Below are 70,031 nucleotides of genomic sequence, written 5' to 3'. Positions count from 1 at the left end.
CTTCAAAAAGGCCCATTAGGCTGAGGTGAAAAGACCACACAGGAGTGGGAGACACCCACACACCCCTGCTCCTCACCATCACACCCAGGCTGTATTCTTAAAGGAGAGCAGACCTACAGTGCTGAGCCACGGCTCCTGAACTCTTCAGACACTGCAGACATATGTATCTGTCTTTCTTACTTCCATCATTTTGTTAAAATAAACTAGTGTTAAGAGCAAATCATGAAGAAGAAGGACACTTAAAAATTCTACTTTACAACCACACCAACACGAAAGCTAAGTACAATCACTCATGTACCGTTACGTGAGATCGCATTGACATAACTCAGGATATTTATAAATATTTTAGTATCCGATATTTTTTCATAATCAAAATCAATTCAACTGGCTTTGATGACCTATTTACAACCACTGAAATTCTTGATTTTAAAAGCTTTTTTATAGCAGAGCTGCCCCTTACTATCAGGTGGCTATGTTTATTGCTAACACCAAATGACGAGATGTGGCCAGGGATCCGTGCACAGACCCTCGGAGAAGAAGGGTGCTTCCGACAGGAGTGGCCGGCAGCAGCATGCCAGCTCGTCCACACAGCGCGGCACAGAGCGGCAATTACAGGGCGCGTGCACGCGTATTCAGCACTCCACGTGTGAACAAAGGCCAGCTACGTGCCCAGAAAGTGACACGGTCTGCATCGCGATGATGAAGGCAGGGAGGAGTTGCAATCCACCTGCTGCGAACAGCAACCGAAGTCCTGCCCAACAGCCATAAGGCAAACAGCCTCCCGGTGAAAGGATGTGTGCCTATCACTGCCTGAAGGGCAAAGCAACTATCATCGACAAACACTCCTGGCTGTATTGTTCACTCCTGTGGCACCAGGTCTTGTTCTCACTCATACTGAGCCCCACTATTTCTATGAAAAGCCCAGGTTAGGTCAACACAAGTATTCAAGGAGTCACGTGTATCTTGATTTTTCTGGTGGGATTTTCTACAAGTTTTGTGTACCTTTGTCTGATTTTTCATCTCACGTTATCGCTGTTATACATCAAGTAACTAGAAATATTACAGCAGTTTCCATCCACTCTTCTGATGAGCTGTTTATGCTTGCTTCTGACCAGACCGAAATTTTGCACGCGCAGGCACACCACCCCCCCACCCCCCCATTTTAAGACCACTACATTAACCCATTAAAAATGCTGTTTGCTACACTGTCAGAGCAGGCAGTCTGCTAAGGAGTGTGGAATATATTGCTGCTTCTTCTGTGAGAAATGTAGTGATTGATGGGGAAAATCATTGAAGTTGAAGCTAGGAAAAGCTAATTAGATAATCCAACCCTCCTCCTAGCCTATGTCAATTTATATTAACAATGAGTTACGTTATTAGGGCTATCCCCACTTTTTTAATGTCATCTTTATGAAGAAGAATTTGTTTGCTTACCTCAAATTCAGACGACCTCAGGAACCTGCTCCTGGTAGAATTGAAGGCAGGTCAGTCAAAATGGATCTTTTCCACAATCTTTTGCATTCTCACAGCAGAGTCACAGCCCCACCTCATCATGCCTGAAGTTTCAAGAGGAGTGGCAGCAATCCCCAAAACATGATCTTTTAGAGCCTTTAAAATGGGACAGACGTACAGTTAATAGCAGGCAAAGGACTTCAAGGGGATACTCAGGAAATGTCAGCCTCACCATCTTTTTCCCTGTCATAAAGAGAGAGGTTTGATCTCCCTCTCTCAACAGTGGCAATGCCCTTAACCATTTCTGTGCCTTCGTTTTGTGTGTGTAAATTAAGGCAACACTAACAGAGGCTCTGGAGTGTTTCCAAAGCACATGGAGCTCTTCAAGTGAAAAGCCCGAGACAGAAACGCAGGTCTTTATTAGCGTTCCCTACAGCTGCTAATGTTTGGTTTGCTACGTCATGGAGAAACCAGCTTTTCTCTCTCTTGTATCTCGGCCATCTAAGACCGACTGACACACCTCTCACAGTCGTTCTTGGATTTGTACGTTCAGCTGAGAAAGCCTGAGGACTTCATTCAGATTGCACATGGGTTTAAACAGGAATTCATTTTATGGAAGTCCAAGAAAACAGCAAAAGGATTACTTTTTTTAAATTAAGGACTCCCATAGTTGTTTCTTCCCTCAAAGCTGTTACCTGCCCTGCCTCCCAGTGGTGCGAAGGCTCAGAGCAGCCCAGGAAGTTGCATGGGGCCTTCACCCCGCTTCCAGCAAAAGTGGCAACAACACTGACAAGCTCACGTTGGCAGAGTGTGCTCTGCTGGAAACACCTTGTTCCTAAATAAGGTTTCAAGCGTATTAATACAGGGCTATAAGGATTTAGAAAAAAGTGACCTTTTGTGGTTTTCTCCAGGTAATGTCCCCAAATAAAATCTTTCAGAAAATACCTGTTCTTGAATAAAACACGCTACATCAAAAGAAGCACAATTATTCTTACTGTTTGTTTTTTTTTTTTTCTTTTGTGAAGCCAAAGGGTTTACTTGTCTCCCAGCTATAGCAAAGCAAAGTTGTCTAAGAAGCAAGTCACCTACCTTCTCTGTTGTCCAGCTGCAGAAAGCCAGCCGGAGACCGTGGAAGATCCTCGGGCACAGAAGATAACAGCATTGCTCTGATGGCTTTTAACAACGTTTCTTCACGGAATGATGTATTTAAAATATCTGGGAAGCAACAGGTCAGGTAGCAACTGGATTCTTTTTCCTGTGAGATTCCTCTTTTTGAATTCTCTGTCGGCACATTGTCTTCAGTCTAGTTCTCTCTCTTGTTTCTTCTCTGTCTGCACACTCACACGCACACAGAGACATCCATTCACTTATATTTATGGTCAAAACTGTACTTGTAGCGAGTGTGCATCTTCTACAGCCAATGAAACCCCATCCTATTAGGATATCTACCAGTCTGGTCTTTCCCTGGCCTAAGTGCCTGTACTGCACCTTGTAAATGTGGGGTGCTTTCATCACATTAACAGTAATAACATTGTTCCTCCTCCATTTATTAACAGTAATTTTTAAGAAATATGGTCATAAAAGCTCATTTCATTTGTCATTTTTCATGGTCATATGTAGAAGAATGGCATCCCTTCTTGCAGTATGGGATGGAAGATAAGGCTCCAGCTGCAAAGAGCGATTGTCAGTATATGGCATAAATCCCATCAGCTCAAGCGGAGGCATTTAGATATTAGTGTTTAATGAGCTGTTTGGTTCCATTTAGTTTCGCATTGCTTTTAAGAATCTCAGTGCATTCAACCAAAGAAAATTGTAATAGCGCAATCTATTAAATGAACTTCTCAAAGAATCTTAAAACACGGGACTATGGTAGCAACGAATACTGCAGCAATAATATTTTAGAATGTAAAAGAAACTTGTAAGTATTTTGATAGACTTTTCATCAGTGTGATTGCAGTATGAAAATTAATCAGTCATCTGTACATTAGTTATCTTTATCAACAGTTCCTTTGCAGGCTCAGGAAACTGGGATGCATACCATGAAATCAATGATGTGTAAAATAGATCTGAAATATTTTCTGTCTGTTTTCTCACACTGCTTGTCTCACTTAAAGTCAAGCTGCAAACGCATTTGTGGATTATTAATAATACCAGCGATCAATGCGGCCTGTACATCTGCCTGTTGACGAGATTACAGCAAAACTGAACAGGAGCGAGTGCGGAGCTGGGCCAGCACGCAGCGGTGCGGCTGTGCGACGGCGGGAGCTCTGTGGGGCGGGTGAGCCCCGGCGGGCACCGAGCCCCCAGCCGCTCGCTCGCTCGCTCCCCCGCAGCAGGGTTGGGGAGCGTCAGACTGGTGAAAGTGGGAGAACTGGTGGGTTGAGATGAAGGCAGTTTAACAGCTAAAGCACAAGCTGCGTGCGCCGGCAGAGCGAGGGGAGGACCTCCTGCTCTCCTTCCCACGGCAGGCAGGCGCTCAGCCGCCCCGGCACGGCAGCGCTCCATCACACCATCGAGCCAAACGACCCCCTCCTCCTTCTTCCCTGCTTCTACTGCTGCTGAGCGTGATGCCGCAGGTCTGGGATATCCTCGGGCAGTGGGGTCAGCTGTCCTGGCTGCGCCCCCTCCCAGCCCCTTGTGCCCCCAGCCTGGTCACTGGTGGGGCACTGTGAGAAGCAGAACAGCCCCTGATGCTGCTCAGCCATAGCTAAAACATCCCTGTGTTATCAACATATCTACTATGAAAAAATATCTTTTCCCCACAGACCGGAGATGAAGACGATTTGTGAGAAGCGGGATCTCCCTTCAAAACACAGATTCAGAACCTTCTAATAACTAAAAATACCTTTTTTTTTTCAGTATCCTTTATAAAGACCTGCCACAGAGACATTTGATTCTATATTTAAACTACTAGTAGTATGCATGTTGCTATAAGATTGCACACCCTTTTTAATATTAGATTACATGTGGAATTTAATTATGGACACATTTTAAAAATCAAAATGATTTGTTATTTTATTCAGCTTTTCCAGATTTTGACTATAAGGTACAACTAGTTTTGATACATTCCTTGTTTGGATGTGTCTGCTTGAAAATTGTTCTACTTTAGCTTCACCTTTCACAAGGATTCTGTTCTGACACTGGAGTGATACTTTTGGTCAGGAGCTGAACTGCAGGGTTTGTAGGCTGGTGTCTCATTTACGAAGACCCAGACATGGGGTACACTCTAAACAGACTTCTGATGTACCATAAGCAGAAGGGAATTGCACCAATTCCTTGTTCCAAGAGAGCAACTGTACTTTGGGAGCCTTAATTGGAGATGGACCTCACTGACAACTCACCAGCTCCTTTTCCGAGAGCTACCATCTCTAAACAACCTCGCATGACAGCAGGCTCTCTCAACGCCAAGCGTGTCATGCACGTGAGAAACAAGCACGTATCACAGGGATATCTGGTGATAGCTGTCACAACAACCACTATGACCTACACAGTTCTGTCCGTATATCCATAAGGCTGACAAAAGCGATCCAGAAGCCTTGCTACTTAGGGTAGCATTACAGAGAGTCCTGGTGTAGGATCAAAACTAACGGTTAAGAAAACCCATATACCAAAATACTCATGGGACTACTCAGTGTGAGTCTTTCAAGGAGCCCAGAAAGGCACTTCACCCTCGATCCACATCAGACCCTTGGCCAAGCATCCTACCAGCTAGATGCTGCAAGCACCAGAGAGGAGGGAAGAAGAAGAGCGAATGAACAAAGCAGAGAAGAAGAAAATGAGATGAAGGGATGAGTTAGAGGAGAACTGGGAGGAGTGTAGTGAGCAAAAGGGTGTGTAGGAGGAAAATAAATCTGAGACGTAGGCGGGTGAGAGGTACATAAAGCCATGAAGACGATACCAGATTACAGAGTCGTGAGTCAAACACTGAAGCTTGAAACAAGTCTACAAAGGGTATCCCAGATTGTTCTAATTCACACAAAACCTTCTGCAAATAACACTCTCTGCCAGGGATATGTTACGCAAAATCAATATTCATCTTTGTGGGTTAAGTAATGTTTAAAGAGTGAGTCACATAGCTGATGCATGTATGTGACTTTGAGTGTGACACAGGTTCAAAATGGGTGCAAAACGGAAATTATTTTGAAAAGCCTCACCCTGAAAAAGGAGGAATTTGCATGGGTCATACTTACACACCTGAAAAGTCTGGTTTTTCAGGATCCTGTCACTGTCCCACAGGTCTAACACTTCACTGAAATAGTTACTTTCCTCTGGACTTGTTTTTTCCTCCTAGTAGTCTGGTATTTGTGTACCTCAGAGTAGGGATGTCTTTGTCCTAAACATGCCTGCAAAATAGGGAATAATAAGAAGTTATCTTTCTTTTAAAATGAAGGCCATGCGTACAGACACAGCCCGGGATGGCCAGGCAGGGCCATCGGGATGGGGTGGGCTGAGACCAGGCTGGGATGTCAGGACAGCAAATTTAGGCTCTGAAGAGGAATCAGCTCAATCCACCCAAACTCTGAATTACACTCATGGACTCTTCTTTCTTCATCAACCATACAGGGAGTTAAGACACTTAACCTGGCAAACAAAAAATGGCCAAAACAGGATTATTTGAAATCTATGATGTTTTCTCTTGACTTAAAATCTTATCTACACTTACTATTTATTTCTGTAAGTTTACAGTTCTTTACAGCATCTCCTAAACTTCTTGGCCTCATGGACAGTAGTCAACTCTATTTTCTTCCGAGATCACCAAATACTCATGTCTATAATTAACCTTTTTATTTTTCATGATTTTGTGGGCTATTTGCCTATAAATAAGCATGGACTCATAGAGCAGCACTGCTCTGCAAACCAGAGCATTTCAAAATGCAATCCTGTATTAAACAGTGTGGGACTAGTCCAGCATTCCTAAGCTGCTCATGTTCTATGCTGCTAAGATAATCACTGAATTTTTAGACAAATACATATTTTGGTAGAGAGAAATTTGACTTCCTTTGTTAGGTGCTTTAGTGGGTATTTCACTTTTCATTTCAGAATATTGCCTCCATAGAAATTAAAGTAATTCAGGATTTCATTCCATATTTATAATTTCCCAATATCCTTCTTCAGAGTTGCAGAGCCATGGAGGACTCATCAGTAACTAAGCACTTTCCCTGACTGAAAGTCTTCTGAAACTGGAATTAATGTTCCTAACCTGTAAGCCTCTTGTGTTGGCCACTCAATCCTTGACCTGACAATGTGCAACATCAAAGCAGTCGCTTTTTGCTGGCAGCGGAAGCGGCAGCATCTGTTGCAGCAGCATTAGCCGTATCGACGAGAGTGTACGTCTCTCAGCTGACTTCTGCTCGGTCCTCATTCACTGGAGTCAGTCCCTGCTGACTCTGGCCTGTGTGTATGCAGCAGGGGAAACAATATCCATCCTGCAAAGACAAGAGTGGAAATGCTCCAAATTCTTGCCAGTATCTTCCGGCAAGTGTTCCGTCAGTGTTACTGGAGCACATTCATTATTTTACCTGAAAATAAGACTGAGATTATAAGCAAGACTACTAAAATAATAAGCCATGTAAGTTTAAAGAAATACAGTAGCTGCAAGGGTGTTGTGGAAAGTCGAGTGTTTGGCAGTCACAACAGTCCGCAGCAGCTCTGGGGCAGCGCAGCATCCAAAAGCTGCAGCTGGGATGAGAGGCAGGGCGATGCTGCTGCCCAACACCAGCAAGGGCTGGGGGAAGGGCTGCGGAGGGCAGGAGCAGAGCTAAAGGACAGGGCTGTGCCTGAGCAAGTACAAGAACGGGCTGCAAAGCCAAACGCCTTTGATGCGGCTCCCAGGAAAGAGAGCAGAGGTGGCAGAAGCACAGCTCACAAGGGGCGATTTCAAATGTGCCGCTGGGCCAAACCAAATCACCTCCATCACACCTCGCCGGGAAGCTGTTGCAAAGACTAGTCCCTCTCCTCGTCCTTCTCTTTGTAAACATTCGGGAACAGCCTTGAGACAAGTCAGGGCTTTCTGCCTGATCGGTTCTTGGCAGAGCAGCCAGGTATTTCGTTCAAGGGCTGCACCACCCAGCTCTCCGCTTCCAAACGCAGAACAGTAACCGGGGCTCCCTCTATGAGCGTTTTCTGCTAGTTCAGAAACACAGCAAAACAGAACTAGAAGGTATCTTTTGACAGATAAAACATCTCCAGTCACTTTTACTTATTCATGCTGCTCTAGGTATCTACGTTGCTAGCTTGGGACCTAACATTTCCAGTGGAAAACTGGGGGAGATGTTTCTGCAGCTCAGAACTACCCTGAAAACCTTGCAGCTTTCAGATTGGAACGGCCTTTTCTCCTCCACAGACTCAATTAATATGTACAGGATAGTAAGGTATAGTAAAGGACAATTATAAAAAGGAGTGCTCCCCCCAGTTCATTAGAATGTGCAGTCAGTGTATTTCACCAGAAACGTTAAGGTCTGCTTTCCAGGCTGCAGCTTCACCTCCACATAACCCAAGCTGGTCTCCCTAGGAAATGTCCACACATACAGAGAACGCTCAAACGTGCACGTGAGGGAAGACAAGTGTGCAGAGAGACGAGTGGATATGTAAAGATATCATGTTCAGTACACCAGAACATCTGTGCAGGAGCGTGGAACACTAACTAAGGATCCACTGGTGAACAGGCCTTGATCAGTTCAGTACGTGGAATTATCACTCATATGAGTTCAGTGATGTAAGTGGGAAGCTTAATTATGAAATTGTAAGCTGTGGAGAATGATAAACAAGCTTAGCCCAGCTTTTATTGCTCTGCTAGGAGGAGATGAACTTCAGCTTACTTGTGCAGCCAGTGGGGATCCACAGATGTCCCAGCCAGGGTGCTGGTAGGACGTAATGCGAAGTAAATATGAACCGATTCAGTGCTTGGGTTCAGAGTATCGGTGCCTTTCTGAACTCCACCACAGCTACCGTCCGAGATAAAGCCTCTGTTTCTTTCACCACTAAGGGCACAGAAAAAAGCAAAAGCAGAGCACAGCTGGGACAACAAACCTAGCAGTTCTTGTGGAATAAGACAAAGTATTAGTAGCACTGTATCCTTAGCTAGTCAGTCCCTCTTGAGCCTTGTTAGCACTCCCTGTCGTACAAATGTCAATGCAGGAGAACCATAAACACAGAACTGAGAGTAAAACTCCTCTGGTATTTTCAAAAATAAAATGTTGTGTGCTGCAGGAGAGACAGGGTGTCAGCTCTGTCTAAAAGGAGTTCATTACTTGGGATGTTGATCTTTCCGGATGAAATTCAGTCCTGACTGGCTGAACATCATGTGGAGACTGTTCTCCTGGCATTTCTATATTCATCTCCATCTGGCGTGCTTGGAAGAAGAGCCAGACGGATGCAGTGAGTGATACTTCTTCTTGCCAGAAGACCCTCCAGGTAGCAGATAATGCCAATGGCAGGACACGCTCTTCAGGGAGGAGGGGATCACATATCTCATTGACTCCAACAGCCCTCAGAAGTGCAAACTCCTTCTCTGACACTGAAACATCTGTAGATAAATCTTCGTCAGCAAGGAAGACCTACAAATCCATTAGAAATACTAGGTCCTCAGCTGCCTAAGGTTCAGCAGTTTGCATTTCTGTACCAGGGAAACACTTTTTGCTTGTCTCTTTTTAATATTCTGAACACAGTCTTTTCTGCTGACACTTAAGCGAATGGTAACATGTGGCAGAGGGAAGCTGGGGACAGGACATCTCAATCCACTGAAGTCAGACTCTTCAGAGCTTCTCTCCTGAGACAATAATCTGCAGTAATTCTAAGAGTAAGGTGGTTGCCATTTACATGCCGCTGAAAGAACAGCAAATAGTAAGATACATGTGAAATGTTCATGCCATTATCTCCTTACTGTTTATTTCCAGTGACCTGCAGCTCCAAGGCTTTCCAGCAGCATGCAGGCAACGTGAATCAGCCAGTGACAACCAGAACCTAAACTTTCTGTTTATCTGAGATACAAGCTGAACACTACAGGGAACCCATTTCTCAACCTACCCAAGCAAGAGTCAGGAATAATTCTCCAGAGATGTGTTAAATTGTTCTAGAATAAGTCTTATAATGTGACATTTGTGTAAGCTTTTGCAGTTAATTTTCTTGCTGAGTGGGAGGAGGACTAGTAGAGAGAGAAAAAGACATTAGTTAAAGTACTGAGTCTTCTGTGTTGTCAAAAACTTAAGTATGAGTAACTCCATAGATGGCTATACATCTTTACATAGTCAACAGATTTCTGCGTGGTGGTGCTGCCTGATTTTTAACCAGCCACAGCAAAGCATCCCAGGTCATGGTCTGTATACCAGAGACAGTCTGGTTTAGCTAAGCAGCAGCAATAGCTGAAATAATTAAAATAAATCAGCCTTCGAAGCAAGCTAAGTCAATAGATGCTAACTCAACAAATCTAATAATTACATGCTTCCTCCTTTGAAACTTGGAAGAAAAAGGTCTATTTCCAAGACACTGTATTTAAGCAAATCAACAAAGAGGAAAAGAGAATGAATGTTTCTGTTGGTGCACACATATACTACAAATATATTATTGAATATTTTTTGGTCCAAATAGCAGCACTTTTGGAGAAGCTGCAAAAATTCAATGCAGATGTGTCTACATTAAAATTGCTGACGTTTTTATAGAACACCACACATAAAGCATAAATCACATTTACCAGCAATCCAGCGCTTAGGCATTTCCACTTTGCTTACTCTGGGAGTTTAATCAAATGAATGCTATCAACATCCAACATCATAAATCAGCCATTTTAAGATGGAATGGGGGCTTAAAGTAGTATGAGCGAATGAATTTCTAGTTAGCTCATGCTTCTCTGCGTATTAATTTTAAGTCTTGAATTTACTCCAAATGCCTGTCCAAAAAAATAAAAAAAAAAAAAATCAAAGGGGGCTACATTTACACTGCGTAGATGGCTGATAATAATGAATTCTCATTTATTACAGTGCTAAATATGTGATTCTCTCTGCTTTGCAGTTCAAGAGCACCCTGAAAATTTCCAGTGTTCAGAGAGAGCATAGAAATAAGCCAGCTGTACAAGCTGCCAGGCTGCAGCACCGTGCACAAAGGCTCCAACAACACTTTCAACCCACACAAAAACAGCAACAAGCCCTGATGTTATACTCCAAGTTCTTCTAGTGCTGAAAGGATGGGCTTGGAGTTACAATGGTCAGGAGAGCACCACAAGGTCCCACCTATTTTTAGCGTGGGTTGGCAGGTACAGCCTCTGTCTCCCCTCAGTATGTTTCACATGAACCTTTCCCACAGCTCAGGGAACTTAACATGAGCTCTGTTGTGTGACTTTGATGGAATACTGTCCCCTTTGTTCCAAGCTTCAAGCCATGTCAATAGGGAACAGCATTTTAACTTCCATAAAGCACCTTTCTGTAGAGATGTGGCACACAGAAAGAGGAAAAAGACTGAAATAATTATTTTCACTGTGTATGAAGTTTAGTCAATCACGTCAGTACTTCTTGTCTTGGTAGATTTTAGCAAAGACTGGACACAGTTAAACGGATGCGAACTTGCCATGACTACTTGAAACCCTTCTTCGTCTGACACACGTGCTCCACTGGCTAATTGCTAAACAGCACAACCCCCCGTGGGACCGTGCCCACTGCCCTGCCGACCCTCCTGGTACGTGCCTGCGTTAGAGCTGTGCACCCAGCACGTACCTGCACAGCGTGATGCGCAGCCTGCAAAAGCACCAAGAAGCTGTAAGACAGGAAAGAAGGAGGATGCCATGACAAGTGTTTTAGAAAGACTATATGTGGCCACTTTATTGTAGTGCCTCTAAAATATATATAGCCATGGCTGTTGATATAAGCCCACTCATGAAAATATTACATAAAATTAATCTCAAGAGATTGCTAAAAGCAGTAACTTCCCTTAAAAACAAACAAACTGACTCACTTTCACATGGCATGTCTCTGGCAAAACAGAGAGATGCTGCTGCGTAACGGACAAATCCTGTGAACCCCAGAGACAGCTGCAGACCCGGTGCCAGAGCCGGGCTGCGCAGGTACAACCGCAGCGCCTGACGCTGCCCTGCCCAGCACATCGCAGGCTGGCACCAGTGCAGCGGTGGGTCCTCACCTGTTGCCAAGGCCTACGTGCCCAGGCAGCCCTTGCTAGAAACCTCTGAGAGGATATGATTTGTCACACAGTGCTGGATGTCCTCCTTGCAAACTGTTTTTGAAACAGAAAAAAAAAATAAATCCTATATCCTATCATTACTTTTATGTCTTAAAATTGCCTGTGCAGACATGCTCGACCGCGTGGTAAGACAGCAATTGGAGGGTACGAGTCCATGACATAATAATCCATTAAGAGCCTCTGGATGCATAGCCTGCAGCCACAACGATTTGTCCTTGGTGTTCTTCCCCTTTCTTCTTCGTAATTGTGTTCAGTGTCTGCCAGTGTGCAGCAGCATTTAAGTCACTGAAATTACTTTACTAGAACGAGCCTGTTGGAATTGCTTTAAGGATTATTCAATGTTTGTACAATACTTTGAATTTGTAAGTAATATTATTGCTTTATTACCTTTCTTTCTCCTGGGGGATTCCATTGTTACGGCAAATTTTCTTAGAATTATTCCTAGAATTGCCTGGCAGACTAGTTCCTCCCATCTTTCTGGCAGGCCACAAGTCAGAGCACACTAATAACCAACGTATACTATCTGGGATTACAGTCCTAAGTAAACCTGCACAAAGGACTCTGTGAATAATGTTACAGTAATTTCTGATTATAGAAGTGCCTCCAACAGTAGCTGCAGGGAAGCACAAGATGGATTCCCTTTGTAAGCTACATGAAATAACAGCAGGTTTTTGTTGCCGCTTCAGTCAAGCCAACATACATTACCTTCTCTCAGAAAGTATGAAAGCAGCAAATTACCCAAAATGTGCACAGTTCTGTGCATCCAACAATGCAGGTCACTAAATCAATAATACATAAACCCAGTTGCTCAGAGATGAACAATGAGCTACATTACAAGTAAGCTAAACAAGAATAATGCTCCCTCCAGGAAGGACACATCAGCATCACAAAAGACAGCTTGCTGTACAGATTGCAGAAAAGGAGAGTGACGGTCAGAACATACTGAATTTTGATTTGTGGAAACTCAGGCTCACAGGGAGAAAAAAATAGAAAAATCCTTCCACGGCAAAAACCCACAAAAAGGCAGACTTCAAAGTGTAATCTGATGGCAAAATTTCAGTTTTCCAAAGGGTCCAGAGACCAGTTCTGCAGGAAAGTCTAAGGCCTGAGATAAAACCGAAAGTCTGTAACACAAGACTAGCATATCCCCACCTTTTCCTTTTTTAACCCAGCTAAACAAACAGCAGCACTCGCCCAAGGCAGGGGCCAGGCAGACCACGCGTGTGGAACGGTCCTCACCCCGCTTTGCAAGATGGCAAATGCTGGCGGATCTGTGGGCAAAACTCAATACCCCATGGAAATACCAAACAGAAACCTGCGTAGGAATGAAATGCCTGAATACCTGCATGCCTCCAGGACTAAATCATTTGAGCTCTTCTGGGGAAAAACACCAAGAAACTACCTTCCATGAAAACTGTACTAGGTACTGAACTGTGAACCTGCATGACAAAACCCACAAAGGTCCAAACTGGGTCCCATCAAGGTGCAGAGTTAACAAACGTCTGCCTGTCTCCGGAGCGGTTTAGTGCTGGCTGGCGCATGGAGAAGCCCCTACTTGGCTTCTCTTTCTCTTGCCTGGCACGCTGTCAGTGAGTCAAAGCTTAACGGTGGGCACTGGCAAATTCCCCAGTTCAGAAAGGAAACATGATGCAAACAGGCACAGAAATTGGGTCACTTGCTTCTCAGTTCCTTGGTCTTATCTGAGAGTCCATCATTTCCAAATCTTTCTGTGAGAGTGTGAGTATATTCTACTATTCTGAACTTATTGTTGAAACCAACATCACTTGTAATTTCACAGGCTTCAGTAACTCGCAAAGCACTGCAACAGCTGAAGGTATGTCTGAAATGTATCCGAACCGTCCAGGATTTCCATTCCCTTCTGCTTCCTGAACTAATCTTAAGTGACAGTAAATATATCTAATGCTTTAAAAGCATTCTTTCAAAACTTCACAGTCAAGATTCTCAAGAGTGTGCAACAAATGCAGACGTCCGCAGTTTTAGCTATTTCACTTGAGCCTGTACTTAGACTGAATCTCCAGGCATTTCAGTACCTCTTCCCTGAAAAGTCTGGCTTCTTCTAAGTGTCTTAAAATGGAGTTCATAAAAACCTTCAAGGCAAATAACAATTATTTTCCAAAGCTACTCAACACGACCATAGGATCATATTGCAAATCCAGTTCCAGAGGACCAAATTTTGGCACATCATCCCTCAGTCGTCCCATTCATTCGAGAAAAAACAATTTTATTCTGCATAAAGCCAAGCTGTGGCTAAAATGGGTGGTCCCACCTTCCCCCTTCTTGTCTCTGCTGTTCCCTACCACTTCTTTACGACAGGGCCACCCTTCAGGCAGCCCTTCGATAAGCCATATTAGGCAACTGATCCAGCTGAAGATAAGCCTTCTTCTTGGGGTGGAAAGAAGGAATCCGTTTTCAGCCTGGTCATTTTGGAGATCCAGCTCATCGCCCAGCTGCACAAACGCCACCGCCACTACGAAGGAAACAGCAAGAACTAGTGGACGCTGGTGGGAAAGACAGCACGGCCTCCTGCCTGAGGAAGCTGCGGACTGACCGTCCCTGGAAAGGGCTGGGTGACCTTGCCCGGGGAGCAGAGCGTGCTCCGTCACAAACCGCAGCCCCTCGAAGGGACCGAGGTGCCGCCGCTCGAAGGCCGCCCGCCCGGGCTGCGGTGGGGGCTGCGGGCAGGCATCGCTGCGGGGTGGTTCCCCGGCTGTTGGCCGCCCCCGAACGCACCGTCCTGATGAGGGGGGAGCTGGTGCTCAGGGAGATGGAAGGCGACATGCTACGCTTTCCTGGGATGACATCTCGCCGCTGTGTTGTAAATGCTTTACCTGGGTGGATGGCTATGTAGTTCAATATGCTCAGTCTTCTTTCTTCACTGAGAAATCCCTTCAGTTTAGGAGAAGGATTAGCACATAAAACACACAGAAACAAGGGGTTTTGAATGATACATTTCCTTCTCATTGTAAAAATCAACTTCTTTGTTTATTCTTTGTATTTGTGGTTTATGAAAATAAATCTCAAATATTTTGTACAGTTTTTGGAGGTAAGATTAAACATTATTTGCTTTAAAAGCCAGCAATATCATCATAGATTTAGAAAATAGATGGAGTTAAGGGTTCCTTCTGTATCTGTTAGAAACATTAAGCCCTGATTTTAGTTGCTCTCCTCATGTAAAACATCACTAGCTTGCTTGACTCTGAAGAAGTTTTCTGTACAGAAACAGTGCCTTCTGTAAAACCCATGTGTTTGCCTTTGATGGATCACGGTCGGAAAAGGCCATGTATAGGAAACAAAATGTTTTGAATAGCTGGAATTGGAAATAAGTTTTATTCTCTGCAACGGATACAGTTATAAATTGAGCCCACCTTATTTTAAGCTCTCTTGCAAAGCTGCTGTACTACAGTTTGTACTACAGTCTCTTACCACTGAGCCTTCATGTATGTTACCAGCCCTCACATATGTTCGTAGCACAAGCTGGAATCACGACGAGTGACCTTCCACTGGCACCGCCAGCGGAACTACGCACACCCTCGAGTCAGAAGTTAAGGCATTCGTAGGTGGAGGGAAGGCAAAACCGAGCAGGCAGGGGGGTCTCACACAGCTTACCGGGAAAAAAAACAGTATTTGGGTATCTCCTAACCTATTACATCACGTAACGCAGATGAGAAAAAAGTCCTCCACACTGTGGAGGACTCCACTCTGCGCAGGATTCCAGCTGTGAGGCAGTTCACAGCCGCACCACAACATCTGCGCGAAGGAAACAGACCGGTGCTCATCTGATCGAAACCAGTGGGTGCCCAGCTCCTGCAGGCAGAGTGGGCAAATGCGTTCTGATATCATTGTCAAGTACCCTGGGAGTATTTCAGTTAATAAATACACTGGGTACATTCAATTAATAAATTAATAAACCGATTAATTAATTGATCGCAAAATTAATTCTAATTAACAAATAAGTAACAGCTACCAATCTATTAATGAAGCGTGATCCTTCTATTTCTGCAGAATGCAGGGGCCAAACTTCCTTGCCAGCTCTATCACTAAGCCATGAAATTGCATGAGGATTTCTTTCTGCGTGTCAGCAGGGCACAAGAGAACACCCCTCAGAATAGGGAATAATGAGGCACGCTCGAGGTGCAGCTCAGCAGGCACCCCGCCTTCGCGGGGTTCCCTGCTGAGCTGCACTAACCCCAGCACCGCTAACTAACAATCAAATTGGGAAGGATACCTCATTTAAAGCGGAGCTACCCCTAGCAAGCGCCAAACATCAGGCAGGAAAATGTATGCACGCAGAGATGACCTTCATGAAGAAACCCGCAACACAAGCAGACGAGTCGCCTGTGAGCAAGCAAAGGTTAGGAAGACCTGCTTCTGTATTTTGCTAGATTACCAAGTCTCTGCATTCCAACTTACTGTAGAAAAGTCTCTTTGCTCATCCTGTTAATAACAATTTTCAGTTTTACAGCATCAAGCTTTGTGGGGAAAAAAATACACCAAAAAACCCTTGCAAAACTTGGGACTATTCTGTTATGAGAAGAATTTTCAAGGTTCTGGCACAAAATGAAACAACCCTTTTTTTGATTTTAATGACTAATATTCTGTCTGAAATCACATTACTATGTGAAGACACATGGGTATTCTTATGTCCTGAGAACTATCTCTAGAGTTCTGTCTACTATTGATTTGTTGGTTCCTTCACTTTTAAATATGGACTTTAGGATATTGAATCTTCCAAAGCTGAAGAAGTAAAAGATCTGGACTCAGCCTCCTAGACACTGAGACAGGGCTTTAACCTAGGAAGACCTCTCTCTATCAATTTCGTCTGAAAGCTTGTAATTTAAATGATGAAAAAGGCAAAAAGAGGGAAAAAAATACATAAATATTACCAATACTTCACTTCCAACTTTAGCTCTAGGTAACAAACAGTAAAGACTGCCTGCCTTCTGCTTTAACTCACCAGGCTGTTAACTAATGCAACCTGCAGTGAAGAGGAGGAGAAAAACAGTTCTGTGTAAAAACCATAGGGCATAAGGAGACAGACTGCTTTGGGGCTGTCAAACCTGTCTTCAGATCCGAAAGAGAACCACAAACACCAACCTAAGGACAGGCTGGGAACACTTGCTCTCACTCTAGTTTCTGATTCATGTAGTGCAGTTAAGCCCCGGCACTTCTCCCCAGGCTGCACGGAGCCTGCAGTCTTCTGTTCCTGCTTCAGGGCCGACCAAGGGCTTATGTACCCCAAAAACTGACTGATCTTCAGATGCAAAAGTTGCTATTAAAAGAAGATATTACCTCTCTGTACGAGCCTTCTTTTTCCTTATAGACCTATTAGAGCCGTAAAGTTATCATTATTACAGGATGGATAAAATCGTATCTTTTACGTTTATGACTGCATCACTTGGGAGGGTCTGGTGCTCCCTTGTGGCACTGCAAAGTGTGCTGTGCGATTCAGCCTGAATCTCTGCCCTGCTGCATGGAAGCCATTTGGAAAATACAATCCAAGAGTAGAAATTCCTAGTCAAGTTATCAGAGCAGGCCTGAGTGAAAAAAAAAACAAACCAGACCCAAACCCATGCATTTTGAATGTAATTGTTGCAGACATAAAAACTTCTCTTTCCGTGAAGCTTTTATCAAGAATGGTCACAGTGAATAAAAATTCAGCCTTTGAAAAAATACTACAGCCAACTCTTCATCTACATCAGGAATACTTTCAACCAGAATATTTTAAATCAATTTAGATTAACTGTTACAAAGACTGAAAAAAACCTGTCCAAAGCTGCCTCTGAAATAACAACATAAAGTTAACCCTGAATCTAAAAATCCTGTAATTGCATATTTTCAGAACAGGCAGGCCAGTGCACTTTTCACACATTTTAATCAACATCGAAACACACAGTTATTTCAGCATACAGTATTGTCACAATTTATTCTGTCTTTACAAACTAATCAAGTTCTGGCATCCACCCTTTCCTCAAATTAATGGTTTTCAAAATGACCATCTAAATTCCTTTTGCTTCCCAGTTCAGCAGAAGATACAGAGAACTTTTTTCCCCATTTGGGTTAACTGGTAGAGAAACCAATGGAAAGATGACCCAGAAGAAGACTGTTTTTATAGCACAGCCTATGAACCAGAGAGGCTTCAAACTGCAAATTCCACAGGCTCCGAGCCCCGTGGCAGAGGCACCTACAGCTGTGTGCAGATGCCATCCTGCTCGAGGCCCCACCGGACGTCTGCAAGGCTTGGGGACTTCGTCCCTCCCGCACCGCTGCAAGAAAGAGTCCTACCAGCTGATGGCAAGCAACCTGTCTCCAAAGATGAAGCCTGGCACAGAAATAATCGGTCATTTCACAGGCTTACAGTTGGCCTTTGTTTAATAAACCCCGTCAATGTAAACTGAGAACGCGCCAGGACGACCTAACTTCGTTACGTGTTTCATGCCCTGGCGGTAACGCTGGAACTGGAGATATTTGCTGGGCCCGACTGAGATCAGGGTCTGTGAGCGGCAGCAGCAGCAGCTTCTTCCCCGTGCCCGCGATTTACAGAGCGGCTGCTGCATTGCCCTCAAGCGCGGACCGGCACTTTGTTACGTGTGCAAAGTCATATTTGGACAGGGCCATTAATCGCTGCCATAGGGATTAATTACTGCTGAGGGGCCTTTTTATCTCTGATCATCTTCTTCCTGAAAGGGCACCATGCAAACCTAGCCATGCACACAGCTGCCTAGTGAAAACGGATGCAGAAACCAAACATCCAGCCCTGGAAATGAGTTTACTTCCTGGACAGAAATGGAATTGTCAGAGGCATAAGTAAATCTCTGCTGTTTCGTTAAGCCAAAACGTTACTGATTTTTAATTAATTTTGTTTTTATTCCTGCGTGAGGAATTTGAGGCAGGCAGGAAAAGAGAAAGGTGCTGACAGACAACTTTGGAATCCAGAATCACATTTTAGGTCCAGGAAAAAAAGGCTATTTGAACAAGACTTTTTCTGGCAAAGGAAAATTGAGTATTGTTGCTACTGAAAAATAAACCGAGCAATCTCTTACCTATCTGTCAGCCCAAAACAAAGATCACTTTTATTAAAGCAGCACCCACAAATGGGCAGATTCTATTTCTGCAACAGCTACTCATAAATGAATCGCTAAACAGTGTTAGCCTCGGCCAGGTTCTCCCATATATATGTAGTGATCAAACACCCTTTTATTAGCTAAGCCTGCAGTAAGAGATCAAAAGATATGATGGTTTGATGGTGAATCGATCAAAAACTGCAAGATACTGAGCTTTTTCTTCCCACCCCTGCTGGTATAGCTGTTCAATAACAAGACTAGTATTATGCCAAACCGAGAACGTTAGGGTAGAAACTACATTTCTCATTTCAAGAATAGAAGGAATTCTACTGTAGTCTTTCTCACTCGTTTTCGTAATATGACTTGACTAACAAAGGTGGAACAGATCAGACGCTGGTATCACTACAGCCACATGCAAACTATTTCCTGGACACGGTCACCTGAACCTCTCCATGGGTCACGTCCTCTTCAGGAGGGTGTCTGCACAAAGGGGAGCAAACCAGATGCCTTCCAGGGAATTATGTTTCCCCCTTACTGGTTGAAAGACAAGGGGATTTTGCATTACTAAAATATTCTGGTGCATGCAGAAGCTTTTCCTTCCGCTTAGGTTTGGCCAATATGGAAAGTTCCAGCCCAAGGGGCTGGTGGATCCTGGTTTTAAAATGGGTGACAAGGTTGGAAATTCCTGCAAACACCAGTTGCCGCTTTGACAGTACCTTCTGTGGCTAAGAAGTGGAGTTGGGAAACAGCAGCTGGTTCTGGAGGAGAAATTAACCCAAACCTTGAAAACTGATGACACAGCAAAGACCCCAAAGCCATACCTCGTGTGCATTTAAACCAGTACTGCTGCCCAAATGTCTCTCCTTTCCAATTTTGAGCACCTTCCCCAACTGTTTTTCTCCACCGTATCACTCACTGCTCCGTGCAGCACAAACATCAGAGTTCACAGATAATCCGAACAACCTGGATGAGGGAACCAGCCCTGGTGAAATTTTATCCAGCAAAAAACCAGAAGTGATTCTTCCAGCCTCATTAATCCCCTTGATGCAGTTCACTGTGACAGCACAAATTTTGCCACTGACGAGCGAGGGGCTGTTCTGTGTAACTGAGATGTGAGAGCGGAGACAACTGCTCTGTGCGGCAGCAGCCACAGCCTGCGTACACCCCCGAACCTCCCCAGTCATCCCATCAGCAGGACACCACCGCACTGGGGATGCGACTCGGTTCTCTGCCTGGGAGCTCTCACAGCGACTGCAGGCACTGCAGAACACGGCAACGGTGGTAACACGAAGCGTAACAGAGAGGTACACCCGTAACAACAACGGATCTGGCCATCACAGCCCGTACCAAGCAGCTTTGACCCCTGCACCGCGGGTGCTGGTAGATCAGGCTCCATTGGCATTAGCGCACGCAGCTTCAGACACAGACCTGCCAGGGTGGGTGCAGCGCAGAACAGAATGCAGTGAAACTACTTTCAGTAAAGCTGTGGAGGTTTCACTTGTGCAAATAAGGTCAAATAAAAAATAAATAAAGTTTATTTAAAAGAAAATAAGGAAGCTGGGCTGATTTAGAAAGAAACCGTGACAGAAGCACCAGTTTAACACACAGTGGCCAGCTACTGAGCAAAAAATGGAGTGTTACTGCAGAAAGAGCCTATGAAACACTAGAGCACTTGGCTTATGCTACAGTTCCCATCATCACTTTTAAGAGTTAGCTAATATTTTCAATTTATTCTACTTAATCAGATCAGTAAACGTATCTGCGTTTCACTTGCCATCAACTGCATTATTTGTGAATAAAAGTGCCTGCAAAAATGTCATAATAAATTTAAAACCATTTCTTTATTCTGTAGGAACATTTAGTGACCATTTTTCTCTAAGCTGGGCTATATAATGAACTTTTAAAATCTCTATAATGGCACTGCAGGAAACACATTTCTTGAAAACAAGGAAGAGTCTAGGTGATTCTTTCTTACAAGGGCTGGCACAGGCTGCCACCAGCAGCTTCCCAAACTGCCCTTCCTAACCCCACCATTCCTGGTACCGCTCCGAACCGTCGTTGCTCGGCTCGTGTCTGCACTTGCTGCAGAACAGCCCTTGGGCCCTGGTATGCCCAGGACACTAGCGAGGCGGGGGTTAATTCCTCCTCTTAGGTCATTCCCTAAACCCCTTGCCTCCCCATGCACAAAGGAGCGAAGGGGATTGGGCAGGGGGGCACCCAAATCACCCAGCCAGAGACACAGAGCTGCTGATGGGGGCTATGGCGCGGGGGGGGGGGGGGGGGGGGTGGGGGGGGGGGGTGGGGTGGGGGTGGGGGTGGGGGTGGGGGGTGGGCGTGGGGGGGGGGGGGGGGAAGGAACCAGGCGGACAAGGGAGGGATCCAGGGGGTCGGGGGAAGAACTACCCGATGGTGCAGTCTGTCCTGAACTGTCATTAAACTCCATTCCTAAACGCTTTCCTGGGTGAGGGGCTATCTGTTCTGCGCCCACCGGTGTACACAGAGGTCGAAGCGCCAGCAGGATGAGGCCACTGGTCCTGTTTGCTCCCGGACACCTCCTGCAACCAGGATGGCTGCCAGGGCTGCCACATGAACGCAGGCACAGGGCGGGTGCGTGTATGCGCGGCAGCAAAACAATAGCGCGAAGGCCTTTGAGACAGGGTGACCCGATCAACAAACCCAGGAGACAAACAACCCAGCAAAACCTCCTTCTAGACTTCAGGGAACCAGCAGCCACATACAGCAGCACCCAGGATCACGTAGTAAGGCTCATGAAAACTCACTGAATTAAAACTTACAGTCGGAGCTCGTCACATTCATTTGTCGAGTTCCCAGTAGGCTCCTGAGATGTTTGCATGTATTGTGCTGCAGCCTGAAAGAAGAAAAATACGGTGAAGAGGACTGGAAATAGATACAGCATATAGCAGAACTGCATTACTACCAACTCTAAACATAAGTGCTTTATTTGTTAATTAATAAGGAAAACTATCTGTCTCAAGTGTTAACAATATCATGACTGAGCATCCTCCAACTCCCCCATGCTTCCTTAAAACGCCTTGGCTACCCAGAGCCCATTCTGACTCTTTACAAAGGCCAAAAGGTTAAAATCCTGTACCCCTTACAGAGTTTTCTCTGTAGCACTGTATAGTGCTTCTACTTAAGAGGGAATAAAGTAATGCTGTCACTCAAAACACCACCAGGAGGGAGGTCCCACTTATCACGACAGCTGTGCCTCCTCGGTGCTGACCCGGGCGGGAAGCAGGGACCTCCCGAGCACCCCGGAGGGCCCAGCACCCTGGGAGGCGCTGAAGGTTGACTGTGGGCTGACAGACAATGCTCCCGCACGCAGCCGGGTGAGGAGCAGACAGCGGTAGCCCTCACCCCAGCCCCCATTGCCACAGTGTGACTTTGTCTGTCACCAAAGCGGCGAGCATTGGAGCTGGGCCCGGGCTGCCTCGGTGCCACCTGTGCTCTGCTCCACTGTTGCCTGGCCTTTGTCCATGGGGACGAGGCCGGGGGCTGTGTCCCCTTCCTCCCGCAACGGTTCGGAAGCCACTGCTCCCCAGCCTTCGGGGTGACGCGGTCGCGTTACCCCAGAGCGACACAACGCTGTTGAAGCCTGGTGGCGTCTCCTCCAGGTGACGGAGCAGCCACCGCCACCACGCAATGGCAGCGCGGACACTGGCAGAGGGGCAGAGCCAGGGGCGGCCTCGCTACACGGCGTGCCGTGAGAGAGGGGAGAGGCGAAGTCTCCTTGCCTTGGGTAACGATTTATGCTCGTTCTTAATCACCTCTAATAAGGTTTTCCCCTCACTACTCGGCTTTCAGCCCTTCAGGCCCGGGAGCCCGCCCTGCTGCTTCCCGAGTCCGCGCGTGTGACCCGGCGCCTTTCCCGCCTTCCCCGACGCCGGGGCGGGGGCTCTTCGCAAAGGGGAAGGGGCTTCGCGGGACCCCGGCGGGACCCGGGGCGCTGCCCTGCGCGGGGCCTGCTCACGGCCCGGCCCCGCTATCCGCGGGCGGCGCATTCCCGCCCCTCACCTGCCGCGGCGGGGGCGGCACCAGCCGCGCTGCGCGGCCCGGCGGGGGCGGTGCGGCCCCACCGTGTAACAGGAGCCGCGGCCCCGGTGTAGGAGGGTCGCGCCGCCGCCTCCCCTCTCGTGGGCCGCGGGGGGAGCGGCTGTGCCGGGACAGGCACAGGCACAGGTCCAGGGCCGGCGCGGCTCGGCCCCTCCCCTCCTCCTGCGCGGCGGGGCCGGCCCGGCGAAGTGGGGGAACCCGTTTGTCCGGTCTGACGGCGGTTCCCGCGGGGAGGTCGGGCGGGAGCGGGACCGTCGGAGGCATGAGAGGGCCCTGAGCGAGCGAGCGGCGCCGGGACCCGCGCCCACAGGCAGGTGCTGCCGGCCGACCGGCGGGCGGGCTGGGGCCGCGCCGCTCCCGGGAGCGGGGCGCTGCCTGCGCCGGCTGCTCCGCGGGCGGTGCCGTGCGCGGCTCCTGCCGAAACTCGACGCTTGGTGCCGGGGGAGCGGGGCCGCCTCGGCTCCTCTCGCCTCCGCGCGGGTAGCAGAGCCCGGCGAGGCGGGCAGCAGTGCCGGGGAGCAGAGGCGGGCGGGCCGGGGCGCTGGCGGGGCCGGGGGAGCCCCTGCGCGCGGGGGGGCGGGGGGAGCGCCCACCGAGGCGGTGTCCGCCAGGTCTGTCAGCCCCGTCGGGCAGCCCGGCGGCCTCTCAGGAGCGCTCGGCGGCGGGTCGGGGGCTCCAGGGCAGAAGAGCCCTGTCAGAAACCGCCACAGGCGCGGTCAGGGCTGGCACCAGGGCGGACCCGAAGCGATTTTGTTTCTCAGAATACCATCTCCTTCACCTGAAGCCTGACGAGTTTTTGTCGGGTGGTGTAAACGCTGAAACGCTTCGACCTGCGCGTTCGGGCGCAGAGTGCGAAGGCGGCGGCTCTGCCTGGGCGGGCGGGGCTGGGCCCGGGGGAGCTCCTGCTCCGTGGGGCTGGGGAGGTCCGGCAGCGCCGTGGATATTTAAACAGTTAAATACTCGCTCAGAGAAGAGCGGCTTCCTCGGGACCGTGAGGCGGCTGGTGCCCAGGGCCCTTCTGCCAGGTGAGGCCTTTGCCCGCGCCGTAGCGGGGCCGGGGCACCGCGGGGCTGCCGGCGCCCCCCGCCCGCCTCCGGGCCCCTTCTCGCCTCCGCGCCCGACGGCCAGGACGTTTCGGCAGCGTCGATCTAAACACTCGCAGTGCGTTGAGTCTGGCTCTCTCCCGCACCCCAAAAGGCGTCCGTCGGGGGGGCACCCAGCTCCCCGCAGCACCCGCCCAGTCCGACACGGCGGGTTAAGGACGGGGTCGGTGCCTGCGGGGAGAGGAGGCGCGGGGGGACAAGCGCGGCTTGGCTTTCTCCCGAGCTGGGCAGGCACCGCCGTTTTACTGACTGGCTTTTGTGGCCTTGGGCTAGTTGCTTCTGGCTTTTTGTCTTTTCCTGCCCCCCTCTATAAACGAGGAAAATAGCTTTCCTGGTTGTGAGCCGACTACTCATTAGTCAATGTTTATACAGCGCTTGGAGCAGCAATAGGTGTCTGTATTAAGGAACTGTCATCGTTCTGCAACAGAAAATAGTGGAAAAGTTACTTGTGAGGTCAGTCACTCACTTGGGAGGTAAAAAGCATTTTTTAAGCTGTGTCCGACGTGTCCCCCCCCAACAAGATCGGTATCTTTGTCATGTTTCCTACTGCTTTGTGCCTATAGCTTAAACAGCATCCCTTCTCTTCGGGTCTGAATGGAGCTGTGTTAAGTGGAGTAGCTAATGAAGCGTTTCACCATTGGCTCGAATGCCAGCAGAAGTGTTTTGAGGCTGAAGAAGGCATACTGTACCGGGAGCTTCTGGCCATAAATAGTTTCTGGTAATGAGTAACAGTGCGGTGTCTTTTATCTTGTGTGTGTGGTAGGGGTCTGGAGGTAAATGGCTGAGAACTGCGGTATGCCCTGGGCGAGTCAGTGGGACTTAGGGCTGACCTGGTTCTTGTGCAGTCCCTGCCTCTATGACCGCTGCTAGGTGCTGCTTTGACTCCCTGAAGGAGTGTCCGGGCTGGCTCAGATTTGCTCACTGTTTTCTGTTCGGTTCTGGGTTTTGGGGTTTTTTTATTTGTCTTCCTCTTCAAAGTCTGGTTCAGGTGTCAAGTGGTGTTGGGTAATTCTGTGTTTTTCCTTGTCAGCTTCTGCAGTGCTGTTACTGACATTTCACATACTGATGTGTTTGCTTTTGTATCTGTCCCAGACCTGTGTTGGTCTCTTCGTTAACTTGTAGGTATCGTAAAGATTATTTTCATCAAGTTCTAAACCATTCTCTTCGTTTTATTCTCCCTTGTGAGACACCCTGTGAATGTTCTAGTCCCTTGCTTTGTAGTTTGTGATGGTGAATTCAAAAAGCCACTTACTTGCTTTGCATTGAAGCCCTCTGTTTAAATTCAGTAGAACTTATTTTCCATGGTTTTTTGTTGTTGTGGTTTTTATTTTGATGACATAGGTAATCATATTGAGCCTGAGTGTAACGTGCTAACTGCTTTTAACTGTGGGGAGGAGGTTTGATTTATTTTGTTTTAATTATGAGGGGGTTTGATGTTCTTGCTTGGTTGTCCCCTTTATCTGGCCTGTGTTAAATGAGATGCTTTGTGTAGACGTAATTGAATGCAGGATATTAGCCAGGAGCTTCTGAAACCTGACCCTAGCTCTGCCTGTGACTTACCCTGTGGCCTTGGGCAAAACACTTAACCTCTCTGTGTTTCTGTACTTGTTGGGGTGAAGAACATGGTTCTCATTACATCCCTAGGAGACTGATGGTGCATGAGCTCTCAGCCCTGCTTTGAAGATGCTGTCCTCTGACAGAGCACTGCTGCTGCCCCTTTGCTTTTTGGCAAGCTTACCAAATTATTCTGTAACATGTAGTGGTGTGTTTAGTGCTGTTTATTTTTTTTTTCTCACGTGTTCTTATATAAATTAGAAAGGTATTTTTAATTTGATAGTAGAGGTGGACAATTTCAGCAAGTTCACACAAAGTGGTGTACAGTTATGCACAGGGGGGTGTGAAATAAAAGCAACAGCTGAAAGAAAAAAAAACGGCGGGGGGGAAGAGGGAAGAATAAGCAGTGTAGAGAAATCAAGAACGAACCAGGTCATTTGCCCAATTGACTTTCTACCTGAGAGGAGGAAGAGGAGGTAGTGTGAAAGGGTTTGGAGAACTAACCAGAAATCTCTGTTTTTGTTAAAAAAGCTTTGCAAGACAAGTTAATTTCACTATTTGCCCAGAAGACATTTTCTTTCTTTATTGCATGCATATAGTCCCGTGAGGTTGAAGTCAGCCCAGAAACCAGTTTCTGACGCTGTTCTGTTACAGATGGAGCCCAATTTGAAGTCTGACGCGGGGGATTGCTCTTGAGCCGCTGGTGGTCTCTGAGCGCCGACAGTGAAGGCATTTCCAGGTAATGCAGCCCCTCAGTTCAGTCACCAGCTGCGTTGGATAGAGGGCAGTTTGGGAAAGTGTCTTTAGTGTCAGTTTTAGATGCTGTCAGAAAAGGTGTATTTCTGTGTAATCTCCGACCTTGTTAGCAGGAAGTAAGCTTTATTTTTTACAGTTATAAATACCTGGGTAATATCTAGGAGAACAACTCTTTAAAGTTCCAAAAATCTTCCACGCCAAACAATATGGTTTATGTGTGCATAAAAAGAATTTATTTTTTCCTGTATTAAACCAAAGATAGGCTGGTTTAGAACATGAACTTTGAAAGGCAACGTGGTGATCTCTGTAAAAGGCAGATTGAAACCCCTTCAGAGCACACTCCAACCTGCAGCTTGAACAAAGGTTACCAACGTCCTTATCTTCTGCAAAGATAACTTGTCTTGACTTGGACTTTAAATGATGGAAAGTCTGCATCTCTGTTAATGAAAAATCCTAGTGTGGATAATGGATAAAGTTATTTTGTTTCTGCAAGCAGCTCATCTTCAACCATCCTTGCTTAGCCTCAGGCAACTTGGACTGTAGGCTCTGGGTCTCTCCTTGTTATTTTCTGTTAAATTGCTGGTGACTAGTTCATCTCTTCCTTGTGTAGAGTCCTGTTGGCTCATAGTGATCGATTCCCTTCTATTGGAATGTTCTTCATACTCGTTTTCATGCACAGCAATCTGAACATTTGGTAGCTGCATTGGTGGGTGCACAATGGCCACTACTACAGTTCTGGTGCTTCCTCTGCGAGCTCCTCCGTGTGTCTGGTCTTTTGAATGAGGTGCCAGTAAAAAAATCTCTTGGAGCTAGAAGTAGTCCAGTTCAGTAAGCCCCTGATCCTCACAGTTAAAAAGGTATAGCTGAACGAGCATTTGGAAATGCTTTGTTTTAGTGAGTGTTGCCCTCGGTACATCAGCCGAGGCTGGGCGTGTGCGTTTCTGATGGCAGTAGAAGCTCAAAGAGACGCTGTAGCCGTCTCCCGGTTCTGTGCCAAGGCATTTGTTCATGGCAGAACAGCCTCATTCTTGTGCACGTGTTTTGCCAAAGCAGTTTGTTTGTATAGTGGGAAATGGCAGTGCAAGCTTGCTTCTGTCTATTTCTCCAGCGTCCTTGTTCTGCACAGCTATGGCACTTCTCTTTTCCCGCTTCAAACATGGAGGAGTTGATCAACATCATGTTAAAATTGTGAGTGAGGCAGCCTGAGCTTACAGTGCCATAGCATACAGCTGTGTACGTGCAGCTCCGTCAGTTGACTGCACTGTGGTACTCCCAGATTTTTATCCCAGTGCTAGAATTTAAAAATTGGTGGTAAGGGGAGATACGGAGAAATCAGTGGTTCACAGGAGGTTAACCACCTTCAGGTCTTCCTCCTCTGGTGGGTATTAATGCTGATGTTACTGCTTGTTCTCTGTTCGTGTACAGATAGTGTAAGGTGCATTATTTCTAATCAATAGGTACAACAAGATGTTAACTTTGTGATGTTAATGCTTGCGGAAAGTGGGATGAACCTCTACTATTCAGACTAAATTTTAAGTAGCCTCTGCACAATTCATGTCCAGAAATTGCTTGAAAGGACCTTTTTCATAAATGTTTTCTAGGAGATGAGGTGCTATTGTGCATCATAACACTATTGTGAGTCAAAATACACACCCACACACCCACACACAAATGTTGAATATAAAGTATTTGTAGATGCATGTGTGTATAAAACTTGGGGCTGGGTGATAGATGATACAACCAACCTGACTCATGGGGGACCTGTTGCTTACAAAACAGCCTCCCCAAGGATTTCTCGTGTTGCAGTGATAGCCTGAGTCTCCAAAAACGCTGTTTGAATCTTTTGTGGTTCTGTTGCACAGTGAAGATCTTGAACTCGTTTGGTATGATGTATATTCTGATGTCCTGGGATTTGTAGGTGGACTGCTTCACCACAAGGTATTTTATCTGCAGCTGTATTTTAATCACTTGAATTTTAGCCTTTTTTGTTGGGAATTCTGAGTCAGCTCACGTTGGGCATGTGTTGGCAGTTTCACGGTGGCAGCTTTCTGCAAGGCCACAGTGCAATGAAGGAGGTGTGTAGGGTCAGGAGTTTGTTTCCTTAGTACCTCGGTTTTGATTAGCTTGTGTTCTCAAGTGTGGTTTGAGCATACTTATTTCAGAGAAGCGTGCCTGACCCAGAATGTCTTCACTGCAGGTGGAATTGTTGAGCTGCGGGAGCTCTGACAGACGTGTGAGCCTCCGCTGGTCTCCTCGGCGCTGGTGTGTTTCCACCGGAGCAGTCTGGCTGAAAGCTGGCCCCTTGCAGCGCGAGGTGTGGGCGCTGGGCAGCTCTGTGTCCCTGCAGCAGCGCCGGGAGCTGGGCTGTTCCTCTGCGTCTGCTGCCAGGAGCCTGGTGGCCTGCGATGCCTGGGCAGAGTCTGCTTGTCAGTGGTACCGAGCACCAAGCTGTGCCCTTTCCCGTTGTCACTGGGAGCGATGCTAAAGGGCACACATCGTGTAGGACACCTCTGAATTATGAGCGACGTTTTTTTGCCTAATGTGAAATGTACTTGGTTGGCCTAGGGGAGCTGAAGTTTCAGCTTCAGGGTTCAGTCTGCCCCACTTCTAATGTACTGCATGGATGGTACGTGATGGAGGCTGCCTCAGGTGAGCAAGAGCGTGCCTCCAGTCACAGCCAGCTTAAAACAGTTATCTGAACTCTTGAGGTTGCCTTTCTCCGAGGCGTTTCGAGAGCTGGCCTTTGCCACGGCGTGCTGTAAGGACGCGTGCAAAAGTCAGAGTGCTTCAGAACAAATGAACAATGGAAATCGTTCCCCTTGAAGGTGTAATTTTGGGGGTGTTCAGTTATTTTAAAGTAGTCATTCAGTGAAGTAAACGTAACTGTTTCATATGAAGCAGCTATATAAATTGATGTGCTTAAAGCATGTAATTTGCATGGCAATCTGACCAAAGCTGTTTGGAATCAAGGTTATTTCCTTGGCCCATTTGTGCTGATCCATGCTATTTTGAGTAACTGCTTCTTTTTTTTTTTTCTTAAAAGGTCATAAAGATTAGCGAGAAGGTTTGAGTTGCTCAGAAGGTAGTTCTGTCTGCCTGTCCAAGCACTTGTTGCCAGTAAAATTTCTTACCTGTTTTGATTAATATGTGATCTGTCTCTTATACCTGGGAAGCAAATCTAATTTTATTATTTGCCTGTTTCCTTGTAGACGCTCTTGTTACAGGTAGATTAGTTGGTTAATACATTTTTAATGAAGGACGATACTCTATTAAAGTGTTTGGCTGGGATCACTGAAGTGAGACTAGAAATGCAATATCCTGCCATCGAAGGACTTTCGTTCTGGCTGCTGCTTTGTGAGGATTAAATGGCGAGCAAGAGTTGTAGAAGCATTAACTGAACCCTTGTTACCAATTTGATGATTATCAGGCTGGGAGATGGACTGCCCTGCAGTGTCCCAGGGTAACTGTTCTGGAGATCCTGTAATGCTCACCTACAGCCATTATCTCGTTTGTTGATTGTACCAGGTGATGGAAAGTTAGGTGACAACTACTTTTTTGGCTGTAGGAGTTTCACTTTACAAATAAAAGTGTTTTATTTTCCCTCTGATATTTACAGAGCCCTCTGAGAACTTGCGTGGCGAGAAGTTGGGCTCCTGATGTGGTTTACTACCCCTTCCTCTATGTTTCATGGTATAAAAGCACCTTGCATTTAAGCAACTGTATTGGGTGCCTTGAGCCCATAACTCACAAGAATTCTCTTTCTTTTCTTAGGCCCTAAAAATAGCATTAGCTAATAATACCCGTATGAATTGCTGCCACCAGGTGAAAAAAAAAAAATCTTTGCCTGTTGACTGAATGAACCATCAGTACGCTTGGAATTGTGCTGCTCGTTGCCTTGGTTCTGTTTTAAGCTGATTTTTTTCCGTTCTGTTTGAAACCCACTGCTGTCTTTTTAGATCAAGAATGCCAGCCTTGAGACAAAAACACGTGCACTGCTCTTCACCTTCTGCTTTGCTGTGTGCAGCAGAGCTTCCTTTTTCGGAAGCAGTCTCTGCTCCTCAGACTTAAGCCGAATTTCCTGGTTTTATTAGTAGTATGAAGAGGTGGGGGTTACCCAAGTCATGTCTTGGTGTGCCCTGCCTAGCTGTTTCAGAGCCCGTTGGCCACAGTCAGGTTTACAAAATGGTCATCTGCATTAATACTTTGCTGAAGGACGGATAAATTGATCCTTGGGCAGTGGGTGGTTGTTTTGCTTGCCCAGGACTTGATATTGGTGACCAAGTTATTTTAGAAGAAATGGACCTGCAGCCTTACCCGAGAGTGGCTCATGAGCTGCTTCTCAATGACAAACTTAAGTTTTCACGCGTAGTTAGAGCCGTTCTTTAAACGGGTGCCCATGGAAGAAAGATCATTCTTCAGCCTATTGGGGTGTAAGCTGGAATGTGGACTTGAGCCTCTTAAATACAGGGATCTGCTTGGATAGAGCCACCAAAGTCCTCTGTGGGCTCTGATTCCTCTTCTGTTGTTTGGATTGAGGTCCTGTGAGTGTCGGTTCAGTTGCTCTGTTTGCCTAACGGGCTGTCTTTGTTTCGTGCTCCCTTTTTAGCTTATAAATCTCAGATATTGGCGAGATGAGCAATGTGTTACAGTGAAGATGACAGAATAATTACTTCTGTCTCTTAGGGGAAACTGTAATTGGAGTAATCGTGCATCTGCAAGAAGGTCCTTGGGGGGAACCCTCCACCCCGGAGATTAATGTTAGACAAGGTATTCTAGCTGCATAGTCAGTCCTCCTGTGAGTAGGTTTTGTTTTTCAAAGTTTCTTTCTCCAGAAACACATAGTAAAGAAATAAATCTATTAAGAATAGGAAAGCTTTTAAAAACATACAAGTTGGCGAATGTTGAAATTCTACCTGGGTGGAGAAATACCAACATTTTTTTTTCCCTGTTACTCTACTGCAACACTATTCCTGCTGAGAAGGAAAACGGATATCATTTGAGGAGTTCATTCTTGGAGCTCCACGTACACTACTGGCTTTAGAATGTTCAATGGCATTTCCCAAGTGAGATTGAAATATGTTATCGTTTTATTGAACAGGACACTGGTGTTACCGTATTTCGTAACTACAGTTTTGCTGTTTTGTTGGAGAAGACTATTTCCCTGTTGGTTTGGCAAAATGCGTTTCCTTGTTTCACAGCCGACAGCTTTATATTTGGATTACGTTGTTAATGGCTCGGCAGGTTGTCAGGATTCAGTAAGTGCTGAGCTGGTCTGGCTGTGGAAGTTCCAGTATTTGCCTTCTGCCTGCCAAGGCAGTGATCAGGCAGCTGCTGTTTGGATTTCCTCTTGCTGGTAAAAGCAGTGTTAATTTCTGGTTATGCTGTTGGGAAACAGGAAAAGCAGGTGGGATCTCCTTTGAGACAGTTTTACCCTCAGCTCCAGCAAACCAAACCCTTGGTTTTGCCTTACTTGAAAGAGCATTTTGTTATTTGGGCTCAAGTCTGAACATAAGCAGTGCACACAAACACAGGAAATTGCCTATTTCTCTTCTGAGAGTAGATACTTTTAAGAATGGAGGATTGCTTTTATTTCAACATGGTTCATAAATATTTTTTTCTCCTGCATGGCGTAGCCATTTTTGCCTTTTTTTTTTTTTTTAATTATGGTGCCTTTTTCTCCTCAGAACAGTGACTGCTACAGTAGCGGCCGCCTCTCTTCCTGCCATGTTTAATTCACCTGTGGCTTCCGTGTGTCCAACCTGCATCCAGGTGCCGAAGGAGGTGTGCTCTCCTCTCTTTCCGTCCCTGCTGGCTCAGTGTTAGTTGGCATCTCTGCAGCTCCGTCCTGTTGGTTCCTCCCGTCTCCTCTTTCCCCTCGTGATCACTCTCCACCTTCCTCTGAACTTCTGACATCGCTTTGATGTCCCAGCTAGCCCTCTGCATGCAGACTAGGTGTCAAGAAACTTAACTCTGCACCAGTTTGTCACCCTGTTGCTGGAGGACTCCTTCGCTCTCGGCCCCACGACACCTCTCTGCTCCCTTCAACGACGGGTGCCTTTCTGCAGTCCTCCAGCCAGCCTCGGCTCCTCCGCTGCCCCGTGCTGGCCAACCGCCTGTGCTTCCCGTCCGTCGGACCACCGTCCCCTTGGCCGCTGTCGGCCCCCGAGGGCAGGGTACGTACAGAGCAGGCAGGCCGCGGGGCTTCCCAGGAGCATCTGCCGGCCACCGGGGTTGCTGGTGATGAGCTCTTGGGGTGCGGGGACGGTGCCCTCCGCCTTGCCTGGTGTCGGGGTTGACAGACGCTGCCTGAAATCGCTGATGTGAGGGCGGTTGCACTGCCTGCGGCAGCAGCGGTACCGGTGCTGCCTGCGGCACAGAGCAGCTCGGCGGACATAGCTGTGCTGCCTGCGGGGTGGCAGTTGATGAGATCTCCTCCGTTAGCAGGGCTTCCAGTTGGCAGCTGAGCTCTCTGAGGAGGTAAAGGGAACACCATTAATTTGAGCTTCCCCCCAGCAAACTGTTGCATTGGTGTTCCCAGCTAGCATCGCAGGCTGCTTCTCTTTGTGTTTTAGGTATTGCCATTTAGCTATGCATCTATAAGAGGAAACAAATGCAATGGGTTTTTGACATCTCGTCTAACCCTTTGCATGATTAATTAGTTCATTCATCAGTTAATGAGTAAAGATTAATAGACTAAAGGCTGAATCTCTGTGTGCCAGGGATATGAGCTTATTTTGTTTGTCATAGTGAGAGCAATTTTCTGGTATTTTTTGTTTCAAGGGCTGTGCATATAAGGATCTTCAACTCTTCTCCTCCAGCATCCCCCAAAGACGGTATTAGCAGGGCAGAATCCTTGACTACTGCAGGGCTTCCTGCAGTCATGTGTCGTTTATATATCTTTCAAAGAGCAATTGAGCGTTGTGTCCTGCTCTAAAAGGACTTTGTCCTACATTCTAACAATTTGGGATTGAAAACATAAGGAATTTCTTCTGCCTGAACAGACATTTGGTGCAAAGACAATCTTAAGTGTCTGTAAACCCTGAAGGAGACATGTGGTTGAAGAGTCTGCCCCTGGCTTGCTCGCAGAGCTAGGGCTTTGATGGCTAAGGGCAGGATTGTCCATATACCTCTTCAAATAGGAAAAAAAAAATAATTGGAAAAAGTCAGTGTGTGTGTTGGCTGTAAGTATTGCTCAGCAGGTCAGAGTTTGCAGGATTAAGAGGCAAGACTAATGCCCGATTCAGCAGCATCTGCCTGGCTTGCCAAGGGGATGAAACCTCGATGGAGCCTGGGGGCCCCTGAGCCCTGACATGGGTCGGGCAACTGCCCGCCTGCAGCCGCTGCGGTGCGGCACCGCGCTCGGCGAGGGCTGTATGGCCAGCTGCTCCCCGACCACCGGTGAGAAACTGCGTGGGTCGTATCACAAACTGTTCCTGCAGTGATGTCAGTGCCAGCTGTCCTGGCCCCGCGTGTTAAGTTGTTAATGAGTACGTTTCTCTGGAGATAAATTTTTGGTTCAGGTTTCTGATTAATACTTTTCTTCCTTTCTGTATCAGGTGAAATAGGAGATTTTGTGGGAATGGGGTGGTAGTTGAGAAAGAACAAAAGGAGTGAAAAGAGGAGAAATAAAACAAAACATCACTGTGAAGTATCCAAGTGCCTGAGTTTGAGCTTGAATCTCCTGCATCTTGAGGTGAATTCCATAACTCCAAGGGTATTTAGGAAAACAAGAGATCTTTTCACAAAAGTTTCAGGTTCCACAACTGTGTTAGTGACTAGCTGTCGTATTCCTGGCTACTCACGTCAGTGAGCCGCTCTTAACAGCTTGAGTGGGTCTTGGGAGAAGTTGTATTAGTTGATATTAAATCAAGCTGCGCGTTCATACGGTACCTGGTGGGTTTGGTTTGTTTTGTAAACTGACAGTCTTGAAACAGCCTGTGTGCTGGGTGAGCACTGCAGCACTGCAGCTCAGTGTTGCGTGCTTTGGGCTCCCAGCTAACAGCCATGTCATTCGAGTAGCATATTAAGTGCTCATGTAATATTTATATCTCTCTTATAAGAGATATTAAGGAGGGGAGACAATTCAGCTTTGCAAAATAGAAACTAAGGTGGATGTCGACAGGGTTTGGTGTCAGTCCCAGTGGTTGCTGGTTTTGTTAGCAACAGCACAGCGGGTATAGGGTGGTACTGACCTTCCTTCACAGCACCAGGCTCTTCTTGCAGGATAGGTCCGCAGACGGGTACTTGGTAGCTAGCTGCTGTGCACGTTATGTTACTTGGCTTCAGCCATCCTTTACTGTGGTTTTATTTCGAAGTCACCAGGGAGCAGCAAGAGCAGGGCTGCGCCCCGGGGGAAAGCAAGTGTCCTGGGTCCCATGAGGCAAGCAGGACAGACCCCGAGACAGTCCAACTCGAGTCCAGGCCGTGAGGCAGTGCCATGGTGGTGTGGCAGGTCCAGGGTCAAGCCGGGAAGTTGAAGCGTAGTTCAGGCTTAGGATCAGGCCCAGCGATGGCTGGAGAGGTCCACGGTGTCGAGGCAGAGCTGAAGGGGCCATGGACATGGCCACGGCTCAGATGGAGACCAGCCCTCTCCAGTGCAGCTCAGGGCCCGCAGGCTGAGCCGAAACGTGGCTCCTGGTCCCGTGGGTGTGGGAGGGCCAGGGCGAGGCTGATCTGGGCCAGAGGGGCCTATTGGTGCCCTTAGGGCCCTGGCAGAAATGGCTGAGGTGATGGAGCCCCCTCCTCCCCTCACAGTTTTTAGTTTTCTTACAGTTGTTGTGCCTAGCACAGGCAGGACAGCCTGTTTGGAAGTGTTGATCTGCAGAAAGAAGTGCAGGTAACTTAAGCTTCAGTACAGCGAACTCGGGTATTGCGTGGTTAGAAATGAACAGACGCGCTTGTCAGAACGGTGTGAGCCCTTGTGCCAGGTCAGCTACTCAAGTGCCAGGACACCCAGCAAGGCGGCTGACTGGCCAAACGTAGATGAAGACGACCTAGGAATTGTGCAGGTGGTTGTTTGTAGGTGTTGGTTGGAGGGGAGTTACACACGAGTAGTTGGTTTCTGGATTTTGCGTACAGGCAGTTAATCGGACGCTGTCTGTTGCAGCAGATAGCGTAAGCTGTAGAAACTGTCTCGGTGACCTAAAAACGCTGGAGGAGGCTGGGATCCTCCGTTGCGTGTCTTGCTTCTGTCTGAGATCAGCCAACTGCAGCAGCCCAGGTCACAGCAACGTTGGGAGTTTTTCAAGAGCTGTAACTTTATGGAAAGTGGAGATCCCAATTTGGGAGATAATGCGCTAGTGCTCAAGGGGTTAGGGAGCACGTGTGCTTTCTGAAAAGCTTCCAGCAGAGGTGTGCACACACGCATCACAGCTTCAACTGACTGGTCTTGGGTGTTGAATCACAGGTTAGTTATAAACTTCCCTGGGTATTTGGACACCAAGATGTGGGGTCTTGCAGTGAGAAACACTGACGTTCAGCCTGTGGGAGGGGCGAGAAAGCGAGGACTGGAGTGGGTGAGACTGGGCAGACTGGGATGGAGGAGCAGCTGCGTGACCTGAACCCTCGATGACGTGACTCCTGCTGGCCTGGCGCTTGGTGGCTCGTGCCTGGCCCCACCATGACCAAGCAGGGCTCTGGATCCTGTGGCTCTGCATGGGATGGTGTAATGGCCGCTGGGAGTCGGGTGTTTGTGGGCTCCCTAATTCCTGCATCCCACTCAAGGTGTGCTGCATCGTGAGCGCAGAGCATTCCTTAGTCTGTTGTGTGAGCATGTGTAATTACGTATAGCAGAATGGTAATGAAGGGCTTGCTCTGAAAATAACTGCCTCGTGACTGTGGTCTGTGCTTGAAAACCTAGCCCAGGCTGTATGCTGTTCCAGGGAAACTGGTTTCAAGCGTGAGTTCTGGTCACCAGCACCAACAGAGTAAAATTACAGGGATGTGGTTTCCAGCGCTTGCTATGTTAACTGCTTTCCTTGACTTTTATGAAATGCTCGCAGGACACTAACAGCATGATCTCAGAAAGGGATTCGGAGACCACCTTCGATGAGGATTCCCAGCCTAACGATGAGGTGATGCCTTACAGTGACGATGAAACGGAGGAAGAGTTGGACAGTCAGCAGCCTGCGGGCGAACCAGGACAAAACCGAATCAACAGAGACACCGAGGAGAGCCGAGAGCCGTTGAAAAAAGGTAACGTTATGACAGAAACTTGCTTTGGGTAGCAAATGATCCTGGGTACAGAGGCTGAGACATACATGGATCGATTTGATTTCTGTGCTTATTGGTTAGGTAGGATTTGGAATGGTTTATTTGAATCTGTGGAGGAGTAATTGATGGCAATTCAGTTTAACAAACATCAGAAGGAAAATCAGCTTCATTCCAATCTGCAAACAGAGTTCTGTGCCACTGTTTGTTGCGTAAAGCTGATGATCTGCACAGTGACCTCATCTTAATTAAGGCTGGCCCTCGATGTCCATAGCCTATGCTCCCAGAACTGCTTGAACAGAACCTGAGATACTTCTGGAAACTGGAACCAGCATTAGCCAATTTGCTGTGTTCAGTCAGTTGGTTTGCATGTATTTCCACTTTCCGAGCCTTGTGCGGATGACATCTCAGCTTCAATGCTAATTATGTAGCCCCATGACTTTCTTTATTTGCAGTGCTTCCAGAATCCCAGAAAGGCAGGGTGAGTAGGAGTTCAAAGAAACCCGTCAAGTGCGGTCTGTGTGCTGCCACCAGTGTAGGAGAGTGTAGGAGCATAAGTGGGAGGAACCTCTGGCATGTTTTAGACATACCTTAACCTCTGTCCAAGGAAAGTCTGTAACTCCCCTAAATACCTCTTTTTTTTTTTCTTTTTTCCCGGTGTTGCAATGTGAGTACTTTTTATTTAACCATCGCCTGTTTAATAGATTTCTTCCTGTTTGTGTGGCAATAGGGAACAGTTGATCACCTCTGATTTTATAAGGACTTATTACGTGTTTTCATTTTATAACCACTTATTACATGTTTAATTTTGGTTTGTTTTTTTTTTTTTTGCAATGACTGAGGTAACACAGTCTATAGAATAAACAGGTTTCTTAGCCTCTCATCATCCTTCATTTTTTCTTGAGTTCTCATCACAACTGTTGCTATCTCCCCCCACTCCCCCCACTCCCCCCTTATTTTATCCAGATATTTTATTTCATAGACAGAGTACACCAGCAGCCACAGGTTTGCTTTGTGGCCTAGTATGAGCACAAGAAAAACAAAAAAAGAGAGAAACAGAACTGAAACAGGACCTCCTACCCCTTCCGTTTCTTTTCTGAAATGTACCATGTCTTTTCCTTTATCCTGGTGAATGGGAGAGAACCTGAAAGCAGGGAGGTGAGTTTTGATTCTGCCCTCCAAAGGGCTCGTAGCTCCTGCTAGTTCGGTGTAGCCACGAGCCTCTGCTGTCTGTACAGTTAATGTTACCCAAATTATTATCCAGAATGTGGACTAGAGCTGTGGATATGGCAGAGTCCCTTTGAACTCTGCACTAGGGCAGAAGCTTTAAGGAGGTAAGAGATGTGGCCATGCACGCTTGGTAGGCCAGTACTCTATAGTCATAGAGCTTGTAAGCAGTTGACAAACTTTGTCAGATGTTTTTTTCTTTTTCCCCTCTTTAGACCCTTAGGGGTTTTTTTACTTGGTTAAATCCTCTTTGCCTGCTTTTTCTGGTTAATGAATAACTTTCTCGCGTAAGTTGCAGAATTTGTAGAATCTGCTGCCTGGTTCAGTAGCTAATTATATTCAGGTAGTGCCACAAAAATGTCATCCTTTTTTCCTTCATATTTTTTCCACTCAACAAAGATGGTTTTCCCCTTATATTCCTTTAAAGATGATGAATTACTGATGCAGCTTCCCAAATATTAGGATTAATATAACTTTCAAGCAGTTTAAAGTAATTTTGGGGAGCTTCCTGCAGGTTTTATTTACGACCTAATTTGCCAGTTTTCCATCTGGGGTGCCACGGTTTTATCAACACTGCAGTGTTTTTGGGAATGGGGTGAAGAAATGTTCTCGTAGGCGTGTTTACAATTTTCTTCAGTCCTGTCATTAATAACTTCCTCAATTCGTGCACCTCAGTGACAGATATCTTCTTTTAAACCAAAACCTGGTCCTCCAGTAATACTTTTTTGCGAATTTTATGTAAGGCAGCTAAACTGCTGTGATCGCAGCACTTCTGTGTGAGCCCTGACCAGGATGCACAATGTATCTTCACCATCTGATGCGCGTTTCCGTCTCTGCAGTCTTAAATACACGTGCTACAGCAGGATAACTATTTCTCTACTGTCATCTCAGCTTACAGCCAATATGCTGGAAATGGAAATTGTGTAGTCACAGCAGAGATCCCAGATACATCACAGAGAACTTGCTTTATGCGTTGGATGAGGGGAAAAAAAGGCTTTGTGCCTGGATTTGAGTTTCTAAGCCTGAGTCAGCCTTACCAGACCCGACTGCCTCAGGGCTGGCCCTACAGCAGCCCTGGAGCAGCGTCCCAGTGCTTCCCTGCCAGCCCCTGGCAGCGGGGGCCATCCCACCCACACCTCGGCCTCCAGGAGCTTCACCCCTCCATGCTCTGCAGGGCTGATGGGCTTGGGTCTGGGAATCCCACCAAACCAAAAGGAGCACCAACGAAGGATGTGGGCTGGAGAAAAGGGGGAGATGCTTGGCCGATGAGTCAGGAGAGCTGAATGTCAAAATGCTGTCTGCCCTGTCCTCCCCAGGCAGGCAAAGCCCAGGTGAGGCTGAGGAACCTGCTGAGGGAGTTCAGCGGGGAGCTGCTTTGATGTGGGCAGGGCCTGACCTGGGGTGTGGGTGGCAGGGTGCACGGGGCCACCGGTGATGCAGGCTTGAGGGCAGGAAAGGGATCTGAGGGATCCTGGAGGGGAAGGGGCAGCTTGTGAAAGCGGGGGCCTGGAAAATAACTTGACAGCAGGAGTCGTTCTGGCAGTAGATAGTGGTCAGCCAGAAGCTACGTACGTCCTAGATGAGCCCCACTTAAAGGTGGACATCACAGGACTTAGATTAATGATGGGGACCTTGAGGTGGCGATGGGTGGTTTGTGAGCAAGGCCCCTGGGAGCTTTTTCCTTGGGGAGGCTTTGTGTCAAGTCAGGTTTTAAATGCAGAAGGTGACAGAAGGAGGCAAGATGGCTCAGCTGCTTTGTAAGCAATTTTCCAGCTTTTATGGTCCAAAACTTCAGAAGGCTGTTGCAGAAATTGCTTGGTTAGTTTTGTTAAATTTTACTGAAAAATACAATTCATATTCCTGAGTTTTCAAACAATCGAACAAAATTGATGGCCAAAGAAATAAAATGAACACTTCAGATTTTCACTTTTTTATGTCTGTAAATGAAAACCATTGCACAGTGTAGTTATATGAAATAATTGTTTTGAAAAGCTGAGTGGGCCTTTTCATTTCTAGAAAGACTGAGAAACCCTGTTTTGCGTGCTTAGTGCTTCACAAGTGTAACAAAAGCAAACCGAAAGAAGGGAATTTAGCATGAGTAAGTGTTACTCTGATAGGTTTTCAGTTTCTCATAGAACTTCCGAATTGTTAGTCACCACTCCTACTTCAAATTATATTGTAATCATTAACAAAGACAAATATCCTGGAAACTTGTTGAAAACCGTTTTCTTTTGACTGTATACTAAAAAGCAGGTACCGGACTTGTTTCGGTTGAAAATACCTTTAAAAGATGGCATTTGAGGGAAAACCTGAAACTGGCAGCTTTGTTCCCTCCAACAATGTGGTGTTGACCCATTTTGCCTTGTCTCTTCCAGACTGCAGCTGGCAAGTTAAAGCAAATGATCAACGCTTCTACGAACAGCCTCAGTTTAAGAGAACGATATTTCTGTGCTTCACAAAAAGCAAATATGCAGTAAGTTTTCTGTATCTCAATGATGTGCTAATAGTACTTGCCAGGGTGAATACTTTCTTAATCTCAGTAAGATCTTTCAAACCACTGGTGATTAGTGTAAAAGCCACAATTAACACTTACTTAGGATTTCCAGCAAAGGTGGGGAAGTATAACTGGTTTTGGGTTTTTTGAATGGCAAATCAAAGTATCAAGAGAGTTGTTTAAGGCAAGATAGAGAATTAGAAGCCAGGTGACCTCAGTCCAAATTCCGGGTTTTATCTGCTCAGCTATGGCTGCTGCAAATGTCCACGTAGATGACATATTTCACATAAGAAGTCTCAGTGTAGTATTAAGCAAGCATATCCTGATTAAGCTAGACTGGGACAGTCTTAAAAATAGACATTTGGGAGTGTCTAGTCATCTAAACGGTGTCACTCTAAATCCACCTAATTATGACAAAAGAGACCTTTTTATCTTTCTTAGCAAGACAAAAGGTTGATTTTTTTTTTTTCCTGTTCCTAAATTTTTTTAAACTTTTCTACGTAATAAAGCTAGGGTGCTCGTATATGGCGCTGATCGCGAGTGAGGGGCGTGGACTGCGGGGTTACACGCGGACTGGCCGGCTTTACCTGTGATGCATCGGCTCACGTGGTTGCCTTGTGCCTACTGCATACCCACCCTGCAAGCTCGGAGCAGTTTGCATTGCCTCATGCAATTTAATAGGAAAGCTTCTACAACGGGAGCTATTCAAGTGGCAGTCTTTCATGCTTGGACTAGGTAGGGACTGGCACTCGTGATAGTTAACCTTTGGTGGATCTGATGTTGTCCCTCCTAAATAAGTCTGATTAACGGTCCGTAGTATCTGGATTCACTATTTGTAGTTTGATGCCTGAGACCAATTGTATCCCTAATGGTGACGTTGTGTATTTAGCCAATAGTGTCGAAAGGAGGAGGAGAGCACTAAAGTTTTGTCCCCTTCTCTGTGCTCATCCGGCCGTGCCACGTGCAGTGTCGCTCCCCTGGGGAGGGGCTGTACCCTTTCCACACTGTGACTGTGCAGTGCCCCGTGGTGCCTGGTGTAGCTAAAGCTTCGGCCCGAGCTGCCTTTTGGGGTGTGGTAACGTCAGTGAAACAGCCCTCTTAGGCCGTGTTTCGTTAAGACGGTGGCCCACGTTAAACTGTTCAGGAAGGGTGCAGCTCGGGCAAAGTTCGTAGGCAGGATTTCACTAGTGAAGTGCTTTGCTTTACAAATGTACCGTGCATCTTTTCGTCTAAGAATAATCTGCTGTTGTGAATGACATTTGGTTTTCTTCAACAGGGAAATGCAATTAAGACATACAAGTACAACCCTATCACTTTTTTACCGCTGAATCTGTTTGAACAGTTTAAAAGAGCAGCCAACTTTTATTTCCTTGTTCTTCTCATTTTGCAGGTAAGAAAGACGGAGAGAATACTAACAGGGGTGAATTTGAGGTGCTAATCTACTGAGCTGAATAATCCTTAGGGCACAATTCAGTGCTATCCTATCAGGAAACTGCAGGGTACTTCTTAACGGACTCGATCTGAGCTACTGCAGAAACTAAGCCCGTCTGGGCGGAAATCTGGAACAACCTACCCTAGCTTTGTGTTGGCTAGGATGGGCTAGTTGCAGTGTTCATGAATTTCATGGGGAAAAGATGTTTCTTTCACTTTGTAAAATATGACTGCCTTAAGTTCCACTCACAAGTCAGAAGTGCCAGCAGAAAATATGAGCAACTACAATTGTTAAAGAGAAACCAAAGCTGAGGCAGGGCAGCATGGTCAAACGCTACCCTGAGAGTTTTGTTCATCTTCACAGCCTGACTTAAAATTCTCTCTCTGATGTGTTGGTTTTCTTTCTTGTGTTACAGCCAGATCACTGTTAAATGTCTCTGGATTGACCTTCATTGATGATCTGTACTGAACTGCTTTTATTTGTCTTTTGTAGTCGATTCCCCAAATAAGTACCCTGTCATGGTATACAACACTGGTGCCCTTGCTCTTGGTGCTGGGAATAACGGCAGTCAAAGACCTAGCGGATGACATTGTAAGAAACTTGTTCTGTTAATGAGAAGCAAAAGAAAACAGTGCAGTTCGTTTCCTTATAGTGATGCACGGTAAGGAGTACATTATCTGCTCCTGGTTTTCAGACTCGTCACAGAATGGACAGCGAGGTTAATAATAGGACATGTGAAGTCATCAGGGATGGAAGGTTTGTACTGTTCCCTTCTTAAATTTGTGAGTAACGTTTGCCTTGTTACTAAGTTCCGTCACAGATCTTAGACCGTAGATGGTAGGGAAAGTTCAGCTTTTTGTTCTCTGCCATCTGTGTGAAAACCTAATTGAAAGCAGAAGAGAATTGCCCAAAGGAGTAATTTAAACTTAATTCTGTGGCACTAAATCTGTGCTAAGAGCAACTTCTTCAGAGAGAAGGACGGAAATTCATACATAGGTGAAGAGGGAAGAGAAGAGGTAGGTTGACTTTAAGTTAATCGACCTTCAACTGAATTGCAGTTTCCAAAAAGAAAAAACACAGCTTGCCAAAATGTGATGGTTTTGTACTAAGGAAAGTTCAGTATTGCAAGGTCTGTAGAGTGCATAGTGTTCTAGATTAAATAGTAATAATTATTAAACTATCTTGATATTAGGTTCAAAAACACAAAATGGAAAGATATTAAAGTTGGTGATATCATTCGTCTGAAGAAAAATACTTTCGTTCCTGTAAGTGCTTTAGATATATTTGTTTTCTGTTTGTACAGTATTCTGTACAGATCTTGACTTGGATTTATTCGATGCTGATTTATTTGTTTCTCTAGGCTGATATTTTGCTGCTGTCCAGCTCGGAACCAAACAGCCTCTGCTATGTAGAGACAGCTGAACTAGATGGGTAAGGCTCTCTTTAAGGATTTCTTGGATTTAATTTTGGCTTACTGGTGAACGAGCGAGAAGTGTGTATTTCAGATTCTACTTGTCGCTTATTAAGCCGCACCTGGAAAGGTGTGTCCAGCTTTTGCTTCCCACAATTCAAGGGTCATTAAAAATGGATGAGGGTCCACTGAAGCACCAGAAAGGTGTCTGAAGTGTTGGAGAGCATGGCATAGGAAGAAAGGGTGAAGTACTTGGGTTTATTCAGTGTGGAGAAGAAAAGGGTGATTTAATCGGTCTTCCAGTAGCTGAAGACAGTTAGGAGGAGAGGCACACTGGCGGGGCAGGAAGCAATGGATACGAGTCGCTTTAGAGGCAATTCTGTCTGCACTGAGAGCAGTTGTTCTCATGGTTGGTAATTTTTAGCCTTGGAACAGGTTGCCCAGGGAAGTGGTGGAATTCCTCTCACTGGAAAGTGAAGCTTGTCTTGACAGGCCTCTGGATAACCTTGTCTAACATCCTGCTTCAGACAGGAGGTTGGACTGTTGATTACCAGATCCAGCCTGGACTTTTCTTATTCCCTGTCAGTGGGAAAACAAATACACATATTTTTCTGTGGAAGTTTTTCATAGAAACTGCTTAGATAGCATAAATCTTACTGTCTCTGTCATCTTGCTTTGTAAATGTTGTTTTAGTTCATGTTGTCTGAAAAGCTAGTGCTGAGTTCTTCTAGAGAAGTCCATAATCATACGGGCTCACCTAATGAGGTGGAATGTTAGTTTTTCCGAACAAGCAGTGTGTTCCTCAGTCTTTAGTCATCTTGAAAAGGATGACTTACAACGCCATGCAAAACAAGGATCTGCTTGTGTTGCAAAAGTTCCTCTGTTGGAGGCTTTAGCAGTATCAATTATTAAATATTGCTTTCAAATAGCCATTACTTCAGACTTAATTACTGCATTAGTAAAACAGTGATTCTGAGAAGCTTCACTTACCTACAGCGAGCGGAGGTAAAGGGGTAAGAGTTCACTTGTGAAAGAAAGGAGCCGGTGTAAGAACTAGTCATGTGGTTCATGGATGCTTCATGTCCGTGCAAGTGCACGGCTTTGCCATGGCTTCCAAGTAGGAGGTCGGTACCTGCGGCACATGGGTTTGCTTAGTTTAATTTTGTTCAGACTTCTCTCCTGTATCCATGTTTTTAATAAAATGACCTTTCTGTCCTTTCTTCTTAGTGAGACTAACTTAAAATTCAAAATGGCACTCGAGGTAACACACAGATGTCTTCAGGAAGAAGGCGCGATGGCAGACTTTAATGGTTTGTACAGTTGTGTTCTTAAAACCATTTGGATGTGGCTCAAGCCGTTTACAGTACAAGTAAATAAAACGTGGGTGGGGACGGACGCATGGCCAGCAGTCCTTGTGACGCTGGAGTTAGAGGCTTCCTGGCTTTTGTCAGGAGGCAGCGTAAGCAAGCTGCACGAAGGAAACGGCCTGTCTGAAGATGAGACCTTTGCCGTGGATGAGCTGCAGCACTCTCAGAGGTGGCAGAGCCCTTTGTTAGTGCTTGCCTCTCTCTGTTCTTTGGAAAAAAGTGTGTTTGCTGTTGGGATTGGGTCTGCAAAATACCTTCTGTTGTTCTTTTCATGTTTATCGTTATGATCTAGCTGCTGTCTGCGCGTGTTGTGGAAACTTGAAGGGCAGGAATCCCTGCTCTTGCTGAGATCTGACACAGAGTTTTATCTCAAGCTGAATTTTTTAGTAATCCTGAAATTGCAAATGCTTAAAAAAAAAACCCACCCCAAACTTAAAGCAGAGTGACATGGAGAAGTACACAAGTAGGGGCTGTTCCTGGTTTCCTCCAGTGTGAGAACTGAGGAACGCGAAGTGAAATGAGCAACTGACGAATACAAAACAAACAGAAGGGAAATGCCTTTTCACACAACGTGTAGTTAAGCTAAAATTCACAGTTTGCCAGAGGATAGTGAGGATGTAAAAAATTTGTGCTTGCAAAGAACATCTCTTGAGCCAATTTCTATGGAAGGAGAGGCTGCCCACAGACATCTCTGGTTTGGGAACCTGTTGGCTGCAGCTCGCTGAAAGACTCGGCACGTGTTTCGGTGGCCTGCGCCTGGAATTTTACTCTTCCTTGCACGTCCACCAGTCGTGAGAGACAGGGCTCAGGGCTAGGGACAGCAGCGTTTTGACCTGCCACTGCCACTCTGTGCTCCTCTAGCAGCTCCTGTCGGCAGCTGTGCTGACATTTATGGGTTTCTATTTATTTCTGAAACAGAGTTCTCATAGTGGTCAGTGCAGCATGAGCCGAAGTTTGAAGATGGGTACAGAGATAAAACGTATATGATCAAGTGACCAGTCATAAAATGGGCAGTGGGAGTAGGGCAAGTCCTGAGAGTCAAAGTAAAAATGTCACTTCTTCAGCCGCGATGTCCCGGTACCTGCAGCAGTGCAGAGTGGCGACAGGCGTCTGTCGCAGTGTGCTGCGTGAAGGTTGTCGTCCCCTTGCGGGATCGTTGCCAGTCGGACTTCGATGGCAAAATGAATGGAACGCTACATTCATGCCAGAGTGTGAGATCGCTCTTGTAGGTAGGCCTTTGTTAAAACTGGAGAAATATTAAGAGAAAAGGTGAACAAGAAGCGCCCTATTCGGCAGTAAATGCTGTGTGTACTGGTCGCAGTGCAGAAATGCGTTCTTCCTGCTATTTCAGTGTGAAAGCAAAATACCACCCTAAGACACCATATTTAAAATATCAGCGGTACAGCACTGAATATTTTCCACCCTAAACTTCACATAAATTGTTTATTCTGAACACTTGTTTTCTCAAAAAAACAGCCCTGTGAAGTCAAACTGCTTCTGTGGTGGGTGGCATTTTTATTTAACTGCTGTATGTTGAACATACTCTGCTTCAAATTTTTTAGGTCTAATTGAATGTGAAGAACCTAATAACCGACTGGATAAGTTTGCAGGAACATTATTCTGGAGAAACACGAGTTATTCACTGGATGCTGATAAGATTTTATTACGTGGATGTAAAATCAGGAATACAGACTTCTGCCATGGAATGGTCATATTTGCAGGTATTTATGAATGGAATGTGTGAAATATTTGCCACCAAAAGCATGCCCTATAGAGTGAAATGACACCTTTGTCGTATAAACATCAACTTTTTTTTATTTCCCAATCTTGTAGAACAGTAATACTAGAGCTTGTTTGCCTATTGTGTATTTCCTTTTTTTTTTTCCTTTATTTTTAGGGGCTGATACAAAAATAATGAAAAATAGTGGAAAGACGAGATTTAAAAGGACAAAAATTGACTCCCTCATGAATTACATGGTTTATACTGTAAGCCTTTTTGTTTAAAATTCAGATGTTTGGGTTGATTTTAAAGTGACCGCAACTTTAGGAGACTTTTTTGTGCATGTAATAAGTATGTTTCCACTGTTTTGCCCTGATGAGTTGGGATGAAGTAGGAGGAAACCTAAAAGGGTGCCTCGCTGTTGGTGGAACCTGTGACCCTAAACTGCAGGTGTAGGGCAGCCTCTGCGAGGCAGAGAAGCGCTTCAAACCCCGGGTGGCGGGTCCTTCTGCTCGTCGTCACTGAACTGCTGGACAGAGGCCTGAGGACCTCGGTGCAGAGGTCTGTTCCGCCTGAAAGGCTCAACACCCGCGGTCAGCCCCTGTGGGGTGTGTGAGCAACACCCGCTGTCCTACAGCCCGCACTCTGCGGAGCGTGGTTCCCTGGGACAGGCAGAGAGGAGAGAGGAGCTGGCCTGTGGGCGGGCAGAGGCACTTACCTCAGCGTGACTGCGGTTCTGCCTCTGCCCCGAGCTGTGCGCCTACCCTGTTCACTGCCCGCTTCAACAAACGTAAAAACATGACAGTGATGCTTGGGGAACAGGCTAAAACTACAGCCCAGATGATCCCAAGAGGCCATTTTACGGGGAAGGTTTGCTCCCCTCCTTGTTACGTGCAGGTACCTGTAATACTCTGTTTTGAACGTGGGGATTTGGGATTGAAGTCGAGCACATTTCTGAAGTGTCACGGGCCTCTCTGTGTGCACTGTAGATTTTTGTCGTCCTCATCCTGCTGTCGGCTGGCCTCGCCATTGGACACACTTACTGGGAGCAGCAGATTGGCAACTCGTCTTGGTACCTCTATGATGCACAAGACCTCAGTCCTCCGTATCGTGGCTTCCTTAACTTTTGGGGATATATCATTGTTCTGAACACCATGGTTCCCATTTCCCTCTATGTGAGGTGGGTAAATGCCTTGGCCTTTAATAGCGGAACTAGTGAATGACTTAACTTACGGATTAATGTTGAACGGACTTAATTTCCCGTTGGTGGTAACAAATGCAGCTTCACATTGGATGGGAAAGGGTATTAATTCTCTGTCTTACTGAAAAGACACTGGATGCACTCACCCTCTTCACCAAGATTTTACAAGAAAGTGGTCTGTATTGCTTTCATATAAAATCACCACTCGAGGCTCTTTGACTCAGAATATAAAGATATCAAGCTTTTCTTACAGTATTAAGCATATCTACTCTGTACTTCGACTAAGGAAAAAATTCTCCCAAGCAATGATCTCTGACAAAACTGGAGACTTGACCCTGCTAGTATTTAGCTTCTTGGCTGAATTCTGCAATCACAGTGCATGAAGGAAACTACTTGAAAATAAAAACGAAAATGGAAAAGTCGTATTTTCCAGATTTATTCTCAAAAGAGAGGCCTTACTGCTCCGTGGAGCGTGAATAGTTTTCCCTTGACAAAGCTGTCTGTAACATATTTGAAATCATCCAACCTCCTACCCACTCTTCTCCAAATTGTAGTTAAAATGCTGTTCCTGAGTGGGGTTTCGATTTGTTATGGGAGAAGCACCATTGATACTTTTGGCTCGATAAGGCTTTTCCTCTGTTACTGCGGTGGTGTTGAAGCTGAGCTGTGTGGTCTGACGTCAGTTTGAGTGGCCTGGGTAGGAGTGGTGGTGCTGTGTGGTGTGCTGGTAGGTGTAATGGTTTGTCTTAAGCTCCTGGGCTATATAAGCAGATTGAGTCCTGGAAAATAGTGAGTCTGCTGGACCTGACAATATGTCGTCATTTTGACATACGAGATGCAGCTAGGAGCAAGAAAATTAATTGTGTTTCATTTAGCGTTGAAGTGATTCGTTGGGGCCAAAGCTGCTTCATAAACTGGGACCTGCAAATGTATTACCCGGAGAAGGACACGGCCGCGAAGGCCAGAACCACCACGCTGAACGAGCAGCTGGGGCAGATCCACTACATCTTCTCTGATAAGACGGGAACGCTCACGCAGAACATCATGACATTTAAAAAGTGCTGCATAAACGGCCAAAGATACGGTAAGTCCGTGCCACGCGGCTGTGCCCCGTGGCGAAACCCACGGCGAGCACGGGAGCTCCGACTGTGACAGGAGCGCGGGGAAGGCCCTGCGAGCCCCTGGGTGGTGCCGCTGGCAGCCTCTGGGCAGTTGGCAGCGAGGAGGAAACATAAAGCTTGTTTGAAGTCGGGGACATACGAGTCTTCTGAGTTTCAAGTGAACTTCCATGATTTAGCCCCGGCATTGAGTAAAGCTCAATGAATTGTTGCAGTTTTCCCACTATTTTCCCTGTTAAAAAGTGGAAACTGAGGGACTTGAGTGGAAACTGCCCAGCAGAAAGTCAGAAATTAGAATTTACAGAATGCTTTACTTCTGGTAGAAATGCTTCAGGAACAAAATTAATCCAGGAACAAATAAGAAAACTTTAGAGCAGCAGCAGTTTTTCGTTTTAGTGTTAGTTACTTCCATTTCCAGTCTTGTCCATATTTCAGTATTTAGCATATGCAGCGTATGTGCTTCAAAGCTGCGGTTTGGTCGTCTCGGATGACGAAGAGTGCCGTGTGGTGATGCCGTGGGCTTTTTAAACATCCTGCCTCTGAAGAGAGAGGAGGAGTTTCTGGCAGTGAAAGCCGTGTTAAGCCAGCGTGGATGTTTTATGACAATTCCACCGCATGCTTTTTCCCTTGTCTCTGCTTTGGTGTTACTGGCATACAAAGGTGCTGCGGCTGTGAATGAATTTGCTTTTTTTAGAATCTGAGCTGTTCTAGTGCAGTAGATAGTCTATGTGTTTTTTACTTTCGTTATTCTGTCCTGTGCCTTCTAACGGATGGTGCTTGCGCTGCAGGAGACTGTCGGGATGGAGCAGGGCAGCTTCAGAGCCACCCAGAGGTAGGTTGGTTGCATCTGCCGCTGAAGCCCGTACAGCCTGTAGAACAGGGAATGTTCCCTTGCCAGAGTACGAGGAAATGCAGGTAGGCACAAAGCGGTTGCACATGAGTAACTCAAAGTCTCTCCTCTTCTCTTGTCTGAGCAGCAAGTGGATTTCAGCTGGAACCTGTATGCAGATGGAAAGTTCTCCTTCTATGATCACTATCTGATAGAGCAAATAAAATCTGGAAAGGAGCCAGAAATTCAAAAGTTCTTTTTTCTGCTTGCCATTTGTCACACAGTCATGGTTGAAACCTCTGATGGTATGTATGTGTGTTTTTTTTCTTGTGTAAGGGGAAATAGTAATTCAAATGCAGTTGCACAAGGGAGAGGTCCAAAACTAATGCAGATCCCGTAAGGGAGAAGGAGCGTTACGCTGCTCTTCTAAATTAAACAAAAGCGAGAGCTGACGCTATGCCTGTGCTGAGTTTATCTGACCTTCTGTGGAAGGAGGACAGTTACAGCTGTGGCAGATGCACTCTTGGATAACAGCGGATGTAGAAAGGCAGGGGATGAGTTTATACAGGTGTCTTGTGCTTCCATGTTATGGGTCTCCTCCCTGTTCAAAGACATCTTTAAGGTCTCCAAAGCGTACATTTCAAGTGCAGTGACAGTAACACTAGCGTAGCCTCTGGTTCCACGTGCCTATGTGAAAGTACAAACACACACATGAGTCACGTGTGTCTGTCCCAGGAGCGTGGGCAGCAAATAAGCAAACCGAACAGCAAAAATGTGACACAAACTACATTTAGGGGTGAACAGGTACTGAAAATTCATGAATGTGAAAAATAAGGTTGGAAGTGTCAGTTGAAATGTTGAAGAGAAATACTGCTTTACTTCCGTCTCTGCAAGGTCTCCAAAACCGTCAGTCTCCTGTCCTTTCTCGCTCTTCCGACTAACGGTTTTGGGGTGGTTTCCACCTCATTGTGTTGGTGCCTGTGCCCAAGGATTTGTCGTTAGAAGCTTCCTTCAAAAAGGCTTAAATGAAAGCATCGAGAATTAAGATATTTAAGTTATGTTTGTTTTGAGACAGAGAAGTTATGGGGTTTGCTTTTATACTTGGAGGGAGGGATGGTTCAGCGACTACCCTGTTTGGAAGCACACGGATGGAAAGGTCCCTAGTCCCTCTCCTCTGGGCGTGCTGCTGTCGGGTGCTGCAGCAGTGTTACCGGCCCTCACTTCAGAAGGGGAAGGGGCTCTGCATGTCCAGCTCCCTTGCTCCAAAGACTGGGTGTGATTCTGTAGCTGTGGTGTCCGAGTGCCCCCGTAACGCGCCGGCATGTCCTGGCTCTCTCTCCTCGCTGTTCGCCGGTACAGGTCAGCTCAACTACCAAGCAGCTTCCCCAGACGAAGGGGCCCTGGTTACGGCAGCCAGAAACTTTGGCTACGTTTTTCTTTCGCGAACACAAAATACTATCACTATAAGTGAAATGGGGATTGAAAGAACCTACGATGTCCTCGCTATCTTGGATTTCAACAGTGATAGAAAGCGGATGTCCGTCATCGGTAAGCTGACTGCAACCAGCCCTTACAGAAAAGGTCACTTGTATTTCGTAGGTGAAAAAGTATGTGCAGGGGAAGTTGAAGTCAAGAATTACGGCTCTGTAACGCGCCGTCCTAGGGCAAATTTTAATCCACATAGCTCTGGATGGCAAAAGAGAGGCTTTGTAATTAGGTGTGAATGTGTCCAGTAGACAGTCCTGGTGTTCAGATGTGGCCTCTGCTGAAGACAATCTTGGGTGCCTTTAGTAGAAGCTTGAAGAAATGCTGCAAAGATGATTTATTCCCCTTTTTCCCCAGAGGACAAACAAGTTGTATGTTCCTCTAGCTACTGGAATACTAGGTATGCAGGTCGAGGTATAAAGAGCTCTTTAGTTTTGATTTTAACTGCCTTTAAAGAAGTCAGCCTGGAATCGGTTCAAGGTCTGTTGGTTTTAAGGGTATAGTTATGGTGCGTCGTAGCTCTAGCGTATGTCTCTGCCCAGCCCCTCTGCGCAAGCGGGGTGTTAATACTATATGGACCATTCTGACAAACATAACCCTCGGGAGTTTGGCTGTCCTCTTCTGTCACGACAGAGAAGAGGAAATGCACTTGTCAACCAAGTTCCTTCACTGAACAGTGTTACAGATGGAGAAAAATGATCTTGTAGTTTTGGTACTGAAAAGCAGTAGACTGAAAAATCCAATCTGAAACTATTCCTTTATTTAAATGTACTCTAACATTGTCCCACCTCTCATACTTTACTCCACAGTAAGAGAATCGGGTGGAAATATCAGGCTGTATTGTAAAGGGGCCGATACAGTGATTTATGAACGGTTGCACCCAAGGAATCTAAAGAGAGAAGCTACGGAAGAAGCACTAGATGTACGTTTGTATTTGATATGCCATTTTAAAATTAAAAATTGTTTATTTCTGACTATAATTTTATTAATTTCCTTTTCCTAAGCTATTGAAACAAATGCAGATCTATAATTGGTTCCACAGATCATCCCAAACCTGAGAAATAGTCAAAGCAATATATTTTTTCATGCATGTTCTTCAAAATGCATCTATTGTCTTTTCATGAGAAGTGAACTTAAACCTTGTCCGCACGCTTTTCTCTCACAGTTAGCGGTATTGCAGGTCACTGCACTGTGTTCTGTCTGTCCCTTCTTCAGCCTTTCAGTTCGGACTGCCTTCCCAGCTGTAACTTCACTTTTGGCATTTCTGAAATACCCAGGACTAATTGCGCAGTCAGGCTTGTTTTATCAGACTTACCAAGTGCTGGTGATCTTAACTCTTCTGTCTGGATTGCAAATGCAGGAGTTTGTTTGTCAATATGTTTTTTATTATTATTATTATTTTTCAGATTTTTGCAAATGAAACTCTTAGGACACTCTGCTTGTGCTACAGAGACATTGGTCATGATGAATTTGAAGCATGGAATAAAAAGTTTGTGGAGGCCAGTGTAGCTACAGCTAATCGTGATGAAGCTCTGGACAAAGTGTATGAGGAAATAGAAAAAAACATGACTGTAAGTGAAGCTTTATGTTTTTTAGTGTACTTTTATTCTTTTATAAGAAGAAACAGATCTTTTTGAAAAGAAATTGTCCTTGTTTATTAGGACATCTTGATTTCGATCTTTTGAGTGTTTTACTGGCTTTAGAGCCATGCCAGATTTTAGAGTCTAATAGAATGAAGGGAAATGTATTTTAGTACCTGTATTTCAGGGTGGTCACTTCTATATGCAAGGGTTAGATTAGTCTTTACTGAATTCTTAGATTGAGCTGTACCTTGGCTTGAAGACATGCCCAGAGTAGTTTCCTACTCTACTGAAAATGAGCCGGTTTTCTATCCATGCTTATCCTACTGAATACCAGTACTTCACTTCTCTTCCAGCTGCTTGGCGCGACAGCTATTGAGGACAAACTGCAGGATGGAGTTCCCGAAACGATTTCCAGACTTTCAAAAGCAGACATTAAAATCTGGGTGCTTACTGGTGACAAAAAAGGTGGGTTTGGGTTTACTTACAGTCAAAGAGCAGGTGAAAACGGAGTAAGGGCTAGAAGGTGAACTGGGACAAATGCAGAGTTAGAAGTAAAGCATATGTTTCTAGAAAAGCTTAGTATGAAAGTCCATTTAAATCAAAACTGGAGGAATTTCTACAAGGTGCAGAATTTCATCCCAGCTGTTCCCAGTCCAGAGTTACTGGATGGGCTTCTGTGTGACTTCTGTTCCCCGAAGAGATTGGCCTGGATGACTGATTTTGTGACTGTCTTCTGTAGAGGAATATCCAGCTACTGCTTTTCCCAGTGCAAAGCAAATGCAGGACAACACTTGCAACAGCAGTACCTGAGGACAGGTACTAAAACTTGTCTTTTTACAGTGAAAACTTACTTTTCAAATATCATAAGTGCTGCTGCTGGAGACTGATTTGCTTTACTTTTGGAAGTTGCTAGTCTGCAGTTTGGCAACACGTTCTGTTAAGTCAATTCAAAAAATGGCATTAAATGTGTAAGTGGGAGCAGCTGTGCTACAGCCTGGGTGGAGGTGCAGCCAGACCAGCGCCTCGACGCTGGCCTTGGTTCAAGGAATCCAGAGCAAGGACAGGGCAAGGTGGCGTGGCCTGCCCTGTGGCTGGTTCTTGCGTTGCCTGTGGCGTAATGGCGCTCTGACGTGGAGGCAGCATCTCCACCATCAGGTTAAATAGGCCCTGGTAGATCTTTCTTCCACGAATTGGCTGATAGACTTTTCCAGGTCACTTTTCCAGGCCGCTAACAGCTTTTGTGCTCAAAACGTGTTGTGACGATGCATTCCACCGCAGCAATGGCCGTTTCGTAGGAAGTGTTGCATAGGAAACGTGGTTCCCTGTTGTTGACTTCAAATCCATCACCCACTGTGCCTTCATTGCCACGCGGTTGCTGTAGGACGCGTGATGAACGAGCATTCCCCCAGCTGCTGCTTGGTGCCGTGTGTGACTTTTTCTTTTTTTCCCTCCTGTCCATCCGCACCTGCAGTACTGAAAGGGAACTTCACACTGAAACATAACTTCAGAAATTACTTGAGGACTTCAGATACTTCTGGATGCTCCCAACAGTTACTGAGGACAAAAGTTTTAAGTAAATACTTTCCTGTTTCGGGTTTTTTTTTTTTTAATTACAGAAACTGCTGAAAATATTGGATTTTCTTGTGAACTCTTAACGGATGAAACAACAATCTGCTATGGAGAAGATACCAGGCAAGTGAAAAGCACAAAGGCTTTCTTTGGTGCGAATTAAAAAGGTTCCATTTTTAAAATTAACCCAGCAGTAACGTTGGTTTCTCCTGCAGTGACTCTGCAACGACTGAACAGTATTTCTTGGCAGCTGTTCAGCTGTACGTGCCGGTTTCTCTGCTTTTTACAGAACTGTAATTTTACAAGGCAAGCTCTTAGCTGTGGAGAAAGGTGGTGATACCCTGTTTGCAGGAGGTTATACATTCTAGTCAACAACCGTTGACATAAAATTTGTCCTGTAGTTCAGACAAGTCTGGAGCCCACGGGCGTGGGCTAAGCAGATCTCGCCCTAGTCCAGATCTTGAGCAGTGGACAGGTTTTACTCTCACTACCTTTCCCTGAAAAGCAGTAGACTGTCCCCGAACTCCAGCATTACCCCAGCTGGTCTTTCACCCTGTCTCACACTCGGGTCCGCAGCACAGCCCTATGCTGTAAAAACGCAGTGGGTCACGAGGTATTCAGCACTCAGTCACAAAGAATTCGTCAGAATGGTTAGACCCAAGGAACAGTAGCGTGGGACTGGGAGAAGAGCTGGAGCCTTTAACAGTGTCACAATTATTCCTGACTCGTTTTTCCGATTTCTTCCTTATTAGCCAACCAGTGTGATCCTCTTTTCACTGTTGCTCTAGCACCTAATACATGGCAAAAAAAGTCCTTGCAGCGTATATTGCATTTCTTTCTTCCAGATTTTCAGTCTGGGACTGATCTAGCTTGAAGTTTGTCCTTGATTTTTCTGTAATAGCATCCGCTTCTCTGTCCAGTGCTCTTCTTCAAACTAGGTTGGAAAACCAGAGGAACAGAGCTGGATCAAGTACACCTTCCTCTCTAAGAATGAACGAGCCGTTCTTCCAGGGTAGTAGAGATCGTGCCTTAATAATCACTGGCTCCTGGTTGGTATGTACAAAAGCTGTTCTCCTGTGTATTTGAGATTTTAAGGGTACCACCAAGTCACAGGGTCCTTCGCTGAGGACTCTGTTCGTTTGTCTCCTTTGCTAAATGAATCAATGAGAATTCTTTGGCCATCATGCTGCCAGTTGAACACATCTGTTTGATGTTTATGTCCAGAAGTGTTTTTTGGTTTGAAGGTTGAAAATAGTGCTTAATAAAATAAGGAATGTCTTGGGCCTTTCAAATCACCCTGGTAGCTGCCATCAAAGTAAAGCCAAGCCCCCACAAAAGCGCAGTCTGATTTTTCAGAGTATTTATTCTTCATGGGGATTCCAGTCTAATAGGAAAAAAAAAAAAGAGAGAGAGAGAGAGAGATGACTGCCAGCATTACAGGATGCATGGCTTCAGTATAGGCACAGAAATCACACTTGGCATGAGAGATGGGAGTGAAAGGGTAGAATTAAAAGACATTTCCTGCTCAGTCCTGCAATATAGTGCTCTCACGGGAGCTCAGAAAGCAGAAAAGAGCTTTCAGCAGGGAAGTGCCTGGCAGTAATTCAGGGACTATTGCCCACCCTGTTGGCAGGCTGCTCTTGCAGGCACCTGGAAAGGAGAGAGTCCAGCGAACAGCTAAGGACTGTCTGCCGTGTCTCAGCATTCCAGCTCTGAACCTTTACTCTGTATAAGGAAATATACATCCGTGCGTGAGGCACGAAAGCAGGCTGGGGATGCCTGAAGGTCATCTGGCAGGAGCATCAGACAGAATTGCAGATCTCTGTTACTGCCTACTCCAGCCGAACTGCCCCAGAGCTAGGCCGGGTGTTTATCGGACACTTCCACACGTGTTGGGCATAGTTGTGCTTCCTTTAGGAGAGGGGGAAGCTTAAATACCAGAATATTTTCAAAAGTTAATTAGTTCTATCCAAAGAAATATTCCTTGGAACTCTGGAAGAAGTGCTGTGACACTAAATGCAAATGTTTTGCTGTCGTTAATCCCACCAAGTGCATTCTTTTCATTGTTTCCGTAGCTCTTTGTTCACTCCTCTGCACGAGCGTTTTATTAAAATGCTATAAAGGGTGACGGGAGCATAATGAAGTTCAGGTGTTGTATAGGCAGTACTTGCAGAGTGATTTGAAATAGTGTGAAGGGAACATAATGTGTTTTTGTTATGCAGAATGAAATCCTGCTAGAGAAGAAAAAGAAGAAAAAGAAACTTAAACTGAAATTCCCTAGAACAGTGGAAGAGGAAAAAAAGCAAGCCGAGAAGAGAAGAAGGGCTGAAGCTTACAAAGAGCAGCAGCAGAAGAACTTTGTTGACTTGGCCTGCGAGTGCAGGGCTGTGATCTGCTGTCGTGTGACGCCCAAGCAGAAAGCCATGGTGGTCGAGCTCGTGAAGAAATACAAGAAAGCCATTACTCTGGCTATTGGGGACGGTGCCAATGATGTAAACATGATTAAAAGTAAGGCAGCTGTAAAACTTCTCTCGGTAGGAAAGCTCTCTTCTGGGCGTTCTTCTGCAGTCTCTTCACTATTCCCCTTTGTTCAGAAGATTCTACCATCTATTTCATTGCCCACGTTAACAGCACTCGGGCTTTGTTAGCTTCTATGCCGGTGCTTTCCCGTTTTGAGGAAGCCCTTTATGAAATGGTTAGTGGTTTTTGCTGATGTATTTTAGCTTTTTCTGTAGACATTCCCTGGGAAGGGACTTGAATGACATCTGTTATCATGTGGGTTGCAAAAGTGTAGTGTAAAGGACAAAGCAGTAGCTTAGCTGCCCCTTGCTTGGAGGATGCTCCCACTGAGAAGGAAACTCCTGGGAGATGGTTTATGTTACAGGTGTGTTTGTAAACCGCCTGGCCAGTTCGTTCAGGGGTTTGCTTGCTCTGTCCCATCGCTTGGCTCTCCCATGGTCACATTTCCCAGCATCCGATCTGCTGGAACAAGCCCTGAGAGATAATCCAAGCAACGATGGAGATGTGAGCAGTAAACAACAGGGCAGGGAAGGGGTTATGCTGTTGTGCTTGTCTTTAGTGCAGCCCCTGTGCTGTATGCAGAAGTGAAATGGGGCAGAAGAACCTGAAGGAGAGAATGGGAACCGCTAGATTTGCCTTCGGTCACGTTGTGCCTCTCCTGTTGCTAAACATAGTGTGTGGTGTTTGTCTCGTTGACTTAGCTGCTCACATCGGAGTTGGAATCAGTGGCCAAGAAGGGATGCAAGCTGTCATGTCAAGTGACTACTCCTTTGGGCAGTTCCGCTACCTCCAAAGACTGCTGCTGGTCCACGGCCGATGGTCTTACATTCGGATGTGCAAGTTTTTAAGATATTTTTTCTACAAAAACTTTGCTTTTACACTAGTCCACATCTGGTATTCATTCTTTAATGGCTTTTCTGCCCAGGTAAGAAGGCACGCTCGTGTGTGGTATTAACAAGCAGATCTTCCTTTTTGTCAGTGTAGAATAGTGAAGGCTTAACCTGGGAAGGGGTGGGAGCCTGAAGTTGTCGTCAGTAATTTCTGCAAGAGTGTAGGTGATAACTACTAAGCTGGCTGGTTACAAGCTACGCAGTTGGTTATGATTGCAGAGCACCAACATGTGTATCGTGACTGCACAGGGAGGAAGAGGTTGTTACGTAGTGCTCTGGAAAACCTTTCCCAACCCTGCTACCTGAGGTGTTCCCAGTGAAGTGGGACGGTGCATGTGTGTAGTGGTAGGAAACCAAACCTGAGATTTTTTTACCTTGAACTGCTGGCTAGAATGGCTTGAAATGTGCTTGTTGTAACTGCAGTGTTTGAAGTTCATCCAGTGTTGAAAGGCCTTCAGGAGTTGAGGTGCATCTCCATGGGCATACCCAGAAGCCAGGCAGACGCCATTGCATGGACCAGCGTGGAGGGTCAGGGCCGTGGTCACAGACAAGCAGCTCTGCCTGAGGTTAATGCTGTTTGCTGTGATGGATGCCTAGGACAGCAAAAGAAGAACATGAAAAGAAACCAGGGTTCCCAGGGTTGCACATGAGATGCCAAGTGCTTGTCACAGCCACAAGTGCAGCTGTGAACCAGCCTGGCACTTGGTGTGAGGTGTTGGTAGTGTTCCAGGTCGGGTGACGCCAGGGGTTTGTGAGGAGTGGGGCAGCTTCATACAGGCTGAAAATAGTTTCAGCAGGGCTTTGAGCTAAGGTGCTGCTTGCCTTTTGCGAAAACACCAGGCATTGGAAGGAAAAGGTGTAATCCGAAAGAAATCATTAACCACTGAACTTCTTCCTCTTCTTGCAGACAGCATATGAAGACTGGTTCATCACGCTGTACAACGTACTGTATTCTAGTCTCCCGGTTCTGCTAGTTGGCCTGCTTGACCAGGTATTCTCCAGGTTGTTAACAGCAGATGAATCCAAAGGCATCTGACATCAAGTCTTTAATTACACTGAAACTGGTTGCTTTGTTTTTTTCCAAGCATTTGAGGGGTTGGTTTTGGTTTTTGGCTTTTGAAAATGTATTCCTCTTCCCAGTGTGTGAGGTAACGAGACAATGAGCAGAGGGTTACTGAAGTAGCCAAAGTCAGTCAGGTCGGATGTCTCCAGTGCTAATAATGTTTGTTACAAACACTTCGAAGTGCCCACTGTGCCCTGACATCATTCACACGGCACAGCGACGGGCAGCTTTGTTAATGGAAAAGGTGCTCCTTGCTCACCCTTCTGAGCTGAAGACGGAGGGACTGAGCAATTCTGGATGACTGTGTGTGAGAGGAGGTCTTGGTGTGTAGCGTTTGTTTTAACTGAGTGGGACAAGTGCTTTTGGCTCTCTCCATTTGCTTTTCTATACAAGGCTTCCCTGCTGATGAGGCAAATCAATGTTTCTGCTTTCTTTTGTGACGAAAGATGAGAAATATGTTGAGTACCAGATTAAGATCTCACTTGAGTATTTGTTAGAGACTTAAAGTCGGGACATGCAGCAATAGCCCCCATCTTCTGCTCGTCACTCCGTAGGGAAAGGTCTCCAACACAGTACATAGCTGTAAGCGACTGGACGTTCTTGTCTTGGCAAATAATGGGCTAAAAACCTAGAAGCCAGGAATTGGGATATGTGATAGCTTTGTGAAAGATCTCCTCCAGGCTTGGTTCTTCCTCATTGCATGCGTTACTCTGTGCAAAGTCCTGCTGCCCACGCTGCTACTTGGAAAGGGAAAGAAATCTGCCGTTTCCGTTGGGACGTTGTATAGTTGAGCTTCTTCAAAGCTCACACGAACACCAAACACCAAGAGATTGCAGCAACCTTTTTTTTTTTTTTCTTCTTTTCCCCCTTTATTAAGGATGTCAGCGACAAACTGAGTCTTCGGTTCCCTGGACTGTATGTTTTGGGACAGAAAGATTTACTTTTTAACTACAAGAAATTCTTTTTAAGTTTGCTTCATGGAGCTATAACTTCATTGATCATCTTCTTCATACCTTATGGAGCTTACCTTAAAACTATGGGACAAGATGGAGAAGGACCTTCAGATTATCAGTCATTTGCCGTCACAGCAGCATCTTCTCTTATATTTGTCGTCAATTTGCAGGCAAGTAAGCTTAGCTCCCTGGTCACTGTTGCTCGGAAAACACTTTCTGGTCGTGTTTCTCAATCTGTCTACTGAAAACGTAACAACATGCAAAAGCTTCCCTTTTCTGCCTTCTCTCTTCTCTGTTGGTGCTCTCTTTCTGACTCATGTGCAACTGGATGAGAGATGGCTCAACCAAAACACTGCCAGTGTTCACAGTAGTTGATGTTACTTTGAATTAATAAACTCATTGGAAGCTTTTGTTTGCTTTCAGATTGGCTTGGATACCTCTTACTGGACGTTTGTTAATGCTTTTTCAGTATTTGGGAGTATTGCACTTTATTTTGGTATCACATTTGACTTACACAGTGCTGGAATCCACGTTCTCTTTCCTTCTGCCTTCCAGTTCACAGGTCAGTCCTTGTGCTTTGTGTTTCTTGTTCCTCTGTCACGCCGCTTTGTAACTTGAGCAGAGCTAAGGCCAAAATGCCGTGGCATCCACCTGATGTCCATGGAAGGAAATTGCGTCAAATACTAATTCACCTCCACGGAAGGGTCTTGTTTATGTTTGGGGCCAGGTTGCTTTGCGGGAGTAATTCTCTTCTCTCAGTGAAAGTGAGCTGGAACTTGACGTTGCCCAGCAGTAGGAGTCTGCAAATGGAAACTCAGTTAGAATTGTTGGGGCAGCTTCAAGTCAAGGGGCTGTGATGGCCTGGCAGGTATGCGTTTGCCCCGTTGCTCTAACTGATCAGCGGAAGCTAAAACCGAAAGTAAGACAGAGCCAGATGCTGTTTGCAGCTCCGTGGGATTTTGCTGGAAGTCCAGGGGGGTCTAAGTAGCAGCCAGCTGGAAACCTTTTTTCTGGGGAAAACCGTGCTTTTTAGTTTTCCTAGTGACAAATCTTTCATACGTTGCCTTGGATCCCCCCCAAAATAACAAGCCCCCTCAATTTTATGTTCTCATTTTTAAGCTGAACCCAGTTGGAAGAAGGCAGTTGTCTCTAATAGAATGTTTTTCTTTGACCTTTAGTAATGTTTCAGACTATATCGATAACTTCCTTCCACCTGAGTATTTTGTGCATTTCAGAAGATGATAAAGATAGCACTGCTGCTTAGTTTGATAGAAACTTCCGTAAGACTAGGGGTTTGGCTGCTAAATACCGCTGCTTTCTAGGCCGCGTACATGGCAATGATACCGGGGGGACTTTCTCTTGCTTTAGAGCCGGACAGAAGCCGTGCATCTCAGCCAGGCGTTTGTCTCGCAGCCTGCCATGACTCTTAAATGGGCTTTGACATTAATACGGGTGCGTCGTAATAGAAGGGCTTTATAAATTCTTCCTATTATGCTCTCTTCGTAGTCAGGTCGTCAGGCGAGCAGCTGTGGCTGTCAGTGTCTTACTTGTGTTCTAGAGCTAGTTGACTTGATCGTGTCGTAAATTTAACTTTTGCCCTTTTTATTCCTAGGAACTGCTCCAAATGCTCTGAGACAGCCGTACCTCTGGCTGACCGTGATTTTATCGATTGCTATTTGCTTACTTCCTGTAGTGGCACTGCGCTTCTGGTCCATGACGATCTGGCCTTTGGAAAGTGATAGAGTGAGTAAGGGCTTACGTTATTTCCGTTAATTGGGAAGGTACTTGCAGGAGGCGGTATTGGTGCTGATGGCAGAGACAAATGAGTGATGTGCCCCAGGGAGAGCTACACGGAGCTCGGGTGCCACAGCCAGGGAGGGTGGCAGCAGGGCTTTGGGGACCAGGCCGAGCCTGCCTCCTGGCTGGGTGACCGCTGCTGCCACGACATCTTGCCATCTGCGGCCGGGCGTCACTCTGACGTGTTCTTGTTTCCCAATATCTTCCTTGTGTGCCTCTCTGGGATGCAGAGGTGCGTTACAAGCTCAGCACACAGCTCAGTGTGGGCTGATTCATCGTGTGTCTCAGCTGAGCACTTGACTTTGTGAAACCTCAGAAACACACACTGAAGCTACCGCTGGCCTGACTTTTGTTTTGATTTGGGCTGTGTTGGAGTTCCATTGTTACGTGCCGGAGTGTAGTGGACAGGTTTTGTTTGCTTCTGTTCCGCCTTGAGCTGGCAAATAGCACGTGGCTATGAAAATAGTTGAAATTGGGTTAGTGTTGTTTAAAAAGATACTAAAGAAGTGTCAGCGTGGGAACGCAGGAATAGCTTTCAATTATGTGTCTTCAATCCTTTTCAATTAAAGACACTTAAAGATAAATTGGTTAAGTTCCGAATCACGCAGTAGTCTTCCTGAAACGGTGATGTGTTACTGCCTATGTTCTTGTTTCTGACAAAATCAAGTTTAAAGAAGAGAACCCTTCCGTTCAGCCGTTTAAGGGTGTGAAAGGTGCCGTGCTGTTTCCCCAGACAGGAGCTGCAAACAGGCTGTTCTCCCTTGTCATAACCTGTACACTCATCTGTCTTTGCATGCGTGCAGGTTCAGAAGAACCGCAAGAAGTACCTGGCAGAGGAGCAGCAGTGGAAGCGAAGGCAGAGTGCTTTTCGCCGAGGGGTCTCTGGCCGTCGCTCTGCTTACGCTTTCTCCCACCAGCGGGGATACGCTGATCTTATTGCTTCCGGGCGCAGCATACGGAAAAAACGGGCCCCTTTAGATGCCGTCCTGGGCAGCAGCGTGACGGAGGTCAGAGGCGCTCGCTAGTCAAGCTGAGGTACTGCAGCTTGGGGAGGAGCTTTTTATCCCACGGATTGCACAAAAAACCAATTTAAACAGACTCAGGATATTTTTGTAACCAAATGGCGTAAGGATATGAAGACTTTTTTTGTAATGTTTTATCGCAAAACTCCCTGGGTTTGGACTACTGGAAATCTAGACAGGCCAAGAGTTCTCTGTGGAGCTACTCCTCATCCTTGTGCAACCCATTTCTGCTTAATGTGAAAGTGAAGGATACGTGTGTGAGGGTATGAAAACCCAGCTCTGTCATTTTATCTTTTTTTTTTTTTTTTTAGCGATGCCTGGAATTGCAAACTTTTTTCCACATGTTAACACTGTGTTGGTGTAAAACTGCAGCGACATTTCATATTTTGTCTTTGAAAGCACACTGCTGAGTCCCAGTACCTGGTGTGCGCCATTTCAGTAAGTTGCACAGCCCCCCTGGCACCTCAGATGCTCAGTCTTTGGAGAGGGCCTAGACCTTCTCTTAGCAGACATGGGGATACATCTGGTGCTAAACTGTAGTCCGTGTCAGGTTTTATTTGGAATTCTGACATTTATGGGTGTGGTTTGTATTCCTTTTCTTTCATCACGGTGCCTACAGCGTCCTGCACTGAACGGAGAGAGATTGTTCTTCGTGTCCCGTCCGTGTGAGTGCCAGGGCACTGTTCCTCCCCCAGCCCTCCCTCCGCTGCCCCTGGCGCAGAGAGATCCCAGGCACTGTTTTTTTCTCGCTCTCTGTCTGCATCTTTCCCCCGCCGGCGTCCAGTTGTGTCTGTCCACCCCCTCTTTTCACGCCCAGCTGCACCTGGTCCCCGGAACGCTGCCCTTGGGGCTGTCAGAAGCTGCTTCACGGCGGCTCAGGCCCAGCCGTCGCGGTGGGCAGTGAGGGAGCAGCCCCTTCTCGGCGGGACGCGTTTCCCTTGGCGGGGCGTCCCTCCTTACAGCGTGAAAGGTGTTTTCATGGAGTCTCTGCCTTCGCACCCGCTTTTGCCTCTCAGGGGCAGCTGTGCGAAGGCTTCGCTCTCATCTCCCCCTCCCGGGCCGACGGTGGGCACGGGACGGTTTGACAGGGGGAGGGAGGATCCGCGGCTCCGGGCGGGGATGGAGGGTGCGTTTCGGGCTGTGACGCGAATAAAACGTCCCCAAGGCTACAGCTGTTCGTCTCGTGGAGGGGGGGCTGAGGGGGGCGAGGGAGGAAGACAGAGGGGGTCAGTCCCCCAGCCCCACCGCACGCCGTGGGGACGGCATTGCCGTGACCAACGCGCGCCACGGGGAGCACGGCCGCGCCGGCGGGGGCCGGGGGGTGACACCCTCCCCGCGGCAGGGTGCGGGGGGTGAACCGCCCCCCCCCGTCCCCCTCCCCGGCCTGGCCCTCGCATCCCGGCGGCGGCGGCGAGGCCGCTCTGCCGACGTGACGCGGCTGACGGCGCCCTCCGTCCCGCACGTGCGGGGCGGGGCCCCTCCGCGCCGCCGGATGCTCGGGCAGGGGCGGGGCGGCTGACGCAAGGCGGCGGCGGAAGCGCGTTGCCGGCACTTCCGGCGACCGGGGCGGCGGTGCGGGCTGCGGCCATGGCGGGAGAGGTGCTGGGGAGGACGGCGGCGCTCGTCCTGGGTGAGGCCCGGCGGCCTCGGCGGCGCCGCTTCCCGGCCGTGCCCCGGCGCGGCGGCGCTTCCCGGTGCGGTTCGGCTCGTCTGGGCCGGCCCCGGCCCGCGCCCCTCTTCGCGGGGAGAAGACGGCGGCAGCGGCGGGCGGCAGCTGGTCCCGGCGGCGGCCGGAGGGGAGCGTGCTCGTCCCGGGGGCTCCGGCCGTGGGGTGGAAGGGAGGAAGCCGCGGGCAGGGCTGGAGGCGGGCCGCGGCCGGGCTCGGCGCGGGGCGGGGCGGGGTGGCGGTGCCTTGCGGTCAGGGAGGGCTCCCTCCGCTCGGGTCCCCGCGAGCGGAGACCAGGCGGAGCCGCGGGAGTGACGGGGCGGCGGTGTGAGCGGGCCGTCGGGACCGGGAGGGCCTGGGCAGGGCTCGGGGCGGCGCTCGGGGGCCCCGAGGCACAGGGAAAGCGTGCTCGGCCTCGCCCTGGCCCGGCCCGGCTCGGCTCGACGTGGGCCGTGAGCGAGCCGAGCGTCGGGCAGAGCTCTCTGACCTGTGTCCGCTCGCTGTCGCCCCGCTGGCCCAGGAGAGGTTGTGTCTGTGAGAGGCGGCTTCCCTTCGGCCCCGATAAAGCTTTTCTGTAACAGGCCGCGTCCTTTTCGGTGCTTGACGCGCAGGCAGCGACTCGAGCGTTCGGTGCCGCCGGAGTCCTGCGGGCTTTAGGGTAGCACGTTGCTGCGTCCTTTGGTTCTTGGGACGGAAAACTTGAAAGTAACTCTTATCCCGTCTGACCTAGAGGTTGTTCTTGAAGGTTTATCGCCGCTGATAACGTTGAAGATTACACGTCCCTGTGCATGTCCAGTTTCTTCCCGACCATTTCCATAGCTGATTTTTTTTTTTTAGTGGTTGCCTGTGTTTTTCCTGTGTTACAGAAGAGCTATATGTTTCTGAGCGAGAGGGCAGTGACTCCACTGGTGATGGGACACAAAAGAAACCATTCAAGACAGTTTTAAAGGTAACTGTGGAAAACCCCTGCTGTTTGTTCTGAAGAGCGTGAGCTGCGCTTTAGGTCCGGTGGTTGGCCTGGCATTTCTAAACCTAAATTTTGTACCTGGTTTTGCAATTCTGGCCAGTGGGATCAGAGGTAGGATGTCTGCTCGATCTCTCTAAGGCTGACTTTGTTCACTTGCAGTGCCATTGATTCTGAGATTTTCTCCACCTTTTAGGCTTTGATGACAGCAGGAAAGGAACCGTTTCCTACTATCTATGTGGATTCGCAAAAGGAAAACGAGGTGCTGTGGTGTTAGAAATTTCTTCCTAGTAGAAATTACTTTAGTGCTCTCTCTGTGAAGTGACTCCAACGTAACGTTTTATCTTCTGCTCTCTCCTTGGGTTGCTTTAGAGATGGGCCATCATTTCGAAGTCACAGATGAAAAATGTGAAAAAACTGTGGCACAGGGAACAAATGAAGAATGAAGCTAAGGAGAAGAAGGAGGTGGGTTGCAGATGGTGCCAGCTTGGGGGAAGCACACCACTTTCTTTGCCAAAAACAGAGAACAGCGTTGTTGTCATTCCCGCCCCTCCAAAAAAGCTTCAGTTGGTTCTTCACCCATGTCATTGTTTTACACGTACATTTACAACTTGCCTTTGCTTAGATTAGGATGAGCAAATGGCAGAAACTGGCTGAGTTTTGAATATTTGCCATCTATCGCCTTTAGACTCTCTGGAAAAAAAGAAATGCATCTGTGCGTTGTTTCCTGTCCTGGTCTTGCATTGGGGCAAGTTTGGGCCCCAGCAGTAACATCAGGGCTTTTTATGATCTCGCTGTTTGTAAGTGTAGGTTATAGTCTCCAGTAACTGTGAAGAGCAGGAATCTTGCAAAGCCTGGTTACAGCTGTTTAACACATTGGCTTTTAAACCAGGCAGAAGATCTCTTGAGAAGGGAGAAGAACCTGGAGGAAGCCAAGAAGGTTGTTATCAGGAATGATCCTAGTCTCCCAGAGGCAAAATGTGTGAGTAAGATCCATTGCACTTGCTCCGTGGCCTGTATGACAGCATCTTGTCTGCTCGAGGGTCGAGTCTGTCTCTGCTTCCCGGCTCTGGCAGCTGTTGAAGGCCCCTGTCTTGTTACTGCCTGTAAATGTAACTTCGTTTTGCTGATTATCTGTGTTCTCTAGTGTAGAGACTTTGTTCTTTCTCATGCACTTGATGGATTTCTGACCCTTCTTAGTCCATGCATTAGACTTCTCTGTGTTCGCTGACTGGTAGAGACCACGTTTCTGTTTGAAAAGGTTCATTAGTTTTGCTTTGTGTGATTCCTGGAGCAGTGGAGAGTGAAGAAACAGTGCTGGTTAGAGGGTGTAATTTATGTTACTGAGATGTGGAATGCGTCTCTCACTCAGCTGTTTGTGGAGTCCTGCTGGGCTTGGTGATCTGGTGCCGTCCTTAGCTCAGCCAGCCGGTGCTGTACGTGCCACTCCGTGACCTTGCGTGGGAGGGGTTTGCCCGAACATGCGCAGCAGCTGGTTTGGATGGGGCCCTGCCCCTGTGGCTGCGCTTTGGGAAAGGGGCAGCTGGCCCCAGCTGTGCTGGAATCGGTCTCCTCTGGAGGGGTGCGCTGTGGCAGGCTGTGACTGCCCCAGGCCTCACCTGTTTTGAAGGTGCCTGCTGGGTTGGTTGTGCTGACTGCAGCAGCGGCGGTACCTCTGCCACGGGTCCAGATGTACCTGCGTCAGATCCAGGTCCTCTGCTGCGTGACTGCTCGCTGGACTCACCTGCTCAGTGTCTTCAGAGAAGGATCCAGAGTGCCAGAAAACGCGCCTGAGGCATGCTTCCCAGTTCTTTGGTGCTGTACGGCCCCTCAGGTTTCTAGTAGTACCTGAGCACTCTGGTCCTACGGTGAGAGCTGTTAGGTGCTTTCACTTCTCCTTTCAGTCAAGTGCAGAGTGAGCTCCTTTAAAAGCTGCTACAGGTCTTAATTTCTACGTGGCAAAGCAAGCCTGACCGATAGAAGGGACTCAGTGTAAGTCTGGAAGTGCTGTCCCAGTGTGCTGCCTGTCAGCTGTGCTTGTACCCGGGGTGGAACTTGGCTTCAGGCGCTGCTGGGAGGAGCCGTTCTGGGGTGGGAGGTGTCCTGTGCGCTTGTGTTTGAAGTAATTGTGTGGAAAACAATTTCTCTATTTGATTGCTTTTATTCGCTGCTTTACAGGTAAAGATCAATGCTCTGGAGCCTTACAGAGGCCAGAGAGTGAAGATTTTTGGCTGGATTCACAGATTACGGAGGCAAGGTAAACCACAAGCGTTTAGAAGTTACTGAACCTCTGCAGAGAGATGGAACAAATCCAGTAGCTTTCAAAATCTGGGCACTTAGAAGGAATCAGGCAGCACCTATTCTGAAATTTTTAAGCCATCGGTTCGGTGTCCTCTTTGGTTTATCAGAGTGGTCACTACAACACTGAAAACTCAGCATGATGTGTGAGCATATAGACATTTCTTAGATGAAATCTTCTGGGGTTTTCAGTTTGGGGGCCAGTCCTGCAGAATTCTTCAAAAGACTTGTTCTGTGTGTTCAACTAATCCTGCAAACTGAGGAGCTAACTAACATTTGCTCAAAGTGAAATCAGCAAACTGGAATTTTAAAGTTATATAAAGTAGCATAACTTCTTTTAAAATAAATACGTTTAGCAAGTAATACTTGCTGTCAAAAAGGTGGGTATTCTCACTAGCAAGGTGGCTTCGGTGGGGGCGTGGAAGTGCACAGCAGAGGTGGTTCTGTGACCCCACAGGTATTTGTTCAAGTTCTCACTGGCAGACTTGAGGAAGAGGTGGTGGATCTGGATATCGTGAGCAGTTTCTAGCCATTTATTTCTATAATTATGTGATTTTGTGGTGAGGTGGGTGGCCAGAGTGACGTCGCTTTATCCGCGTTAGGGGTGCCGTGGGCCTGTGCACGCAGCATGTCTGCAGCCAGACATGTAGTCCCTCAGGAGCAGGGGGGTGGCTGAGGCCGTGGCGGTGCAGTCCCAGCCCTGCCGAGGCTGGAGCAGGCGCTGCTCTTCGTGTCTCTTGAAACTTGCTTCAGCTTGTGACACGAAAGGCAGCTCTGCGAAAGGCTGCAGCCGCTGTGCTGATGCTTCGGTGCTTACCTGGAGCGTCTTTGCTTTCTGAGATGGAGGAATGTGATCACCGTCCTCCTGTAGTGGTCTGCGTGTCCGTGATCAGCAAGTCTTGGGAGGGGTCTGTGCGGATGGATTGGTGAAGAAAGCTGAGGCTCTCCGGGTTTTTTTTCTTCTGTTTTTCACTAGGAAAAAATCTGATGTTCATTGTTTTGAGAGATGGCACAGGATTTCTTCAGTGTGTCCTTTCGGATGAACTGGTAAGTTGCGATGATTTCATTCTGCTCTGTCATTACATCAGGGAAGCGTTCGTACCTCATTACATCAGGGAAGTGTTCGTACCTCATTACATCATACCTCATCCGGTTTTATACTGGAAGTTCTCCTAAACCTGCTGAGTAAGTCCTGTTATTGTTAAACTGTATCTCCTGCAACTAGAGTTTTTTGGTCAGTGAGAACTATTTAGAAGTGACTATGAGTTAATCTTGTCTGTGACTAATAGACATCATAGGAAGACTAAAAATAGGAAATTAACTCAACGATGCCTTTGTCTCTCTTTGTCTCTGTAGTGTCAGTGTTACAATGGGCTGATTCTCTCCACGGAGAGCAGTGTTGCGGTGTATGGTACGCTGAACCTCGTTCCTGAAGGCAAGCAGGTACAGGAGCTGGTGTGTTCGGGTTCTCCTCCTCTTTAACAGCTTGTCTTTTTCCTGATGGAAGGAGAAGAGAGGTGGAAATAATTATTAGATTATTTCAGTGGGAATTTGATTTAGAAAAAAGAACAAACCTCCCAAAGCTGCTGCTGTCACCCACAGTTCAGTGGGTGACGGGTGAACTGTGTGACTGTTCTGCTTTTCCCTGAAGCAGCTTTCCACTAGTAGGTCCCACAGATATTTCCTAGGATATAACAGTGGAAAATTACGTTAAATAAATGACATGGCTTTATTTTCCCTAACGAGATTCAGTCCGTTTTTATTTTGTGAGGCTAAGGATTTGGGATTAGCTCTCCTCTTTCACGGAGGCTGGTTTGTAGGCTCTTCGCCGTGTTGTATTTGTCCTCCAGCACTTGGCAGGTGTATGAACTAGGCAGTTTACTGCAACTTGTTCCGTAAGGCTTCCTTTGCAATGGTGGTCTCAGATTAATGGCTGGGCAGTTGTGATTTTGGGTCTCAGAATATGATGCTGCACGAGCCTCGTGCCTTTCGCATTCCAGTCTAGATCTGCACACTGTTACTGTTTGGGAAATTGTTTGAACCTGGAGTTGGGGCTGAAGCCGTGTTAAGCAGCTATGCATGAAGGGCGGCCCATAAAAAGGATTCAGACTGAAGGCAGGAGAGAAGCTTTTAGGAACCGTTATCTGTGACAGCAACTGGATGCCCTCCTCAGGACATGCAGGTCTATATCAGGATATTTTATTGAAAATTGTTGTAAGACTTCTGGCTTAGTTATGAAGAGGTGATTGAAAGACAAACGTAAGCTGTGTCTGTGTTGCAAACCTTAACGTGTGGTGCAGAAGCAGCAAGCAAGCACAGGCCACGTTTGTTCTATTTAAATCTTAAGTAGTTCCTTCTAAGACATGAGCTCCTGATAGCTGTTTATAGTGGTGTCCTCCTTTTGTGAAGGAGAAAGCAAAGCAGTAAGGTTGAGATTTAGGAGATAGATGTATGTTTAATCTTGCTAGTAAGTAAGCTTGCCGCTTCCTTTAGATAGATGTTGGGAGTTGTCATCAGCTCTTGCAGTGAGACTTGTTCTTTGTGTGGATTGGCAATCTGTTTTTTCTTGTCTGGTCTCTTGAGTAAGTGTACCAACTCTGAGAAGATGTCAGGGAGAAGAAACATGTCTGGAGGGAAAAAAATCACATTTTGGAGTGTTATATTGCTTCAAACAGTGTTTCAAAGATGTATTAGACAATATTTGTGCAAAGTAGTCCCTCACTCTGGCTGCCGGTAGTGTGTCAAATAAGGTCAAAGTGTTAACCTTTTGTGGGGCTCTGTAGGTAATTCAGTTTTCTTGTAAGCCGTGTACTGTTGGCCATTACTGACGTGTTCTGCAAATTAAATTTGGGTAGGTTTAATTGTTCTAGTTGCCCCTGCCACTCGGGTCCTATCCCCAGGAGATTGGCTAAGGTTCGAGAGCCAAGCTCAGTTAAATGTGAGTGCACTCCCTGCTGTGTGTGCCCATCAGAAGTTAGCAAGGTTTCCGTTCCTTCGGGGCTTACGC

General features: G+C 46.8%; 2 protein-coding genes across 2 annotated transcripts in view; both read left to right on the top strand.

Annotated features, from left to right (window-relative positions):
* The first annotated feature begins 36,219 nt into the window (after window positions 1-36,219).
* Window positions 36,220-63,000, top strand: ATP8B1 (ATPase phospholipid transporting 8B1). The gene is made up of 29 exons (XM_086480195.1): window positions 36,220-36,400; window positions 40,018-40,115; window positions 41,413-41,526; window positions 42,061-42,159; window positions 42,263-42,324; window positions 42,761-42,833; window positions 42,929-42,999; window positions 44,207-44,289; window positions 45,909-46,067; window positions 46,244-46,332; window positions 47,056-47,246; window positions 48,143-48,351; window positions 49,174-49,217; window positions 49,363-49,519; window positions 50,574-50,762; window positions 51,509-51,621; window positions 52,106-52,270; window positions 52,636-52,747; window positions 53,899-53,974; window positions 54,772-54,904; window positions 56,074-56,359; window positions 57,073-57,296; window positions 58,169-58,252; window positions 59,202-59,447; window positions 59,701-59,839; window positions 60,890-61,020; window positions 61,878-62,081; window positions 62,496-62,534; window positions 62,914-63,000. Exons 1-29 carry the CDS (start codon window positions 36,220-36,222, stop codon window positions 62,998-63,000), a joined length of 3,858 nt encoding a protein of 1,285 aa, XP_086336321.1.
* Window positions 63,001-63,676: 676 nt separating this feature from the next.
* Window positions 63,677-70,031, top strand: part of NARS1 (asparaginyl-tRNA synthetase 1) — a 14,899-nt gene continuing 8,544 nt past the window's right edge. The window contains exons 1-8 of the mRNA XM_086479716.1: window positions 63,677-63,726; window positions 64,629-64,711; window positions 64,923-64,988; window positions 65,099-65,191; window positions 65,619-65,708; window positions 66,905-66,983; window positions 68,001-68,071; window positions 68,381-68,467. Coding sequence (XP_086335842.1) covers window positions 63,684-63,726; window positions 64,629-64,711; window positions 64,923-64,988; window positions 65,099-65,191; window positions 65,619-65,708; window positions 66,905-66,983; window positions 68,001-68,071; window positions 68,381-68,467 — 612 coding nt within the window. The 5' untranslated portion in view covers window positions 63,677-63,683. The remainder of the gene's footprint in view (window positions 63,727-64,628; window positions 64,712-64,922; window positions 64,989-65,098; window positions 65,192-65,618; window positions 65,709-66,904; window positions 66,984-68,000; window positions 68,072-68,380; window positions 68,468-70,031) is intronic.

Source organism: Leptosomus discolor, chromosome Z (genome assembly GCF_034619465.1).
Source record: "Leptosomus discolor isolate bLepDis1 chromosome Z, bLepDis1.hap2, whole genome shotgun sequence".
Lineage (NCBI taxonomy): Eukaryota > Metazoa > Chordata > Aves > Leptosomiformes > Leptosomidae > Leptosomus > Leptosomus discolor.
Note: the sequence above shows the minus strand (reverse complement) of the source record. Positions and strands in the feature narration are given on the sequence as shown.

Excerpts from the sequence above, each read along its gene's own strand:
- ATP8B1 (XM_086480195.1), top strand. The coding sequence starts at position 36,220 with ATGATCTCAGAAAGGGATTCGGAGACCACCTTCGATGAGGATTCCCAG. Across the intron at positions 51,622-52,105 it reads CTACGGAAGAAGCACTAGAT|ATTTTTGCAAATGAAACTCT; the intron begins GTACGTTTGTAT and ends ATTATTTTTCAG. Across the intron at positions 53,975-54,771 it reads TGCTATGGAGAAGATACCAG|TGCTCTTCTTCAAACTAGGT; the intron begins GCAAGTGAAAAG and ends TTCTCTGTCCAG.